Source organism: Talpa europaea, assembly GCF_964194135.1.
Source record: "Talpa europaea genome assembly, chromosome: 13".
In the NCBI taxonomy this organism is placed as follows: domain Eukaryota; kingdom Metazoa; phylum Chordata; class Mammalia; order Eulipotyphla; family Talpidae; genus Talpa; species Talpa europaea.
This window is the reverse complement of record NC_140080.1, coordinates 42,811,064-42,882,926: the sequence shown is the minus strand read 5'-3', so window position 1 is coordinate 42,882,926 and position 71,863 is coordinate 42,811,064. Positions and strand designations below refer to the sequence as shown.

Below are 71,863 nucleotides of genomic sequence, written 5' to 3'. Positions count from 1 at the left end.
GCAGGGAATCTGTGGGTGGGAGAGTTCCAATCACCTCTAACTTAAACCTCCAAACAGAGGGAGCTCCATGAGCTGTTGGCAGGGTTGTGCGTGTGAAGTGAGGGTGGGGGGACAGAGGTTGCAATAAACAACCTTCCCTGCAAGGCGCCTGCGCCTGGGCCTCTTCTCCCAGGGGAGGCCCCTCCACACTCCTCTGCTTTGACCTCCTCGGGCCACATACCTTCCTGGCTTCTTTGGGCTGACTTACTGGAAGGCAGGAAGAGGCCAGCCAGCCTTGGGGGGGGTGGGGGGCATGAGAACTTGGAGAGAATGAGAGGAAATGAGGGGGGAGTGGGCTGGGGGGGATTAAGAAGGGGATTTTTTTCCTCCTGCCTCATGTTTTGGCTGCCTTAGTGTGAACATGTCTATGCGCCTTATCGCAAAGTCCAGCATAGTCTACACGAGAAAGAAAATAGTGTCTACGGCGGAGAAAATTGCATCTTGATAAAATGTCCCTTCGGAATGGCATTGTGGGTCTCTTATCAGCAGGCAACTGGGCCCCACATACCTCTTGTCTGCCTGTCCCCAGCCTCTTGGTCCCTTTTTTATTCTCCTCTCCCCTGCCCTCCAGCCTGCCTTGCAGGCCAGAAAGCGGCCTGCAAGGGAACTCTGGGAAATCAGGAGAACCGAGCTCTCTCCTGCTCCGTCCTGATGCTGTGTGACCTGGGCCAAATCCTTTCCCCTCTCTAGGTCTCAATTCCTCCTCAATAAAGGGCAGGGGGTGGGGTGGGGGAAAGGGAGGCTTGGAAGGACCATATGGTCTCTAAAGATCCTTCCAGCACCAACATCTCGTGATAACGACATGTTCATATTTTGTGGTTGAATATGTTGTGAAGATTCCCCGCCTCCCCACAAATGCCAGCACATGCTGAACACACCGATCAGAAGTGTGCAGACCCTCTTCATTCCCTTTAGACCTGGGAAGCTTCTGCCTGGACCCCGGAAACACTACAGGCCCAGAGTTTGGACAGTGGAGGAGGGGGCCCTTCTCAACTCCCACCCAAGAAGTCCTAGAAGAGCATAGGCTTTTGCATTTTTTAGGTAAAATTCCTTTTTTCCTTTAAATACTTCCTACATGGAAATCCATAGAGAAGCCAGGCAAGTGAAGCAATAGCGCCAGCTCCCGCCTATACCTTTCACCCCTATACTCCAGATACCACAGATGAGGGGCAGGATGTGGGAACGCCGGATCTACTACTCCCTGGCTGTGTAGACTTGGAAGACCCTCTACCCTCACTGAGCCTCAGTTCTATCATATGAAAAAAAATTGGAGGGATGGAGCCCACCACATCCTTCTTACTAGCCACCAGGTTGTTAAGAGATAAACTCAGGTGGAAATAGGAAAGTGCCCGAAAGTAAGAACTGCCATCTGTCTGTAAGCTAGGGGAGACTGGGATGAAGACTTGTGTGTCTCGTGGGATCCTGCCCAACTTGGGGATTTAACAGGAGCCCAGGGAGCCTCCCAGTCTGGACTTTCCCCTCTTTCAGGCCCCCAGCCCTTAAAGGAATTAGCAAAGGGGGGAGAGCCCTCTGTGCAGCAGCCAAGCCCTCCCTTGAACTGAGTTTGTGTTTCCTAAAGATCTTCCCTGCGGCAGAAGAGCCCCATCTGCACTCCCCCCACCCCCAGCCCCAGCCAACCTCCCCGAGCACCTTTCGCACCACCCTCAAACCCTGGGTCTCGGCCTGCTCCCAGGAGCCACAGAACATGGTATGGTGCAGGCTAAGTGGGATAGACAGCAGGGCAGAGAAAGGGCCAGGGCCAGCAGACCCCTCTAGATAGGGGAAACCCCCTCCTTCAGTCTGACTTCACCCATCACCTCCTCATTCTGCTTTGTCATTCCAGAACCATGCCCTGCCAGAGCTGGCGGTTCCCTCAAGGCCAGTACTGGCACAAACATGCAGCTCTAGGCTCCATTTCACCGTCCACGTGCTTCCTGTTTTCCCACCGGATGTGGACACTGCCTCAGAATCCTTCTCAGAATCCCAGCCACACAGGCTTTGGCCAGCCAGCATGAGCCATTCAGAATAAGCAGATACATTTCCCTATAAGAATACGTCAGGCCTCTCCCAGGGTGTGTAGAGCAGAGCTTAGGCCCAGAAAGGAGAGTGGATTGGCCTGAAGTCACATGGCACTTGTGGTCTGAGCAGGGAACAGAGCCCAGGGCACTAGGGCTCCAGGGCTCCGGGGCTCCATGGCTCTGCCTGCTGGTACTGCAGAAAGAAGCCTCCCTTTCATCCTTCTGGTTCCAGCCTCTCCTGGGCTCCAGCACTCACCATGTGCCTGAAGATAGTGCACATTTCCCTGTGAGGGAGGAGGCCAGAATCAAGCAGTAGGAGGCACAGCTCAAAGAAATGGGCTGTCATCATGGCTGCTGAGTCTTGGTCCTGGGGTGCAGGAACCCCTTGGTTCAGAGGGCCAGAGAGATTCTGCAGAGACCCACAGGAAGGCAGATTCTGTTCAGTCTGAGGCAGGGTTCTCTCACAGCCCACACTGGTGACCGTGATGGACACACCTTGGGGATTAGTAAGAAGTGCAAGGGAGTTGTAGATTCCCACATGGGGTGGGTAAGGAGTGGGGGAGGTATTTGAGAGGTATTTGAAAGGGCCCTCAGAAGCCCTTTTCTGTCCTGAAAGGGTGTGATTCAGGCAGGCACACACGGCTGCTCGTGTTCACAAGCCATGGGTTACTCAAACACAGCCTTTCCTCCCGCACCAGGGCCGGGCTTCAGCCCTGGAGGCCTCTGTCTCTCCAGCCCTGGGTCCCCAGGTCAGGATGTTGGGCACTAGCCACCCCGCTGGTCCAGCCCAGACGCTGCCGCTTCCTCCTTGGAGCCTTCAGAACTTCTGCATCCAGAATGCTCTCCTACTTCTGATCCCCACACTCACGGGCTCTGTTGATCTAATTCCCCCTTGAATCAGAACAGCCTTTCTCCAGGTTATTTTTGGTGGCATAAAGATGCTGCCTGGAAACATCTAATCTCTTAGCAGTGGGAAAGTTATCCTTTTAAAAATTGTTTTCATTCGTCTAGGAAAAGAGACCAGGTTTACCAAATAAGAATACAGGATATTCTGTTAAATTTGAATTTCAGATAAACAACAGTTTTTTTCAGTGCAAACATTAACTATGCAATCTTTACTAAAATTTACTCATTATTGATCTGAAATTTAAATATAATCAGGCATCTTATAGTTCTAGTCAAGGAGAGGTCTTAGTTCTGTTCTAGCCTGTCTTTAGCACAGTTCTCAGTCTTTCTAATTCCTTTTTTTAAATATTTATGCATACAAGAACTGAGGTACAGGCCAGAGGTGTGGGGGGGCAAGAGTATTCACCAGAGACAGAGTAAGGAGCAGAAGAGGCAGACTGACTGAAAGATACTGCTGAGGGGAGCAGCGGGGAGACAGGAGAGGTCTGCTGCGCCATGTGGGTATCTCCCTGGTCGGGGATTGAACTCGTGCTGCAGTGGCTGCAGACAGCCCCATAGGTTGCCTCTCAACCCCATGTACCACCAGGGAGGCCCTCCTTTTTTTTTTTTTAATCAAAGAGAGAGCAAGTCTCAGACCCCAGCTAAAATTTAACAACATTGCTTTGTATTTATGGCTTTTTTTTCATCTGGTTACTCTAAATGGCAAGTGATACAAATCTCCTATTTATAGTAGCCATATGAAGTACTCAAGTTTTTAAAAGTGAGTCAATTTAAAGAAAAATTGTGACATAGGCAAAATCACAGGATAAACACAAAAACGATAATTCAAAAAATAAATCCAGAGAAGCAGAGTCGACAGGACAGGGGTTACTGAGAAGGTACTTCACCTCTCCCCTGTCCATGAGCAACCAGGGTCCTCAGGGTCCAGTCTTGGACCCACAAGGAAGAGGCGTGATGACTGGAATCCTCCAGCCCCCAGGTAGGCCCAGGAAGCCGGGGGATAGGATGGGGGATAGGTTCCGGCCTGTCCTCCATCGCTGAGGTCCCCTGAGCCCCTTTACACAAAACAGCCTCCCCGCCCGGGCTCAGCTTCAGAGAGGCTGTTTCTGAGGAGGCAGCCACCAGGGACTTCTCAATGTGTTCCCAAACCCAATCCAAGTCTCTGCAGCTTTGCCAGGAAACCACCCCCCCTTTCCCACTCTGGCTGCCTCTGGAGTTGGGGCGGAAAGATTCATCCTCCCAGAGACCCCTGTTCTGTCTCCCAGCCTCAGCCTGCAGGGCGGTCCAGACCTTGTGGTACCCCCACTCCAGGCAGGCCTGCGCCCTCCAGAGTCTCAGGAAAGAGACTTGGATGAGGTGGAGAGTTGGGAGAAAGCAGGGATCCAATTCTCTGGATTGGTAAAAAAAATCTCAGCTTTCTTCAGAAAACTACTGGATGGGGGCGGGGCCTGTAAGCACGGGTCTCTACGCCATCTCTAGAAACCCCTTCCCCGCTCTCTTTCTATCATCATCATCAACAACAAGCGTATGCTTCCTGAGACCCCACCGGCATGTTCATCAGCCTTCTCCTTCCGGCCTCACAAGGGTCCTCTGAGATGGGGATTGTCATTACCTTATTTCAGAGACAAGAAAAATGTTGAGGCTCAGAGGAGTTACTGAAGGGGCAGAGCCCAGGATTGGACCCTGGCAGGGTGGCACACAGCCTTGGCAGCAGGGTGGCACCTCCAGAAGGAGCCAAGTGAGGAAGTAGCAAGAGCCCAGGCTGCGGGTTCCATTTGACCCCAGCAGAAACACCCTCTGCCAGCTTCTCTGGGGATAAGAGGGAGTGCTTGGGGCACTGGGGGAGCCAGGGGCAGTCCCTTCTCCTCTCCAGGTTTCTGGGTCCCATGAGCCCTATCAGAGGGGCCTATGCCAGGCTGCCCTCCCCACCCCCCTAGGAGCCTGGGGTGTCAGCCCAGCGATGCTCAGAAGCACCTCAGGCAGAGAAGGCTGGGAACCATGCCTGCTCGACTCCCCTCTTGATCCTCCACAGAGATTCTTCTTCCCAAGGCGGAGGGACGCTCAGCCTAGACATCAAAGGGCCTGCACGGCTGCGCTTTGATGAGCGCCTTGGAAAGTAATAGGAAACATGAGGATGACACCGTGCCCCAGCCCCAAGCGCGGGCCTTGGAAAAATGGAAAAGAAGAAACTCTTGGCAGCCACTGCTCAGGCTTTGGCTGGACTCACCCCTCACAGCTGCCGGCAGCCTGTCCTCTCCCCACTGGGCTGTTTGCAGCCACCCCCAGGTTGGGGGCCCTGGGCAAGGCCTGGGGGTAGGGGTTCCCCTACAGCAAAGGAAGGTGTCCACTAGGGCCTCTTTCTCCCATATCCCAGATAGGACTGAACTGGCAGCTCACAGGGCTCCAAGTATCCCCACATTTGAAGATCCTGCAGCTCACCTCCTCTTTCCACCCTTGCACAATGCATCAGGAGTGATCACCAAGGAAACCACTCAGCCCCCTGCCCAAAACTCTCCAAGGTGGCAGTCTGTGAGATCTACTAAATGCTGTGTGCACACACCTTCACCCAGCAATGCCCCTTCTAGAAAGTCACCCACGTACCAGCCACGTGCTCAAAGGTCAATGCACAGGATATTCATTTCAAAGTTGTTTGTGGAAGTGAAGGCTCGAGTAAAAGTCACTGTCCTCCATCAGTTGGGGGCTGGGCGCTGAGTTGCAGAGCGTCCGGAGAGCAGACAGGTGAGCTCGTGGTGAGAAGTGCCTGAAGAGCACGCGTCCAGCGCAACGGCGTGTGGGTATGCGTCCATCGTGTCACAAGGAAGGGTGGACACGCTGTATGAATATAACCTGCATTATCTCTTCAAAGACGTAAGAGACCTGGCGGCAGAGGTTACTTTTAGGGAAGCAGCTTAGGGGAGGAGGAAGGGAAATTTATTTTTAACTAAGCATGCAGTTGTAGTATTTGCTTTTCATTTACAGTGAACATGCAGTTAGAATTTTTTTTAGTGTCAAAAAATGCCTTTAAAAAGATGGGTCCCTGTACCCTAAAGGATAAAATCCAAAGGCCTCAGCCCAAGTTTATGGACCCCAGGAGCCCCCGTGACCCAGTGACTGCCTTTCCTGCCTCCTCGCCTCTCCTCTGCCCTCTCTGGCACCCCACCCACACCATCTCCTGACACACACACACACACACACACATGCACACTGGCTCCCGCAGTCTGGTGTCTGGGGTTCCTGAGTACCCTCCTCTCCTCTGGAGCAAAGCCCCTTCCTTGCTGACAAGTAAAACCCCTTTTCTTGGGACTGGAACAGGCAGTTCAAAACCAACGCTGACTCTAGGAAAGCTATCCCCCACAAAACACTCTCCCTCCAGCTTTGGAGGTCGGGGTGGCAGGCATCCAGTAGGTGAGGCCGTTCCAGGCTGGGTATGGAGAGCCAGAAACTCTGGCCCTGAGGGGCCCTTCCATAGCCGGTAGCATGGAAAATCCTGCGTGGAGATACGGCTGGTGGCCAGGCTGGCTCTGAGGCCAGACTGGTTTTCCCCTCCAGACCCCCACCCCAGGACCCTGGTGTCCACCCTGATAGCTGCATTGGCTTGAGAGAGGTGAGCAGAGGGTAAGTCAGGAAAGGCATTTGGGGTTTCTCTGAGTCCCTGAGTGTCCTGCCTGAGACTTGGGTTCTCCCTGTGACCTCTGTCGTCTCCCCAAATAAAAGCCCTGGCATAGGTGTCCAGAGACTTGGCTGTGAGGTCCAGCATGACCTTGAACAAACCTGACCTCTTGGCCTCATGGGCAGGACCCGGCTGCCCTCCCTGCTAGAGTCCACATCGAGCTCAGGGTCAGGCCCACAGCAACAAGGACCTCGGTTAGGCTGGTTTGAGGGGCCAGAGGAGGAAGGGGGATGAGGAACAGAAAGGCAGGGTGCTCAGGATATGGTGAGGGGAGGGTTGTGCCCCATTCCAGTTCCAAAGTGCAGGCATAGGGGAAACTCTGGATCTACAGGAGAAATGGAGAGGGGTTTATGGCCTGGATTTGCTGATCTCCAGCTGCCTGAGTCTGGACAGGCTGGGTCTGTTTCACTGTGTACCCAGGGCTGGGCGAGGCAGGAGGGATTTAATGTGGCGGTGAGCACTCAGCCACAGGCGGCCGGGGCAGGAAGGGAGCCTGCAGGGAGCACAGCCAGGGTATGTCTGGTGGAGCAGAGGGCCTGTGTGCTGAGGGCGGGTCTCCCCTTACCACCTCTGTGACCTCAGGAGGGGACTTCACCTCTTTTGTGCAAAGGAGCTAGTGACGGTGCCTATGATTGGGACAATTAACAATGCCCGGGAGGGGCCTGCACAGTCAATGCTCGATAAATGCGTCATTAAGAATATTATTCTGTTATGAGGAGGAGGAGGATGTCTGAATGTGAACGACTGTGTGCAGTCAGCAAAGGCTTCAGCTGCGTGTGAGCCAGTGTGAAAGGATGGGAACGCAGGAACTGGTGTGAGGTTTGCATGTCAACTTGAGGACGTGAACTTGGGAATGCCACGAGAGGTGTCTTGGTTTGCAGGACTCTGGGGTTCCAGGAGCCCTGGAGAGGTCACCGGCAGGTCCGTTGCCTGCCCTTAGGTGTTTCTCCAAGCATTCACACTTCCCTGTCCCCTGCCCCATGAGTCAGGTCCTGCAAGGTGCTCAGGACTCACTGTTCCCCGCCTGCTCTCCCAGGTCCTTCCGTGGTGCTGAGGCTCAGTGCGCAGTGCTGGGTTAAGTGCTCGAAATGCACATCTCACCATAGTCCTAAATGCTCCAGAAGTCCCTGCCAGGGGCTGCTGTGCTCCAGAGACTGTATGCAGTGTAAGAGAACTGTGACATCAGCACCCCCAGATTGCAGATGGGCAAAGCATGGACCAGACAGGATTTAGCCAAGTGCCATCAGTTCTAATCCAGGTCTTTCCAGCCCTCAGTGCCCTCTTGAAAACAACGGAGAAGGGGAAGGACATGCTCCTGGGCCTGCGGGCAGACCTGGCCAGTGTCCCTGCCGGCACAGCCAACCCCCTTCCTCCAAAGGTGGGGTCGGGTGTGGTGGACGTGAGAGAGAAAATATGAAAGTCACCCAAAAGCCAACCATCCAGGGCAGCTGACTAGGGAAAGGCACCCAGAGGTCAGTGGGAGCTGTATTTCCACAGGTACGCTGCAGAGTGGAGAGAGGCCAGTCACAAACTGCATGCAGATGGTGAGCTCCCTTTTTGGAAAAATATGCCTAAATATTTGAATGCATAGACCTGGAATATAAAGGACAAAAGAATTCATACCAACGTGTTAACAATGAATCAGTCTTCCTGATAAATCTCAGAGTGATATCTAGTTCTTTTCGGTTGCTTTCCCTTATGCGTACATTTATTCCTGGTCTTTTCTAATTATTATGTGTTTAATAGTAAAACCATGAGGAGGCCGGAGCTGACGCTGTGCCACTCTGCTTGCACCAAGGTGCTTGAAGGGAGCTCATGAGGCCTGGGGCCTGTGCTAGCATCTGTCGGTGGAGCACCACTTCTTGCCGAAAATAATCCCTGGACTCACCCACCCAGGGGCCTCAGCTGGATATCCTGGCCTCAGGGAGGACTCAGGCCCCAGCGGCACTGGCCAGAATGACACAAGAGCCCTGGGCAAGTGAGGCTTCTTCCTCTTCGGGCTTAAAGCCCTCTCCTGGGCGGCTATGTGTCTCTCCCAGCAGGGAGATGGGGTTGTGGGTGAGGGTGGGGTTCAAGGCTCACCATCCCCAGTTCTGGACAGAGTCAGGATCCAGGACACAACCTCTGGCTGCAGACCCAAAGCCACCTGAGCCCAGCTGCCGAGGAGGACACAGAGGCTGGACATCTGGGCAGCTGCCCCTGGCCCACTGCCGGCCTTCCCTGCCCCCTTCCCGCTCCCCAAAGGCCAGGAACATCTGGCTGCTGGCCTCACTCCAGGAGGGGTGAGCACAGAGGGGCCTCCTTCCGCCAGGCCCGACTGCTGTGGTGTAAGGCACATCAATCAAGGCTGTAGGCCTGGCTGGTGCTGTTGAGAAGCCCGCTCCTTCCCCATCCCCTCCCCCCGACATTCCTGGGTAATGGAATCTCCTTTCCTGTCCATTTATTACTAAGCCACAGAGCTCCACAAGCCAGTCTACAGTCTCAAACCCCACCATTTTCCTGGGGAAAGGGGCTGCTCAGGGAGGGCCTGGGAGGCCATCAGACTCTAACCCTCACTAGCATGTCCCACACTGTTCCTCTGCCAGGTTCTGGGTGTGCTTAAGAGGCCAGATCCGAGCTAATCACTGCACACAAGAGAGCTCCATGTCTGTATGTGAGTGAGAACGTTCTCATTATCCTTATGTTAATAGAGGAGGCAACTCAGGCTCAGAAAGGTTCTGTCCGGTGCTCAGTCACCCAGCAAGATAATGGCAGAGTCTGTCTGGTCTCCAAACACAAGCTCAATCCTTGCTCTTCTCTTTTTGTTGAAATTACTGTTCCTTCCCTCATGGCACCCTTTCAAAAATCAGCTCACCACAGATGTGTGGGTTTATTTCTGGCCTCTCTGTTCTGTTTTACTGATCTCTAAGTCTAGCCATGGCTTGATTACCACTGCTCTGCAGCAAGTTTTGAAATTAGGAAGTGTGACCCTTACTTTATTTCTCTTTTCAGGGTTGTTTTGGTTATTCTGGATTCTTCAAATTCCATAGAAATTTTAGAATCATCTTGTCAATATGTATAAAGGAGTCAGCTGGGATTTTGACTGGGATTGCATGGACTCTTCCATCCATGAAGATAGGATTTTTCCATTTCTTTTGATCTTTATTTCAGAACATGAGTTTGTAGCTTTCAGAAATGGATTTTGTGCTTTTGTTGAATTTACTTCTTAATGTATTTTTTCTTAATGTACTATCTTAATGTATTTTATCTTTGAAGCTATTATGAATGGAATTGCTTTCTTTTTTTAAAGATTTATTTTATTTACGCATGTAAGAAATGGGGTACAGGCCAGAAGTGCAGGGGGTAAGAGGACTCACCAGAGACAGAGTGGGGAGCAGAACAGGCAGATCTATTGAAATCCACTGCTGAGGGGAGCAGCAGAGAGATAGGAGAGGTCTGCTGCGCCACGTGGGTCAGCTCCCTGGCCGGGGATCGAACTCAAGCTGCAGTGGCTGGTGATATACCTTGATAGCACGAGACTTAACCACTGCGCCACCAGAGAGGTCCTGGAATTGCTTTCTTAATTTCATTGTTGGATTATTCATTGCAAGTGTATGAAAATACAACTGATTTTGGTATGTTGACCTCACATCCTGCAACCTTGCTGAATTCATTTATTAGTTCTAACATTTTTTTAAGTTTTTTTATTTATTCATACAAGAGTTGGGGTGTAGGCCAGAGGCGCAGGAGGGTGAAAGGATTCACCAAAGACAGAGTGGGGAGCAGAACAGGCAGACAGACCGAAAACACTGCTGAAGGGAGCAGTGGGCCAGGCAGGAGAGGTCTGCCCCATCATGTGGGTATCTCCCTGGCCAGCCGGAAATCAAACCTGCACTGCAGAGTCTGCAGACAACCTCACAGTGCTGCGCTCAACCTGCTGCGCTCAACCTGCTGCGCCACCGGGGAAGCCCAGTTTTAACATTTTTAAGTTGATTCTTGGGAACTAACAACCCTAAACCTATACAACGTCATGTCCCCTGCAAACAGTGATTAGTTTTACTCTTTCCTTTCCAATCTGGCTGCATCTTCTTTCTTCTCTTGCTGATTGTCCTGCCTAGAATCTCCAGGACAAACTGAATAGCAGAGGCGAGGGTAAACATCCTTTCTAAGCTGTTCCTTCCACTTCTCCCTTCTTCTCACGCTTTCTTGTTCTCTCCTTCTACCCCAGAAGATGACAGGAGTAGTAGAAAGTATCAGGAGAGAAGAATATATATCAGGATCCCAACAATTGGGTTGTTGGAAAAGTCATGATGTATTTTTGCTTGAAAAACATAGAAAAAAAAGTCATGATTTTTCTGACAATCTGAGGCCTGAATCAATATAACTGAGGTCCAGATACAAAAAAAAAAGTATAACAATTAGTATTTATTGACTGTGCCAAGGAGTCAGGGTAAAAGATGAATAAGACACCACTGAAGTGTTGGGTCTGGGTCTCATACTGAGATAGAAGCAGCCAAAAATCCACACGTGACTTTATGGTTTGCTTTCCTTTCTGCTGACTGTGAAATAGAGCCATGGATAGTCTATAAACATGTGTTTAAGTTTTGATACATTTTAAGTTTTTTTAATAGCTGTGATAAATTTTATTTTTTGCAATAGCTTTGTGTATATCTTATGGTATTAGATGATAAAATAAGATTATTACCTACAGATATTTTATGTATTTCTGACATCCCTAACTTTTTTTATGTAAAAATCTTTATTTCAAATATTTGTTAAATACCATCATGATTATTCTTCAGATCAAGAACACAGAGCTCCCTAAGTTTCCATAGAAACTTAGGAACTTATGTACAGGACTTTATAGAATGGAGGACAACACTTCTGTTGAAGTCTGCTGACCAGCGAACAGAGTTTTGAGTGGATTCAGCAGAAAAAATGGACTCAGGCAGGGCAGGGAGGGTGATGTCTGAACCAAATCCAGCTACCCTCAGGTCTTGTCTTGGGTGGAGGCTCTGTCTTGGAAAGGTTGGATAGAGCAGAGGTCCCATGTGCCTGTTTGAATGCACCCCTGAGTGAGGTGCCACTAGATTCATGTCACTTAAATCCCTGGCCAGCCAAATGCCTGCAGTGAAAAGTCCCAAATTGAGGATCAAATTCCTCCAGAAATCATTCCTCTCAGCGGCAAGGTGGTAGACACCCCAAAATTCCATTGTTGGGAATCTTGGGAGATTCATTTGCTGAGCCAGCAGCATTCATGCCAACCCCATTCATGCCAGCCCCACTGGCAGCCACAGCAGCGCTTTTGGGCCCCTAACTTTTTTTTTACATTTTTCGGCTATGTGATTTGTCTGCCAGATTTTTGAAATTGAAATTGTCACAAATCTCCAAAATCTGCAATATAGTTATTGGGGGGAAAAAAAATCTGTGTTTAAGTGGACTCACGCAATTCAAACCTGTCTTGTTGAAGGACCAACAAGATATGCAGACACAGACACACACGTGCACACCCATTCAGCTGGCCTCTTTCTCTGGGGAACCCTGCCTAATACAGGAGGCTGAACCTTAGAGAAGGAGGACTGTCAGGGCAAGCTGAACCACTGCTTCAGAAAACCTCAACTTCGCCTTAAGGCCTTCCCACTGATCCAACCAGGGCCATCCGGGTTATCTAGGATGATCTCTCTTACCTAAAGTCAACTGATTGTGGACTGTAATCACATCTACAGAGAACACTCCCCGCAACACCAGGATTAGAGTTTGGCTGAATAACGGGGACTGCTGCCTCATGCGGTTGGTTCATGAAACTGGCCCTCTCAGCAGGGACCACATGTGACGCCAATCCATGACTACATACCAGCTGGTTTGTTTCTTCAACAATCCCAAGAGGAAGATTTGTTGAACTTTTTGTTTCTAGAAGAAAGTGACTTGTCCAAGGTCATGCAGCTGAGAGGGGAGGAGCAGGGCTGGAAGCCAGGTTTTCCCCCATAGGTGCCTCACCAGCCTCGGGCTCTGCAGCACTGCCCATCCTGCTCAGCCCACAGCAGCCCCTGTGGCAGGACATGGAGGCCCTGAGAAGGTCAGTGGCTACCATAGTCACCAGCCAGAAGCAGAGGGCTATTCCACATTGGTTCAGATTCCTCCACTCCCAACAGCTGAGGCTCTCATGGCCTCAGCTGCCCACTTTCTATCCCCAAAGGAAAACGTGCACTTCTGCACCTGAACTCTCTGTGTGACACAGGCACCCCTACTACGGGCCTTGTATCGTACTCTAAAGGGTACAAGGCTTTTCCTGTTTGACATTGGAGGGCCTGGCCACAGAGCAGAGTGGAGTCAGGGCCTCCTGGCTCCGGGAGCTCCTCTTCCAGGGCGGGCCTCACCTCAGGGAGCAGCTGCCATGGGACAAGCCCTGCCAGGATGGAATGCCCTCACAGTGCCCTCTCCCCAGCATCAGGTTGCTCAGCAGAATGCACATTCCTGGGGACACCAGAAAGCCTCCTGAGACACTAGGCCCCTGAAAGGGCCCTGCTCAGCCAAGTCCGCGGTTGGTGCTGGGGGCCTCAGTGCCAGGGTGGCGGCCCTGTGGACAACGTCCTGCTCTGTTCCTGGCCCAGGAGGGAGTGGCTGATTCAGTCAACTTCACACCCCTGTTCACCCCCACTCACTGGCACCTTCAGGCCTCAGAGGAACCCCAAACACCCCAAGCTTAGCGACCTCCCTGTTCCCCACCAGGCCATAACTCAGAGGTCCAGTGTCTGGGTCAAAAAGACTTCAGGGTCTCTAGGGCTGGAGACGAGGGGGCCCTCCAGCAGGGCAGCCGAGCATCCAACCCCAGCCCGACCATGTGGCTCCATCTTGGCCCAGGTCCTCTTACCAAACTTCAGTCTTCATCTGGTGGCTAAGGGGAGGGCTCACCTACGCTGGCATGGCCTCTGCTCGCACAGCGGGAGCAGCAGAGATGGACTCAAACCCAGGTCTGTGAGGCCCAGGGCACGTGAGGTGACCGTTGCATAACCACCCTCAGGAGTCCAACGGCTTGGGGTGCCCCGTGGAGATTTCAGTTCACAGGTGCACACGCAGAACTCACACACCCAGCACTCACATAACACACACCCAATACACACACCACACCAACACACAGACACCACACACATACATGTAACACATACAAATAACACACATACAACAGACACACACACAATACACACAAAACACATCTAACACATACAATCAACACACACACCATATATATATGTAACACACATAGAGCACAACACACACACAACCTATCCAAAATACACCCAACGTATGCAAGCACATATACCCAAAACATCTACGTACCCCCCAAACACACGCACACACTCACACACGACATACAAATCCCTAAAATACACACACATTTCCAGGAGAAGTCAAGCCCTACCAAAGAGGGCCTTGGATGGGGTCCACGGGCCCAGACCTGCTTCCCCTCACCTGAATGGCACCTTTTTGTCTCCCACACCCTCACCCAGGTCTGGAGGGTCCTAGCTTCAGGTCCCTTTGGTGTGTGAGTGCTGGAGGGATCATTCCAGCCCCAGCGCCCCCAGTCCACAGGCACATGGGTCAGCTGGGCCTCCTTTTCCAGTCCCTGCAGGCCCTGGGCCAGGCCTGGCTTCCGCGGTTGCCGCCTTGGCTGGCTGCACCACACATGGTTTCAATCAGCAGCCTGCCTGGATGAATGGTGCCTTGTGAGAGCTTTGTGTGCTCACCTCCACTTGCGGGGCCAGGTGGGGCAGCCTCGGGAAAGGGAGATGGAAGGGTCGGCTGGGGGGTGGGCTGGGGACACCCACAGCACAGCAGGACCGTGGGGGCCTGTGGTCAGACAGAGAAGGGAGGGGCCACGCCCTGCACCCACAGCCTTAAACTGGGCAACTCAGAGTCTCTCCGGCCTTGGCTTGGCCTCTGTGTAAAGGGGAGTAATAGACCCCCTACAAGGGGCAGGGATTTGAAATGATGCTTAGCTGAGTAGTAGAGGTCTGGCTCCTGGAGTCCAGCCCAGCCTGTCAGGGGCCAGGGGCCAGGGGCCCCGGGTTCACAAGCTCAATTTAATGGGAAAAGGAGTGGACCCCAGCAAGGGGGGACGCTACGACTCTGTGGTTTTATCAGCTCCCTCCATGCTTGAGAGGAGCCTCACAGAAGGGCTTTGAAGGGGGCCCGGAGGGGCTGGGCTGCTGCCCCCCTCACATCAGCAAGCACACTCCAGGACAGATAGGTGAGCAACAACTAAGGTCCACTGAACACTGGCTGGGTGCTGTACCATCTTATTAATCCTTCACCTTCTCCTTAAAATGTGTCCATTTTACGTGTAACAGAAGCGTGACTTGGGACTGCAGTGACATGGTGGGTGAGGCAGAGCCGATACCAGGCACACGAGGCTCCAAGCCCAGCCTCTTGTCTCTGCTCCACCCACTGATGGCGGCCTGCCTGGGGGAGGTGAGAGCTCCTCTGAGGGTCTCTAATGGATGGGCTGTTGGGCAGTAGTACTCCTTGGCATCCTGCTTGGCCTCCTCTCCCACCCATAGAGCTCACAGAAGCTTGCTGGAGGCCCACGACCACATTCTCCCCCACCACCCTGCTCCCAGCACTCGGCCCAGCTGGCCCAGAGAAGGGCTTTAGATGTCGGAGAACAGAGGGAGGGAGGGAGGCAAAGACCTGTCAGATGTCTGCACAGAACAGGCCTGGTGGTCTGGTCACCATCACCGGGGAGCAAAGCCTCACACAAGTCTCCAGGAACAAGGGACAGTCTCCACCCTCAACAGCCCATCCGCCCTCACCCCCACTCCCTTCTCCAAGTAAGCCACCCCTGGCCTTGTCTCTCACTACCAGGCCATGTGGGCTTCCCCTGCTTGGACCCAGCCCTGCTGACTAGGCCTCCAGGACTTGGCACAGCACCCCAGGCCCCTTACTGAGCTCCTGGGCTCCAGGACATGCCTGAGAGGCCTGGAGCAAGAGCCCCAGGGCCTCATGGGTTTGTCTCTGGGACTAGCCCACCCCAAATTTAGATTTCTGTGGAGGAACGAGATGCTTCCTCTCCCCTCTTTTGGGGATAGGATGCCACTTTTCAGAATGGTTTCCCCTGTTTCTCTTCCAATTCAGCCATCTGTAGAGGTGAGGGGGCGGCCCTCACATAGGCAGTGGGGTCGTCTGTGGAACAGGTTGTTTTCTGCTCCTGACCTTTCTTAGTTCTACTGAGAGGCCACTTCCGGTGGGTGATTCAACAAGCTGCCCTTCCACAGACTGGGACATCTCTCTCCACCAGAGCCAACTCAGCCAAGGGCTGGGTGCATTGTCTCATGGGGGTCACCCCAGGACGGGGCAAAAGGGACACTTCTGCTTTTGCTCCTGTGTACTTCACTGATGCTAGCAAATCTTTTATACTTGTAATAAATTGTATCTCAATAAAAAGGAAATGACATTTGACTAATAGAATAATACTTAATAACACATAAAGATATTGACAATTTATCACCATCAAAATGAGATTTGCAAACTAGAATGCCCATATCAGTTGTCCCTGAACAATGCAGGGGTTAGGGGCAACAACCCCTTGTGCAGACAAACACTTGCATAATACTTTTGAATCCCCCCGAAGTTAATCACTGATAGCTGCTGTTGACTGGTAGACTTTTCAGTAACATAAATAGTTGATTAACACATATTTTGTATTTACTGTTCGTTAAGTGGAGTGGATCACCGAAAAGGCCTTCACCCTGGTCCTCTTCACATGGAGGAAGAGGAGGTGGAGGAGGGGGGTAGGAGGAGGGGGAGGGGGGAGAGCAGAAGGGGACGGGGAGGGGAGGGGAAGGGAAGCAGGAGAGCAGACCCACGCTGTGCTTTACGGAAATACATCATCATTTCTGCCTGACTTTTGCTTCCTCATTTCTCTAGCAATGTTTCCGTAGGTTCCCAGTCCTTCCACTGCTTGCTTTAGTTTCAGGGCCTGATCACAGGAGGCCCACATTGTAAAAGAAGTCAAGAGCAGTCTTTAAAAAAAAAAAAAAAAGATTGATTGATTTATGCATATAAGAACCGGGGTACAGGCCAGAGATGCGGAGGGCGAGAGGATTCACCAGAGACAGAGCAGGGAGCAGAACAGGCAGATGGACGGAAGGCACTGCTGAGGGGAGCAGAGGGCGAGACAGGAGAGGTCTGCTGGGCCATGTGGGTTTCTCCCTGGCCTGCCGGGAATCGAACTGGCGCTGCAGAGGCTGCGGACAGCTTCACAGCGCCGCGCTCAACTGCCTGCACCACCGGGGAGGCCCTCAAGAGCAGTGTTGACCCATCGAGCCCTCCTGCCAGATTGTCTGCTGGCAGTTGTGTCCTGGCGCTGCTGCTTCTCCATTCTCTCCCTCATGGTCAGGCGCGGGTTCCCCAGCACTTGTCTCCATCACGTCTTCTTCCATGACGTTCCCGGGTGTGGCGTCTCTCCGCATGTAAAGGGGCAAGAACACTTCAAACCCACGTTATTTGAGCCTCAGCTGTATTTTTTTCTACAAAACCACCTTACACAGCACACAGCAAGGAAAGGTCCTCAAGGGTAGGCAGCAGGTATCCCTGAGTGCTGGGATACCGACATTTTCATTTTTTTCCCGCGGGTCTGTGTGGTCTCACTTTTCCACAACGGACATCTATTCCTTTTGTAATTAAAAAAATGTATATTTTCTGAAAAGGAGAGATTTTGCCCACACTAAGTGTCTAAGTCATGGCAGGCTGCATTCAGCCTTTCCCTGCTCCTGCTTTCTCCCCACGCTGCGCCTGTTTCCCACCCGCTTTTAATTTGCACCATCTTGCTGTCCTTCCTGTGTCCTTGTAAAAGGCTGAAATCCTTGTTGGAATGAGGCAAGGCAGAAGCCAGGGCGCAGGTCCAGCCCCCTGCTCCCACCAGTGATCCCCCACCACCTCGCGCCGCCTTCTGCCGTATTGTTCTAATTAGTGGGTACACAAAGCGGACCAAAAGGCGGAACTATAAACACCAGAGGCAAAGACCCATAAACAGCTGAGTAACCTACTCCAGCTGTGCAGACAGCCCAGCCCTCAAGGTGTGGGTTGGATGGGGCTGGAGGGGGGCTGGATAGGGCTGGATGGGCTGGATGGGCTGGATGGGCTGGATGGGGCTAGACGGGGTTGGCGGGGGCTGGATTTGGGTTGGGTTGGCTTCTGCCTCCTCTCTTTGAACCACCAGCTGGCCTGGTATGAGTCAGGCATTAGAATGGGTCAACCCTGGGAGAATTTACATCCGAGTGGGCAGGGGGCATAGGGCAAGGATCCTCAAAGTCACCTGAGCCTCATTGCCTTTGGGAGTCGTGGAGAGAAGGGGCTCACCGAGGAGTGGTGAATGGCACTAGAACACTGGTTGTGGATGCAATGAGGGTTATACATGTAACAAGGTGTGGAGCTGCATTATTGAAATTTATAAAATACTGTAAACCAATGATACGTAGATTCTTTTAAAATGATTCAATTCCCCTTCTAGGTATATAACTAAAAGAATTGAAATCAAATAAACTAGCACCTGCACACACATCCTCATAGCAGCATTATTCACAGTAGCCGAAAGTGGCAATAACACAAAGGACCAGCACTTGACATTTGAATGCCTAAACAAAGTGTGGTACAGCCATTCAGTGGAGTATTACTCAGCTATTTAAAAAATCAAGTATAGATACGTGCTGTAACACAGGTGAACCTTGAAAACAGTGTGTCATGAAAGAAACCAGACACAAAAGGACACACATAATGGGACTCCATTGATGTGAAATGGCCAGAATAAGCAACCCATGGATATAGAAAGTATTTTAGTGTTTTCCAGGGGCTGGGAACGGGAAGAGAGGAAACAACTACTACTGGGTATGAGTTTTCTTTCTGAGGTGATTAAATATTTTGGAATTAGGTAGCAGCGATGGCTGCACAACTTTGTGAATGAACTAAAAACCACTGAATTGTATACTTTGAAGCATGATTTTGTGGTATGTGAATTACATCTAAATATTTTAAAAACAGCTGCCTTTAATACTGTATAAGTATTTTGTATTGTGGTAAAATACATATAAAATGTTCCATTTAACAAATTTTAAATGTACAACTCAGTGGTATTGATTATATTTACAATGTTGTATAACCATCACTACCATCTAACCTTTTTTATTATCCCAAGCAGAAACCCTGAACCCAGTCCCTGGTAATCTCTAAATTTTCTGTCTCTATGCATTTGTCTATTTGGACATTTCATACAAGTAGACTCATAAGATATGTGTCCTTCAGTGTGCCTAGCTTACTTCACTTATTGTGTTTTCAAGGTTAATTCATGTGGTACCACATACCAGAACTTCACCCTTTTCTTGGCTGAATAATATTCCACTATATATATATTAAACAATTTGCTTAACTTTCACCTGTTGATGGACACAAGAGTTATTTCCTGCCTTTGGCTATTGTGACTATTGTTTAACTTTTTGAAGAACTGGTTTACACATCAGCTGCATCATTGTACATCCCTATCAGCAATGTATGAAGATTCCAGTTTCTCCACATCCTTGCCAAAACTTCTTTTCCTTTTTAAAAACATTACAGCCATTCTCGTAGGTGTGCAGTGGTTTTTAACTTTCATTTCTCTAATAGCTAGTAACGTGAAGAAACTTTTTGTGTGTTTGTTGACCATTTGTATATATTCTTTGGAGAAATGTCTATTTAAGTTTTTGCCCATTATGGAATTGAATTGTTGATGCTCTTTGCATATTCTGTGTATTAAGTCCTTACCAGACATATGATTTGCAAGTATTTTCTCCCATTCTGTGGGTTTTTTCACTCTCTTAATTGTTTGTTGATGCACCAGAGTGCTTAATTTTAATTAAAATCAATTTATTTTTTTCCCACTGTCCTTTTTTTTTTTTTGGTGTCATACTTATAGAAAATATTATCAGAGTCCAGCAAAATGGTGGCAGAGTAAACACATCTCCATATATTCAAAAAGAGATTACAATAAAAAAATTCCAAGGGCCTCCCCGGTGGCGCAGCGGTTGAGCGCTGGGTTGCGAAACTGCGCGCGGCCTCTGCGGCGCCGGTTCGATCCCCGGCTGCTCCCCGGCCACCAGAGGAGGGTCCCACATGGCGGGCAGACCTCTCCTGCCGCCCGCTGCTCCCCTCAGCAGTGTACTTCGGTCCTTCTGCCTGCTCTGCTCCCTGCTCTGGCTCTGGTGAATTCTCTCACCCTCCCGCGCTTCTGACTGTACCCAGTGCATGTATAAACAAAACAAACAAACAAACCAGCAAACAAATAAATAAAGCATGCCTCTATAAAAAAAAAAAAAAATTCCAAAAACCCTGAGAGGAAAACAGATAACAGTACACACTCAGAGCACTAGTCTAGTGGAAAAGGGTAGGAATTCTATTTGTAGTGATACTGAAGCAGAAAAACCCATGAGAGGAAGAGGTTGTTGCTGAACAGAGGCCCCTGTGGCTCCTGACATGGGCACAAGCCCAAACTGGGAACTCCTGAGACCCTGCACTACACTGGATAAGTAGGTGTAGAAGTTGGCACCCACGTCAGGGGTGTACTATTAGGGAGGTTAAGGGCCTGGGTGCAGAGTGAGGATTACTGACTAGAGACTGAGACTGTCACTATAGAATAACCAGAGCACATAAGTCTCCTCATAGAAAAGGCTACTACTCGAAGCCCAGGCTGGGATATTCAAAACACCTGCCACCCCCGAACCCAGGGTTAAAACCACAACAACAAAGGAAACTTGAACAAACTAGAGTTTAAGAACCTTTAAAAACAGGGGCAAACATCTAAAGATAAGGTTCCGTGCTAGAAAAAGAAGTGTCAACTCTCAGCTTGTGACCCCATATCAACTGCAATCCATGCCCAACACTACATCCAGTGCTCAAAACTAGTCTATAGTGGAGGTGGACATGAGACTATAAGAGACATGAAGACCAAGGAGTTGGCCTAAAGGAGGGGAGCGCTGTGGATCCTGACCACGCATCTCTGACACTCACAGAACAGGAGGAAGCTTGGATTCCAGAGTTTACTGGAATAATATTCCACTGTATATGTATTAAACAATTTGCTTAACTTTTCACCTGTTGATGGACATCTATTTGGTGTCCTACTGCCTCAGTCCTTTTTCATATCTACTTTCAGTGCTCAGATCACTTCAACAGGGGAAAAGACAAAAGTCTGAAAGTCTATCCCTGTTACAACTCATAAAAAAATAAAAATGAGACTGAAGAACATACCTCAAATGTTAAGCAAAAAAGCCATAAGAGGAGTCCCAATCCAGCAAAGCTTCAGAAAATGACTAAAGAGTAAGTAGCGGTAACAGTTCTAACAATGCTCAAAAAAAAACAATAACTATAAAACAACAACCAAATAAAGATAAAGAACATATGAGGCAACTACAACTAGAAATAACAGAGCTAAGAAACACTACAATGGAATTTAAAAATGCAACTGAGGGCGTCACTAGCAGACAAACAGAAGCAATAAGGAAAATGAGCTCAAGAACCCAATGTTGGAGAACACACAAATAGAATGATGTACACAAAAAAGAAATAAAAAGTGAAAATAGTGTAAGAGCTCTTTGGGATAACTTAAAGAGAAATAACATCCATAACATGGGGGTGCCAAAAAGAGAAGAGAAAAAGAAAGTACAAAATTTATTTAAAGAAATGATTGTTGAAAATCATCTCAATCTGGGAAATGAACCAGACATTGTAATCCAAGAGGGCAAAAGAGTTCCAAACAAAACAATATCAGCCAGACATGCACCAAGACACATTATAACAAAACTGCTAAAAACCAATGACAAGGACAGAATATTAAACATATCAAAAAAAAAAAGGTTAACTTTTAATGGAACACCAATCAGACTGTCAGAGGTTTTTCAGTAAAACACTACAACCACAAAGGGACTGATACTTAAAGTACTTAAAGAAAAAGTCTTCCAGCCCAGAATACTTTATCCAGCAAGACTAATTTTTTTAAAGATTTATTTATTTATTCATACAAGAGCTGGGGTACAGGCCAGAGATGCAGGGGGTGAGAGGATTTACCAGAGACAGAGTGGGGAACAGAACAGGCAGATTAACCGAAGTACACTGATGAGGGGAATAGCGGGCAAGTCAGGAGAGGTCTGCTGCGCCATGTGGGTTGCTCCCTGGCCAGCTGGGGATCGAGCTCATGTTGCAGAGGCTGCAGATTGCTTCATACTGCAGTGCTTAACCCCTTGTGCCACCAGGGAGGCCCATCCAGCATGACTAATTTTAAGGACAGAAGGAAGAGTAAGGAGCTTCACTGAAAAGCTGAAAAGCAAAAACTAAAAGAATGTATCAACACAAAGCCACATGAAAGTAATTCTAAAGAAGTTATTAAAAAGCAATAGAACAAAGAATAGCAAGACAACAGACACATAAAATCACGTAACAAGAGAAAGTAACCATGAGGCCCATCAGAATAAGTCAGACACCAAACCATCCAATAGATCACACACAGAGTCTTTCATATACTAACCTCAGTAGAATCCTTAAGCAAAAATTAATAGCAGTAATGCACAAGACAATGGAAATGTCTTTCCATAACACAATGAGAATTTAAACAAAATGTAACAGGAAATTCTCCAAAAAAATTAAAAAGTCAAGATAAACACAAAAACGAAAACATAACAAAACTTCAAGGAGCACTTATGCCTAAATAGTCACTTTAACCATGAATGGACTGAATTCACCAGTCAAAAGATAGAGAGGCTGCACAGACCTCAAAACAAAGTCCAACCTCTGCTGTTTACAAGAAAATCATGTCACAAATAAAGACAAGCATAAACTTAAAGACTGGAAGACAGTTATACAAGTGGAGGGCAAACAAAAGAAATCAACAACAGTTATAATTATATCTGATAAACTATACTTACAATAAAGAAAAGTAATGAGATAGAGACACACACTATGTATGATTAAAGGTCTAATACAAGAAGAAATAGCAATCACATATTCACCACATGATGGAGTATTGAAATACATAAAACAATAACAAAACTAAGAAGAGATGTTGAAAACAACACAATAATACCAGGGGACTTTCATACCCCTACCACAATGGACAGATCAGCAAGACAAAGAGTAAATAAAAACATAATAGCATTAAATGAGGAGATAAACCAAATAGGCCTAACTGACATCTACAGAACACTCCACCCAAAGGTTGCTGCATACACTTCTTTTTCCCAAGGATTATACACCATGATCAAGTAGAATTTACCCTAGGGAAAAATAAATCATGGCATAAATCAAGTAATGCAATTCATCATATTAACAAAAGTAAAGATAAAAATTATATAATATACATAGATGCAGAGAAAGCATTTGATAATATTCAGCACCCATTTATGATAAAAACTCTAAGCAAGATGGTAACAGAGGGAACCTACCTCAATATAATAAAAGCCATATATGACAAACCAACAGCCAATATTGTATTTTTTTAAAGATTTATTTATTTATTTATTTATACAAGCACTGGGTACAGTCAGAAGCGCGGGAGGGTGAGAGAATTCACCAGAGCCAGAGTGGGGAGCAGAGCAGGCAGAAGGACCGAACTACACTGCTGAGGGGAGCAGCGGGTGGCAGGAGAGGTCTGCGTGCCATGTGGGACCCTCCTCCGGTGGCCAGGGAGCAGCCAGGGATCGAACCAGCACTGCAGAGGCTGCGGGCAGTTTCTCAACCCAGTGCTCAACCACTGAGCCACTGGGGAGGCCCCCAATATTGTATTAAATGGTGAAAAACTGAAAGCTTTCTCCCTAAGATCAGGAACAAAACAAAGATGCCCATTGTTACTACTTCTATTTAACTTAGTATTAGAGGATCTGGCTAGAGCGATCAGATAAAAACAGGAAATAAAGTAAATTCAAGTTTGAAAAGGAGAATGAAACTATCACTTTTCACAGAAGATACAACTTTATATACCGAATATCCTAAAGACTCCATCAAAAAGCTATTAGAAACAATAAATGAATACAACAAAGTGGCAGGTTACAAAATCAACATACAAAAAGCTACAGCTTTATGACATAAAACAAACAGAAACAAAAGAAATTTAAAAAGTAACTCCTTTTATAATTGCTTCAAAAAGATTTAAATACTTCAGAATCAAACTAACGAGGTAAAAGACCTATACAATGAGAACTACACGATGCTACTAATAGAGTGACATGAAGAGATACAAGGATATCCCATGCTCATGGATGGGGAGAATCAATATAATGAAAATGGCTATCCTGCCTAAAATAACCTACATGTAAAATTGTTCAAAGAAATTGACCAAACAATATTGAAATTTATATGGAGCAGTGAAAGGCCTTGAATTGCAAAAGAAACCCATTCATGGGTTCAACCCATAAATGGGTTGAAAAGAAAGAAATGGAGTTACATTACCTGACTTACAACTTTACTATAAAGCACCAGTACCAAACTCAATATGATATTGGCACAAAAATAGATACTTGGGAGCCTCCCCGGTGGTGCAGCGGTTGAGCGCTGGGTTGAGAAGCTGCCCGCAGCCTCTGCAGTGCCGGTTCGATCCCCAGCTGCTCCCCTGCCACTGAAGGAGGGTCCCACATGGCGCGCAGACCTCTCCTGCCACCCGCTGCTCCCCTCAGCAGTGTACTTCAGTCCTTCTGCCTGCTCTGCTCCCCGCTCTGGCTCTGGTGAATTCTCTCACCCTCCCACGCTCTGACTGTACCCAGTGCTTGTATAAATTAATTAATTAATTAATTAATCTTTAAAAAAAAAAAAGTTTAAAAAAAAAAAAGATACATGGATCAGTGGAATAGAATGGAAAGCCCAGAAATAGATCCACACACTTACCAGCACCTAATCTATGATAAAACAGCTATGATCATTAAATGGGGAAAGGATAGTCTCTCTTTAACAAATGGCGTTGGCCATGGTGGTACACATGATGGGGATACCCCACTGTTACCTTTTTTAAAATTCATTAATTCTTTAAAACTCACTTAATTACCTAGACAATGAAGGGCAATACTTTTCACACGTACCTACCATAACATTTTTAATTCTGTTTTTGATACAAATAAATAAATCAGTTGTTAAATGTGAAAAAAATATTTTTAATTAATAGAAAACAAAATTGTGTTAAATTATATAAATATATACCATGCTCCCTCACTCTCTCTCATACTCTCAAACAAATGAATGCATATAAAATTGATGAAATCCAAATTCCTGCTATGAGTGAGACCATCTGGTATTTTTCTTTTTCTTTCTGGCTTATTTCGCTGAGCATGATCCTTTCCGGCTCCATCCATGTTGCTGCAAATTGCATGAGTTTATCTTTTTTGATTGCTGAGTAATATTCCATGGTGTATATGCACCACATCTTCTTGATCCAGTATCTATTTTTGGGCATTTGGATTGTTTCCATAGCTTAGCTATTGTAAATAGTGCTGCTATAAACATAGGGATGCAGGTGCCCTTTTGAATTAATGTTTCCGTGTCCTTTGGGTAAATACTTAGGAGTGGAATTGCTGGATCAGATGGATTTATATCTATAATTGAGGAATCTCTAATTATAATAAAGTGAAAATCAAAATCAATAAGCAACTATAAACCAGAGACACACTATTCGGGGAGGAGGAGGGAGTAGGATCATAACAAGGAGGGGTGGGAATTGTATGAGGACTATAACCAAGATAAAAATGCATAAATTGTACAAAAATGAAAAATGATGTAAAAAATACACAAAATTTTAAAAATAATTTTAAAAATTTTTAAAAATTGATGAAATCCAATAAAAGACATTGGACTGTACTGAGTCAATGTCCTGGTTTTGGCACTGTACTCTGGTTATTTAAGCTATTTATCTTGGAGAAAACTGAGTACTGTTAATTTACTGTTTTATTTTTGCCACTATCTGTCACTCTACATTCATTTAAAAAAAATTAGTGCTGGGAAAATTGGAAAGCCACACATAAAAGAATGAATTTGGATCACTTGTTAGCCCCATAGACAAAAATAAACTTCAAATGGATGAAAGATTTATATATAGGACCTGAAACAATAAAATACATAGAAGAAAGCATTGGTGATATATTCCAGGATGTCAACAATAAAGATATTTTTGGATTTCTCAATTGCCTCAAATTAAAAAGCTTCTATACAGTGCCTCCCTTGGTGGCGCAGCGGTTGAGTGCTGGGCTGCAAAGCTGCCTGCAGCCTCTGCAGGGTCGGTTTGATCCCTGGCCACCAGCGAGGGTCCCACATGGCACGCAGACCTCTCCTGCCGCCCGCTGCTCCCCTCAGCAGTGTATTTCGTCTGTCTGGCTGTTATGTTCCCAGCTCTGGCTCTGGTGAATCTCTTACCCTCCCACGCTTCTGACTGTACCCAGTGCTTGTATAAATAAATAAATAAATCTTTAAAAAAATAAAAATAAAAAGCTTCCATACAGAAAAAAAAAAAGACTCCATACATATAAAATGATTTAAAAAACACCTGATGTGGTGGGAGGAAATATTTATACAAAGTGTAACTAATATCCAAGATATTTCAAAACCTCATAAAATTCAACAATAAAATAACAATTATATTCCAATATTACCTCAGTTAAAATCAATTAAATAATAAAAATTGATTAAATGGTGATTGTTGAAAGCAGATCAAAAAATAATTAAAAATAATTATACAAATGGGCAGCAGACATGAACAATTTATCAAATTGCATATTCAGAAGACCAAAAGTCACATGAAAAACATTCATCATAGCTGCCAACAAGAGAGCTGTGGATTAAAGCCACAGCATGATAACATCTCAGAGATGCCTGTGAGAATGGCACAAAACAAGTGTTGGCAAGGATATAGAGAAAAAGGAACCCTATTACACTATTGATGGGAATGTAAATTGACACAACCATATGGAAAGCAATCTTTATTCACCTTCAAAAACTAAAAATGGATGGGGTGCCCCTGGTAGTGCAAGAGTTAAGTCTAAGCACTATCAAACTATCAGCAGCCACTGCGGCATGAGGCTTGAGTTTGATCCCCAACCAGGGAGATGACCCACATGGCACAGCAGACCTCTCTTGTCTCACCTGCTGCTCCCCTTAGCAGTGTATTTCAGTCGATTCTCTTGTTCTGCTCCCCACTCTGTCTCTGGTGAATCCTCTCACCCCCTACACCTCTGGCCTACACCCCAGCTCTTGTCTGCATAAATAAATTAAATAAATATTTTTCAAAAATGAACCTGAAAATGGAAATGCTAAGCAAACCAGCAATCCCACAGTAATCCACTCTTGGGCATTGATCCGAAAAATATGAAACTATCAACACAAAACCCTATCTACAATGTTCATAACAGTATTAATTGCAATATCTAGGACATAGAAACAACTTAAATGCCAATTGACAATTGGATCAAAATGATGGGGTATATTCACATTGTGTAGTATGATGTAGGTATAAGAAGGAATGAAATGCAGCCATTTTCACCAAAAATGGAGGAAATTTGAGAGAATTATTGTAGTAAAGCAAGTCAGTGTGTTAAGAAAATAAATACTGGGCAATTTGATCATGTAAAATACTTTCAAAAACTAGAGGACATCAATAAATATCATGAAGTTTCTGGGGGTTAAGAGGGAAAGTGAGGGGGCCTCCCCTGGTGGCGCAGCGGTTGAGCCCTGGGCTGCAAAGCTGCCCGCAGCCTCTGTAGTGCCCGTTCAATCCCCGGCTGCCGCCAAGGGTCCCACATGGTGCGCAGACCTCTCCTGTCATGTTCACTGCTCCCCTCAGCAGTGTACTTCATCAGTCTGCCTGTTCTGCTCCCCACTCTGGCTCTGGTGAATCCTCTCACCCTCCCACGCTTCTGACTGTACCCAGTGCTTGTATAAATAAATACATAAATCTTTAAAAAAAAAATAAGAAATGATTTTAAAAAAAAAAAAAGAGGGAAGGTGAGGGAATTATAAGGGATGGTGGTAGAGGAAAAAAATACATATATATAAACTCAAATGTTATAAATATACAAAATAAGAAATCATTACCAAAACATTCAAGTTTATGGAGCGTTGCATCTAAGTTTTCTTCTAGTAGTTCACTTTTAAATTTAGGACTTTAATCCTTTTTAATTTTTGTATGTGATGTGAGGTAGGGGTTCAGTTTTAATCTTCTATGCTGATATACAGGCTTTGCAGCCCATATGTTGAAGGATATATTCTTTCCCCTGTGAAAGGTCTTAGCATTCTTGTCTAAAATTGACAACAGCTATGACAGTTCATATCTGGGCTCTCATTTGTATTCCATGGTCCTTATGTCTCTTTAATACCAGTATTATTGTTTTGATATCTTGACTTCGTAGTAAATTTTGAAATCAAGAATGTGATACTACAACATTTTCCTGGTCCTTTGAAACTGCATGTAAGTATTAGCATATTTTTCCATACCTGAAAAAAGAAAACAATCCTGTTGGGATTTTGATAGGGACTGAATTGAAGTTGTATATCATTTTAAGTAGAATTGTCATTGTAACAATATTAAACTGAAATATTAAACTGAAAACAGTCATAATCAATGACATAGGAATTTTTTCCATTTATTTAGGTCTTCTTTAATTTCTTTGAACAATGTTCTGTAGTTTCAGTGTACAAATCTTTCACCTCTTTGATTAAATATATTCTTAAATATTTTATTCATTTTGATGATATTATAAGATTGTTTTCTAAATTTGATTTTTGGATTATTCATTACTAAAGAATAATAATACAATCAATCTTTGTGTTGATTTTGTACCCTGCAACTTTGCTGTATTTGCTGGATTCTTCTAGCTCTGACTGTGTGTGTGTATGTGTGTGCGTGCACGCACACATGCACATGCACTTTAGGGTATTCGAGACTAAGGTCTTGTCATCTCCAAGTAGAGATAGTTTTACTTCTTTCTTTTCATTTTAGATGCCTTTTATTTCTTTTTTCTTGCCCAATTGCTCTGGCTAGAATTCTAGTACTATGTTGAAGTTCCTTATCTTAAATTGAAGTGGCAAAAGCAGACATCCTTGTGTTATTCCTGATCCTAGGGGAAAGTTTTCAATTTTTCACCATTGAGAATGATGCTAGCTATGTTTTTTATATATGGTTTTATCATGCTGAGTCATTCCTAATTGATTGTTTTTAATCATAAAAGGGTGCAGGATTTTTCCAAATGTTTTTTCTACATCAATTGCAAGATCATGTGTGTGTGTGTGTGTGTGTGTGTTTTTTCCCTTTCATTCTACCAGTGTGGTATAGTGCCTTGATTTTCACATGTTGAACCATCCTGGCATTCTTGGGGAAAATCTCAGTTGACCATGGCATATAATCCTTTAGTATGATGCTGCATTTGGCTTGTTAGTATTTTATTGAGTATTTTTACATCTATATTAATAAGGCATTTGGTTTGTAGTTTTCTTGTACCGTCTTTGTCTAGATACAGCATCAGGATGATGTTGGGCTTACAGAGTAGGTTATTAAATGTTCCTTTCTCTTTGATTTTTTTGGGGAAAGAGCTTGAGAAGGATTGGTGTTTACTTGCCTTTTGGCTGGATTCACCAGCAAAGTCATCTGATCCTAGGCTTTCTTTGCTAGGAGAGTTTTTGTTTTTTTTTTTTTAATTATTGATTCAATCTCCTGACTTGATTTATTCAGATTTTCTATTTCTTCTCAAATCAGCTTTGGTAGTTTGTATATTTCTTGAAATTTGTCCACTTCATCTAAGCTAGCCACTTTGTTGACATGTAGTTATGCATAGTAGGCTGGTGATTGCTTTGCTTTCTGTGAAGCGGGTATTGTCCTCCATGTTGAGGGGTCATTCTTGGTATCCCAGATTACCTGGCCACTTCTATTTCAAGGGCCCCAGGAAGATCAATCAATGTGATGAGTTTCCACTTTGGGTGCACCTCTTGGCCTCTCAGCCTCAGGCCGAGGGTGGCAGTGCCATCCCCATGGTCAGACTTGGGTTTGAGTCTGATGCAACAAACTAGGTCAAATTTTCCTGAGCACCCACGGTACCTAGGACTTTCCAGTCCCCATATCCTTGCTGCTTACAAAGCCCTGACTCCTATCAACTGCTACAATTGCCATTTCACAAATGAGGAGACTGAAGCTAAGACACACGAGTTATTTGCCCAAGGTCACACAGACACATGAGCCTAGGCATTTGGAACCAGGTCTGCCCATCTGTGCATATATTCACAACTCTGCCATAATGCCTCATCCCTTCCCATGAAGAGCACCCCAGAATGGGGCTAAGGTTGGGGAACTCAAGCTTCAGCTTCTCCATCCCTGAAAGGTGTGGCAGAGCAGAGTCTCTCCAGGGACCTCTGGCAGGGGGACCCTTCCTTTGCCACCACGCAAAACAGCAATCAACTCTCCACCCAAGCCCAGAGGCTCCTATGAAAAAGCAAAGGGCAGGATTGCAACAGGACTGCAAGCCAGTAGAGTGTGTCAAATGTAAAATGATTTCTGGAAAGATCCAAAGAACTAGGTAGTGTTGGCTTCCTCTGAAGAAGAGTACCGTGGAACAAGGGTGGGGGTTGGAGAATGACAGGGCACTATATGCCCTGTCGTGTTGTTTTAGGTTCACAGGTATATTTTTAAGTTTCTTTAGAGATTCCCCCAGGACTACCCGTTCCCCAGCCCAGGGAGGCAGTCTCACTGAGGCCCTCTACTCTGCCTTGTGAACTTTACACATCTCAGCTCCCAAAACCTGGGCAACCCCCAGGCTCAGGTCCTGGAATCAGGGCTCCAGGCTGTGCTGTTCCACAGACCACGGGCCCCCAGACTACAGGGTTTTGGCAGTTACTCAACTTCTCTGAGTCTCTGATTCTTCTTTAAGATGGGAATGATGATACCGCCATCAGAGAGTTGTTGCAAAGATGAAGAGATAGTACTTGACAAGCCCATGTCCTGCCTCACACGGATTAAAATGCTTTTTTATTATTCATATTATTTAATTTATTGACACTGTCATTTATATGGTTACTTCACCAGCCCAGTCTTCTATGAGGGCGCTTTGCAGACTCTCAGGGCGAGGCTGAGAGGACAGTGCGCCCTCGTGGACATGTTCTGAACTACACCCGGGACGTCTGTCCCAGAGAAAGAGCCTGCAAGAAAATTCAGTTTCACCTCTTCCCTTTTCTCTGTAAATATTTCAGCGAATATTTCTTGGAAACAGTGAGATACTCTAACATATAAGTCAATAATAAAAATCAGGAAATTTAACATTGAAACACTATTACCGTAGGGTCCATATTTACATTGTGCCTGCTGTCCCGGTGGTGTCTGTCACAGGGAACTGTGAATTATTTCCAGGCCCAGGACCCCTCAAAGGTCACACGCCACATTTTGTCACCAGGTAGCTTTAGCCTCCTTTGCTCCTGAACCATTTCCACACTCCTTTTTCTCTCATGACCCTGACATTTTCAGAGTTCAGGGCAGTTATTTTGCCAAATGTCCCTCAATATGGATGAGTTTGCCATTTCCTCTCGACTCATATTCCGAGTTTTTGTTAGGAATTTCACAGGTGTTAGACTGTGCTCGCATACAATGTTGAATTCTCCCAACACCAATGATGCTCGCTATCTGTGAGCAGCTGGGTGAGCTCTGAGGCCAGAAAGGAGAGGAGACTCACCTCCACTTCACAGCATCTGGGTTGAACAAGTACTCAGATGGCTGGAGCAAAGCAAGACACAACCCACACACACCCAGGGTGTCCTCGGGACCTGACTCAGGGAGCCAGGGCTGGGTGGGGAGGGGTCTTCTGGGCATCATCCCCACAACCATCCAGCTCCCTGATGCCCCTTTCTGCTCTGTCCATTTCTAGTTATTTTTTATTAAAATGTTTTCTCAGGCCTCCCTGATGGCACTGGGGTTAAAGTCTCAGTACTATCAAGCTATCACTGAGGCCTGAGTTTGACCCCCAGCCAGGGAGCTGATCCACATGGCGCAGCAGACCTCTCCTGTCTCACCTGCTGCTCCCCTCAGCAGTGTATTTCAGTAGATCCGCCTGTTCTGTTCCCCACTCTGTCTCTGGTGAATCCTTTCACATCCTGCACCTCTGGCCTACACCCCAGTTCTTGTGTGCCTAAATAAAAATAAATCTTTTTCAAAAATAAATTAAAAAAATGTTTTCATTCCACAAAGGATACATGACATTTGTTTTTGTTTTAAGAACATATTTCACACTAATTCAAAGAAACAGCTGCACTCATATACAGCACAGCATTATTCACAGTATCCAAAACATGGGCACAACCTAGGTCCATCAGCAGATGAGTGGATCAGGAAGTTGGGGTATATACACAATGGAATACTATGAGGCTATTAAAAAAAAAAAAAAAGCAGTAATCCTGCCATTTGTAAGAACATAGATGGACCTAGAGGGAATCCTGCTTAGAGAAGTAAGGTGGAGAAAGACAAACATCATCTGACTTCATTCATATTGTAGTACCTAAAGAAACAAATGAATACAAAAATGTTTTTATCATTGCTGTTCTATTTTTAAAATATATGAAAATACAAAATGAAAGTTTTGTATTCTTTATTTTTTGAAAAATAAACAAAAGCAATAAAATACCCACCCCTATCCCTTCTACTCGTTTCACCCTTTCCCCAATTCCCCACCCTTTTCACTTTCTCAGTTAGGTTATTAATGTCGACTAGTTTATTTTTATTTTGCTTTGTTGGTTCATCTCCCTTGTTCCTTTATATTCTTCACCTATCTGAAATCATCCAACATTTGCCTTTATCTTTCTGGCTAACTTTGTTTCCAGTAATCCCCGTAAGGTTCTTATAATTTCCTGCACACAGCAAAATAGTATAGTATCCTGCTGTGTGGACATTATCACATCTTCTTCTCTAATCTCTTTTAATGGGCACTCAGGTTGCTTCTGTATCTCACTATTGTAAATAAGGCCACAATAAACACTGTGGAACATATAATTTTGGGGGTTGATGGTTTCATGTTCTTGAGATAGATACCCAAATGTGGGTTTGCTATGTTGTGCAGTAGTTCTATTTTTAGTTTTTTGGAAAGATTCAGACCACTTTCCAAAATGGCTGCACCAATTTGCATTCCTACCTAGAATATAATGGGTCCTTTCTCTGCACCTTCTCTGCTTGTTGCTGCAAGTCTTTTTGATGTTAAGCATTCTCATGGGTATGAGATGACATTTCATGGCAGTTTTGATTTTCATTCCCCTTATTAGAAGTGATGATGACCATTTTTTTTGTATGTCTGTTGGTCATCTGTGTATCCTCTTTGGAAAGATAGTCATTCAGAATTTCTGCCCATTTTTTTAATTGGGTTTTTTTTGTTGTTGAAAAGTTGAATGGGGCCTCCCTGGTGGCATAAGGGATTAAGTCTCAGCACTATGAAGTGATCGGCAGCCACTGCAGCATGAGCTCTATCCCCGGCCAGGTTGCTGACCCACATGGTGCAGCAGACTTCTCCTGTCTCGCCTGCTGCTCCCCTCAGCAGTGTATTTCAGTAGATTTGCCTGTTCTGTTCCCCACTTTGTCTCTGGTGAATCCTCTCACTCTTCGCACCTCTAGCCTACACCCCAGTTCTTGTATGCATAAATAAATAAATCTTTTAAGAAAAGTTGGATGAACTCTTTGTACACCTTGGATATTAACCCTTGTCAGTTGTATGATGTGCAAATACCTTTTCCCATTCAGTAGGATTTTTTTTTTAATCTGCTAATATTTTCTTCTGCTGTATAAAAGCTTTTTAAAATAAACTTTTAGAACATAAAATTTTAAGATTAAAAAATGTTTATATAATCCAGTCATTCCACTTTTGGGTATCTATCTGAAGCACATGAAAACATGAACTCAAAAACTATATGCTCCCCAGCATTTACTGTGGCATTATCTACATCAGCTAAGATTTCAAGCAAAACTAAAGCCCTGCCCTGCCTCCCTCTTCTGTTTGGTGGAAAAGCTATAACCAGTTCCAGGAAAAATGTTCTCTTTCCACAAATGGTCACACAGTACAGGTCAGACTTGTAAAAATTTCCCTGGCAGGACCTGGCGGTTGGGCTTACTCTTTTCAAGTGCATGACTGTGTTGCAGCAGGTGGCTTCCGGATGGACATCGGGCTGGGCCCAGAGTACTGCTGTTAGTAAACACGCCCCCACCCCCACCATTGCCACAACACACACAATTCAGGACTTCTTGTAGGGAACTGCCCATATGCAAGAGCCTGGACAGGGCAGCTCCTGGGGTGCCAGACTCCCCCAGGGGATGCCTCACTGCAGGGGTGAGGAGGGTTCAACTTGCCTATTGAGGTTCAGGGCTCCTAGGACTTGTCCAAGAGCCGGGCAGTTTTTCTTGGTGTTTCAAGGAAGCTTAGGGTTACGAAATTGGGTGGGGTTGGGGCGGCATTGAGCTGGTGACATTCCAGACCCTCACCCCACTCCAACCAGAGCACCTCTGCATTTGCCCGGTATTCAGTGAAGTTCCTCTTTAAACATACATTTCCTGGGTTGTAAAATGCACAAACCTCGCTTTAGCCAGAACTCATTTGGCACAAGAATCCTTTCTGGATGATACCTTCTGGACCTGCCCCTTGGACACAGCTTCCAGCCACATTCTTGGGGATGCCACGGGAGCCCTCCACCAGGCTCCCCCCTGACAAACCCAGGTCCCTGCATGTGCTGTGCTATGCTACTGGGGTGGTATCTGGATGTGACCCCAGCTGTGTCCCCAGCACCTGTTTCATCCCCCTTCTCGAGGTTCTGATTGATTGGTTTGGGGGCACCCAGAAAAGTTTACTTTGTAAAGTTTCGCAGGGGGTTGGAAAGAGCAGGTCAGACACCTGTGCTGCCTACAGCAGCCATGGCCTCCACTCCCTGCAAAGCTCCCATTCAGCCCCCAACTATCCTGGGCAGACTAGTGTCACTGATTTTGCCCCAAGTTTTAGTTCTTCAGACAGCAGGGCTCTCAAGAATTAGAACCCGGGCCTCCCCAGTGGCGCAGCGGTTGAGCGCTGGGTTGCGAAGCTGCCCACAGCCTCTGCAGCTCTGGTTCCATCCCTGGCCACTGGAGACCTCTCCTGCCTCCCTCTGCTCCCCTCAGCAGTGTACTTCGCCAGTCTGTCTGTTCTGTTCCCCGCTCTGGCTCTCGTGAATTCTCTCACCCTCCCACGCTTCTGACTGTACCCAGTGCTTGTATGAATAAATAAATTAATCTTAACAAAAAAAAATAATTAGAACCCATGGGAACTGTGGATCAGAACCAGGTGGCCAGAGGGGAGCCTGGCCAGTTCAAGGGGTTGTTAGAAGGCAGACCCTGGGCCACCTCACACCTGCCGGAGACCCCCCAGATGTGTGGCCTGGGAATCTCAGTAAGTTTCCCAGGAGGCGTTGCTGAGCCCAACTCCCTCCACAGCCTGCAAGGAGGAGGGAAACAGGAACAAATGTGAAAATGACTAGTCACTAGACATTTTGTGACAAAACTGGCTGTAGACCGACTCCCCCTCTGTGCAGGACTCAACCCCAAGCTTTCCCTGCCACCCATGGTGCTGAGCCAGCCATCTGAGCCCCATAAGGCTCTCTCAAGGGTGAAGTCCTTGCTATTCAGAAAAGCTTCAGCTTATAAACCATGGACAGGGCCTGTGCCTTAACCAAGACACTGTGTGCATGTGCATGTTGATATGTATGGTGCATACGATGCTTGTGTGTGGTATGCGTGAGTGTGGTGTGTACTATGAGAGTAGGGTTTGTATGTGGTAGTGTGTGTATGGTGTCTGTGTGTTTTATGGGGTGGTGTGGGGAGCAGGGGTGTGGTGCATGTGCATGGGCAGGGGGTGGTCAGACTGATGTGCACACGGATGTCCCCTCTCCATCCTCCCCTGCAGGCTTTGCAAAAAGGTATGAAAGACAGACATGACCAAGGCGTACAAACAGAACCCCACTTTATTAGCAGTTAGTTCAAGATTGTACATTATTGGAGGAAGGTTCCCACTTCTGACACAACCCAAAACGGCTGTTCGAGAGCCCTGATCAGGTGAGCTGGGTAGCACCCTCTCTCCCCCCGTCCCCACCCCCACAAGGGCAGGAAACCTCTGCCTGCTCCCCTAATGTGCCCCCCACCCTCTCCGGTCAGCCCTCTCCTCTCCCCAGGAAATGACATGAATTTCATGCACAAATTACAAAAGGAGCCCTCTTGTGATAACAGAAGCTAGCAATCATAGAAAGCCCTCTCCCCCCTCGTCCTTAAGGTCAGAGAAAGAAAGGAGAGAGGGTGTGATGAAGGTATTGGGAGAAAACACAGCCAGGGTCTCCCCAGGCCCTTGACGCTGACCGTCCTGCAAAGCACATGCCCTCCCTGCTGGGAGCTGAGCAGTCTCCCGCCACCCGAGCTGGCGAGGGCAAGGCCACGGCAATCTGGGCCCGCCTCAGGGCCAGGGGCTGTCTGGCCCTCTGTCTCACTGCCACCAGAGGAGCTTCCTTCCTTCTCTAACTTTGTTTAAAACCCTGCTGCAGCCCCAGCTGCTCCTTCCCTAAACGGGAAATTGAGCCCAGGGGGATACCTGTCCCGCAGATCCAAATGTACCCCATGGTAAGAAACCTCAGGGCTGTGACCGCCAGCCCAGTGCTCTTCTCACATCACAGTGGGGGAGTCAGCTCCCCAAAGAGGCCCTTCCATGGGGAGGCATCCCAGGGGCCTAGCTCTGCTCCCAAAAACACAGCCCCTGGGCCTTCGGAAGGGAAACCGCCCACAGAGCGGCCTGCATTCCACGGCCAGGCATGAGGGGCAGCAGGGTCTTCTAAGCGGTCCCCTCACCCCACAGCCCCGCACAGCTGGGGCAGCCTCAGGCCCACCTCCTCCTCTTGAGCCCCTTCCTCCCAGCTGCGCTGCCTCCTGGCCTCCCCCCTCCCCAAGCTCCTGGGCTCGGGCCCCACCCCTCCCTGGCTTGGCACTTGGTATCCATGACAGTGGAGGAGTCTCAGGCTGCACTGCAGTTGTCGAGTCAGCACAAAAGGTAAAAAACCCACATAGCCTCAATTCCCCGTGACAAAGGGCCGTGTTCTATGACACAGCGAGGACAGACACAACCCGGAGGGCGAGGTCTCCAGCAGGCGGCCCGCTAGCTCCCTCTCACACCACGAGGAAACTGAGCAGACTCCATCTCAGCACAACTGGCAAACAGTTCTTGCGTTCTGGTGTACATTGTTTTTACTCAATATAAATAGTAATGCTGATTTATTTTTTAAAAATCAAAGTGAGCAGAAGAGGAATCTTCAGCATCCAAGGAGATTTTTAAAAAGAGTTACAAAATGCAGCCTGTGCACCTTGACTGGATCCTGATTCCAAAACCAGGCTATGAGTTATTTGGAGGGTGCGAAATCTGAATACAGATGGAATAGTAGATATTAACGACTTGGGTGTGACATTTGGCCACTATGTAGGAGAAAACTCCTTAACTCTCAGGAGACACGGGCTGGCACATTTTAGAATCAAGTCTGATAAGATATATGTACCTGTGTTTGTGTACATATATATAAATATATATATATATATATATAAAAAGTTTTTGGCCAACCGCTTATAGTGCATTGGTGACCTCTGAAGACGCTGCCACACCCACTGACCCCTGGTTTTCTCCTGTGAAGGGCACCTGTGTGCTCAACCACGGAGAGCCCCAAAGGGGGCATCTCTCTTCCTCCCAATACCTGCAGGTCCAAACAGTGGGTGACCAACAGAGACTGGGTAGTGGGAAGGGGTGAAGAAGCCGTTAAGGACACATTAAGGATGTGTGGCAGGTGAAGTCCCAGCCCCCCAGATAGGCCTGGACAAAAGTCCCCAGTATCTTCTGTTTCCCCAGGGTTTAAAACTTGCCTGCTCCTTCCTTGGGCCAGAGGCAGAGAGCTGCCTGCACCAGGCATCCAGCCCAGAGTGCAGAATTCAGAACAAGGAGTGCTGGGCCCTCATGGGTCACACAGCCCGGCACCTCGCTGACAGGTGGGCAGAGGCCTGGTATCTGCACCAGGGGTTGCCCACTCAGGAGTCAGTTTCCATAGTGCAGGCAGGTCTTCACGAGTGTGCAAGGAGGCATGCACCCCCCTCCCAGACACTGGGAGCCCCATTCCTTGTGGGCTGACCTCGCCCGGGGTTCCTAGGCTTCACAGCCCTGCTGGGAGGCGCTACATACAAGACCCCTTCTCCCACAGACGGTGAGACCATAGGAAGCCGATCCCGTTGAGCATCCAACTTTCCTCTCCATCCCAGCGGAGAATGTGGGAAAAGGGAATTGGTTCAGAACTAAGACAGATCCAGGCCCTGCAGTTTGGAAAGGACCTTTGAGGCAGAAGAGCAAGACAGGGATGTAAATGCAGATCTGGAGCTGAGAAGGCTCGAAGGCACCCTGGCTAGCAAGGAGTGGTTTGTCCCCATATCCTGGAATGACCAAGGGTGTGAACGAGGGAGGGGCAGGAACCTGGCACAGGTGGGGTCCCAAAGACGGGCTCAGAGGCAGTGTGGCATTGGAAGAAGAGCACTGGACTCAGACTTGGAAGTCTCAGGTTCAATTCTTGGCCTGCTCCCAACCAGCTCCATGATGGCAGCCCAGGCAGCCACCTCCTCTTTCTGGACCTGTTTCCAAACCTGTCAGAGGACCCTTCCAGCCCCAAGATGCTAGAGCTTCTGAACAAGACAAGGTTCTCCAGACAGGATTCCCTGGGTGTCAGTTCGAACCTGAACTGGCAATGGGAGGGGGCTGGGGAGAGACACCCCAGCCTTACTACTTCACATTGTTAAAAAGAGGGAAGGAGCACACCCCAACCAGAAAATAGCCCCGAGACCCTGCTGTCTACAGGGCAGCCTGGAGCAGTCGTATGGGTCTCGGTAGGCCTCCCAGTGCCCGGGCAGCTCCCAACCTAGCACCATGTGAGGGGAGGGGGACAGGCCAGCTGTGGGCCCGCGGTCCTACCCCAGCCTGGCTGTTTCCTTTGGCCAAAATTGCCCCAGGGTCCCTGGGCTTCATGAAGCCTCATTTCCTGGAGAAAGTAGTCTGCCCTGTGCGCCTCATCGCCTCTGTTCACCGGGGGCAGCCCCAGGACAGCCACGGCACTTGGGAGAGGGACGGAGGTCTCCAGAGGGCCGCTCCACACGGCCTCCAGAGACACACAGAGAGATACCTCCCCGCCTTTCCACCTCCCGCTCCAGAGCTGCCACCATTTGTACAACTGAATTAAAAACAAACCCAACCAAAAAAATATAATATATATATATACACGTTATATATGTAAGTGTATATATGCAGATATACACACTCACACATATATATATATATAAAACACAGTGCGACCCCAGCACCCAGGGTATAAACTCTGGCACCAGAAAAAAAAATATTAAAATACTTTAGCTTCTTAGTATTGGGGAGGTTAGGGGGGGTCTCCAGGAGCCCTTGGCCACAGGTAGCTGGGGCACAGCAGTGGAAGGTGTCTCATCCGCTCTGCCCAGCGCCGTGGGGGCCACGGCCGGGGTCCTGGGGACACGTATGTACATTGGAACGTGTATACCGGCAGGCTCCTGAACCGCCTAAGTCTTTTACCACAGGAAACACCACTCACGTCGTATTCCAAGGTGAAGAAGGGGGCAGGGTGGAGGCCTGGGTCTCTAGGTCCAAATGACATGGCAGTACTCCAGGACGGGGTGGATACTGTAGGAACCAATGACACTTTCCCCAAAAAGGAAGGTGAGGTGTGCAGGTGTGAGCCAGAGTGTGTGTTCAGGTTTGACCTTTTTGGGAGGTGGCCACCCTCTCGGCCAATCTGGTGACTGTCCCTGGGCATCCAGCTGACCCCTCCAAAGGGTCCGACTCGAAATAGTCAGGGAAATGTCCAGTCTCACTCCCTGGTTTGGCAAAAGACCCAGCCGGGCTTCACTCCCTGGTTGTCTGGAGGACAGGGAAAATATGGCAGCTAATACTGAGGGAAACCCTGCCAGGGCAGGGGACAATGGGATGAAGGGGAGCGTGAAGTTGGCAGAGCACAGTGAGGGACAGAAGAGTCTCACGGACGTCCTCCTACCAGGAAGTGACCTTCCACCAACAGGAAGTGGCCGCCCATGAAAGGCTGTGAACGGAACGGACCTCTGGGGATCCCACTAGCCGCAGGCTCAACACTGGATGACTGGAGGCGCTCGTGGCCCTGCCTGGCCTCCTCTCCCGGCCCTGCCCGGGCCTTAGGGAGTATTGCTCATAAGCGCTCGGCCAGCCCAGACCCGGCTCCCCACTCTGCAGGTCTGTCTGGCTCAGCGTGCGACGGGACATCCCTGCCATCACAAGCATTCCTCTGGCTGTGGTAGCCATGGCTACCTGGTGTTCTGGAGGTCCTCCCGCAGCCAGGTGGGCAGCGTCTGGCCCATCTTGTACAGCAGCTTTGAAAGCTCAACATTGTGGTCCCGGTAATAGTCCTTTAGGAAAGTGCGGGACTGTAATGGGAAGAAAAAGTTGACATTGTCATGTGCTGGGTTGGGAGAGACCCTCCTCTTTAAACCCACCATCCTGTTGGCATCAGCCCATACACCTGTTAGTAGTACAACCTCTGTCAAAGTGAGAGCCTCCAAAAGAAAAGTTTCCTACGCAGGAGAAACACCAAATTCTTGTGAGAGGGAGAAAAGAGAATTAATCAAAACCGGAGCCAACAGGGAAAGGAAAGCTTGAGAGTCACTGTGTGTGCCGTCACCCCGTGTTCTCAGCACCTTCTTGCCCACAAGAACCTTCTCTTCATTACATGGGCCCAAATGCACCCCAGAGAACCCTCCTCACTCCAGCTTCAAGTAGCACCCCCCCATGCTAACTCCTCGGCACTGCACACACCTCTCCCTGCTCTAGCACTTGGTGCCTCACAGCTACTCCCCGCTGTAGGGGCCCACCCCCTCCTAGACTAGGAGCCCCCTGAAGGCACAGAGCATCTCTCATCATCTTGAGAGCCCCGGAGTGCTCAGCCCTCAGCAGGAGATAAATACCCATCTGATTGCATCAGTTCTGTCCTGCTGTCTCCTGGCCCATCTTCCCACAGGTTCCAGAAACGCCAAGGCCGTTATCACTCTGAGAGGAGGGTGAGGTAGAGCAAGACGCCCCCAGTATAGGGATCCCTGCATCTACCCAGCAACCCTAGGTCAAGTACACGCCACTTACATCCAAGTCCATCTCAGGGTACTTCCGACCCTTGCTTTTGCCCAGACACTTGGTTTTTCCTCCTTCAAGCAGTTGGCACCAAAATCCTTTCTTTGGATCGAACCTGTGGAGGGGGGTAATGTGTGTGGGTGGGAGCTGGGCCTGGACCATCCCTTCCCATCAACTTCCGCAGAGCCCAGGAGACTCCCAAGTGCATCCCTCCACTCTGGTGCCACCTGTATGTGAGGCCTGTGATTTGCCCCAGATTCCACTAACCACGCCCACCCTTCTTCCCAGCAGGGGGCAGCTCTTGTCCCTGAGCCCCCACTTCTCCCACCCACCCCAAGTGGGGGCACTTGTCCCTCCTACTGTGGTGGGAAGCCTCTTCTGAGCATTTACCAATTCAGGGGTGAGCACCATTTTTCTTACCCAAGAACCCAGGGGGTTGGAGTGTGGGCAGGGGGGAGCATGGTGGAGGTCCTTTTGTTTTTTAATAAATTATTTATTTTTCAAAAAACGCAGTACCTGCAGCTGCACTTAAGTATGTCCGTCACCACAGAGTTTCATTTTGGGAAGTAAATTTCACCATGATAGTGCAAGACTGCCTTTAGTTTTCAAAGTCATGCTGGGCCTTTAAAGACATTTGGGGGAAATAAGATCTGAAGCTGACCGGGGGGGGGGGGGGGGGGGGGGGGGAGGTAGGCATTTGGAATGCAGAATTCAGTCCCATATGAGGAGCCGTTAGGAGATTCCTGGGCATGAAGGCATCAGGAAAGATGTGTGTAGCAGCTGAGGAAGACGGGGTTTCTGCATGGGACGCACAGGGCAGGCACAGGTGGAGGTGGTGACCGCGAGGGTGTGGTGGTGGCAGCTATTACTCAGCATCAGCCTTTGCCAGGCACCGAGCCAGAGCTGCAAGGCAATGCTTCATTCAATGCAGTAGCTCTCAAGGTCTAAATTATCCCCAACTTACAGCTGAGAAAAGTGAGGCTTGAAGGAATTAAGATACTTGTCCAAGGTCACAAAGAAAGATCTGGGTCCCACCCCCAGAAGTCTCTGAGGCTATAACCCACACTTTGAACTCATTTCTGTCTAGAGGTGAGAAACAATGACTTCCCTCTTCTATCTTCAGTTTCCAAGACAGTGAGAACATTCCTGTTGTAAGGTTTTCCAAGAAGGTGGCCATTTGAGGTGACTTTATTCCTCCCTCTCTTGAGACCACCCTCACACAGCTGAGTGGGTGACGTGCCTTGAATGGCAGCCTTTCCCCAGCCCTGAGCCCCTACGATACAACCTGGCACTTACCCATCTTGAGAGGGCACTTTTGTGGTTATATATAAAGTCATAATCTAAGAGTAAGAAACTTTTGTTTGTGGGAATTAGGACCACTCATTGCTGGTTTACCTTACTTAGATTAAACACTCAGAAAATATTCAGCTCAGACTGAAAGGAATACCCAGGGGTGGGACTGACCAGAGTGAAACAGACTCATCGCCTCCTTTTCTCTTGAGTTAATACCTTTACATGACTCAAGTCATATTAATATTTGCTTTTCTACTAAACTGCCGTTGGAGACACACATACTTTCTCACATTTGCTGACTCTTAATTAATCTCTGTCTCTTTCATAATCATTCCAACCTTGGGCCTTTGGGGCCAGCTGCATGATCAGGAAAATCCCCATTGAGGGCCTCCACGGTGGCGCAGCGGGTTGAGCGCCACGCTGTGAAGCTGTCCACAGCTGCTGCAGCGCAGGTTCAATTCTCTGCCTGCCAGGGAGATGCCCACATGGCGCAGCAGACCTCTCCTGCCCCGCCTGCTGCTCCCCTCAGCAGTGTATTTTGGTCAGTCTGTCTGTTCTGCTCCCCACTGTCTCTGGTGAATCCTCTCACCCTACTGCACCTCTGGCCTGTACCCCAACTCTTGTATAAAAATAAATAAAATCTTAAAAAAAAAAAAAAAGAAAAAGAAAATCCCCACTGAAAGACCAAGGCAACACTCACGCCAAGGTTTTGTGGTAATCAATGGTGTTAGTCACCCCAAGGAACTTTTGCACTGTGTCCATCACTTTGGCAGGTTCTGTTCGCAGCAGCTTGCCATCCAAGACTAGAATCTGGCAAAAAAGGGAAGGGAGAAGGGGGTCACTCCAGTGGCAAATCAGCCCCAACCTTCTGGGCCAGCAGCCCCATCAGCAGCTGGAACTGGTAACAAAATGGGGACCCTGAAATTCTCTGGCATCTGCTTTCTTCTTCCCCTCTGGATGGTAGGAACCCTCAAGCCTCAGATTATCTCTCTGCCCTGTGGCAGCTGCCTCTGATCAGTGCAGGCTCACTTGGAGTTGAAACCACCAAAACCCTGCCCATCCCTCTATCTCCAGGACATCCCTCTCAGGCTTTCTGCCAAACTTCTGGCCCAAACGTCATTCTCCTTAAATCCTCCAAGATGTTCCCTGCCTAGATGTTCCCTGTGATCTGGCCCTGCCTATCTTTCCAACCAAGCTCTTTCCCTTCCCAGGGTTCTCTGGGTCTCCTTGGAGACAACAGAGCCTGCTGGGATGGTACAAGAACCTAGGAAATTCTCACATATTAACCTAGGGTGAACAAGACTGAAACTTTGGAAGGTCCTGAAGGTCTAACTCACCGATGACAGCATTTCTGGCCCTATGACAGGTGGAAGAAATTTTGGGGCTCTCTCTAAGCACACAAGCCAGGACAGGCAGCTACCTGGTTGGCATGGAAGGCGCTGAGCCAGCGCTCGATGTGGACGGCGTACCAGCCAGGGACCAGGCAGCGGTTCTGCAGGGCACGGAGCTTTGGAGATGCATCAGGCCCCGCTGTGATCACCTCATGGAACGTGTACTTCAGAGCCACTGGGTCATCGTGGGCTCTCTGATGCTGCAGGCAGAGCAGGGAGCAGAGGGTCAACATGTCCCAGGAGGGTTCAGAGGAGGAGACTTTCTGGGAACTTTCTAGGACAGGAAGTGGTCATGGACCCTGGGCAGGAACCAAGAGCCTGTGATTGAGCCCTGGCTCTGTCTCTCATTGCTGTGTGGTCTCAGGGAAGTCACTGGTCCCCCTGACTCCCAGTTTCCCCATTGTTGGGAGATAGGAATTACACAAAATCAGTTTCCAAATGCCAGTCATTTGCTTACAATCTCTGTGGTTGCTGCTACATCCACTAACTACCTGTATGTGCCAATATCAACACAATTCTCGCGACACTGACTCATCTTTCTTACTCAGAACAATTTATTTCAAAATAAAACTTACTATTGCCTCCATAAATGAAAAGCTAAAAATCCACTGTCATATACACAGAAGATAAACATTCGTAAAAAGAGACAACAAAAAATAAAGCATGTTCTCAAACACCGCCAGACACAGACACCTGCCACAGGCCCTATGCCCCAAGCTTATACTCCCTTTGCTGAAAACAGACCGAGCACTGTTAGAAGGGTCTTGAAAGCCATTTACAACAACCTGGGAATTTCTGCTTCACAGAATCAGGTGTTACAAACTAAATGTTTGTCTCGCCTTTCACATTCCTACGTTGAAGCCCTAGATGCCCCTAGTGTGACAGCATTTGAGTGGCACTTGGTAGGTAATAAGGTTTTAGATGAGGTAGAGCCCTCACTATGGGGTCCCTTCCCTTACAGAAGGGACTCCAGAGAAGCCACGCTCTCTGCCTACCACGGACACAGTGAGAGAGGCTCTGAAAGCCAGGGTGAGAGCTCCCACCAGGAACCAAACCAGCAGGCACCTTGACCTTGACCTTGGACATCTAGCCTTCAGAACTATGAGAAATAAATGTCGGTTGTTTAAGCTACTCACTTGGTGATATTTTGTTATGGCAGCCCTAGCAGACCAAGAGAAGGGTTGGGAAAGAACTAGAAAGGTAGGGGGCTTCCCTAGTGGCACAAGGGGTTAAGTCTCAGCATTATCAAGTGATCGCCAGCCACTGCAGCATGAGTTCGATCCCCGGCCAGGAAGGTGACCCACATGGCGCAGCAGACCTCTCCTGTCTCGCCCGCTGCTCCCCTCAGCAGTGCATTTCAGCAGATCCGCCTGTTCTGCTCTCTGCTCTGTCTCTGGTGAATCCTCTCACCCCCACCCCCACCTGTAGCCTACACCCCAATTCTTGTATGTATAAATAAATAAAAACAAATATAAAAAAAACTAGAAAAATAAATACTCCAGGTGTGAAATTACCTAAAATAATTCCATGGGCACTGGCACCTGTAGAATTCCCGAAGTCCAGAGAGCAGAAACCTGCCCACCAGAGGTAACCCTCAGCAGCCTCCACACCCCCACCAAGGCTCACACACAGCTGGGGGTTGGGACCATGTGGTGCGTAACAGCCTCCCACCCCACACACCCCAACCCCCACCAGGACAGGCGACTGTTCTTCCTCCCTTCCAGTGCCTTCCTGGTCCCTCCTGGTGGGAATTACTCTCCCTTCTTCAGAATAGGGTCTAGACATTAAAGACATGGGTTCAAAAAACCTGCACATGAACTTGAAATGGTCACAGGATTTGCTGAGCCTTGGTTTGTTCTTTTTTTGACCCTGTGAGAAGGGTCCCCCTGCCTTCTAAAGAACTGTGTGGACGCCAGTGAGGGGGCAGAGGCGGGGCAGTATCATCAGGAGAGATGGGGGACAAACTCCACCATGACAGCCTCCCCCCATATAGGCAGATAACTGGTCCACGCTCACTGCCAGGAGGTGGGGGCACAAGGGAAGAGAAAAGGCATCTGTAAGTGTTGCTGGCTTTCTTCTCCCAGAGACAAAATCTAGAAGAATGACATTAGTGGTAGACAACAAGCGAGAGGAAGAGGGGCGCTATGGCTTGGGAACGGGAACTAAGATGGTCTGCATGTAGCCTACCTCCCACTGGCCCTGAGGAGGCAGCATGGCGCCCCCAAGAGAAAAGGGACATTGGATGAACAGGATCCATGGATGGCACAGAGCTGCTGTAAGCAGTCAGGCCCCCAGCCATCCCAGGCCAGGGATCCCAAGTCCCACACTGGCGGGTAATCCCAGGAAGACTGGTGGGCAGGGGAAGAATCCCCCAAAAGGCTGGAGCTGAAGCTTTCCTGTAAGATCAATGAAATGGCACTTGAGAGAAGTGAAGGCGGGGCACCAGAATGAAAAGATAGTCTAGTTCTTCCACCATACGGCCCTGACTCTCCTCTCCCGTAGCAGTCAACCTCCTCACCTGAGCAAGGGAGTGACAGGCCCCCCTCTGAATTCCCACCCCACCCAGGGCCCCAGGGAGACGGCCAGTTAGCATGGGCCTGGGTCACTGTGTGCGGAATCTAGGTCTCATCACAGTGGAACCAATCCCTGCCTCTTGTTGATGTGAGAATCAGAGGCAGGACCCCTAGAAGAAGTGAGGAGGCAGGTGAGTATTGGGAGTGCTCGGTGTGGATTCCTGCCTGTCTCCTCACCAGGCTAGGAGCAGTGTGGAGGACTCCATGCTGACCCACAATGGCATTCAGGGCACCCAGCTTAAGGCTGTCCACAGCAGATGCTTAGGAAACACTTAATGAATACGTGAACAGCTGAGTGGCAGGGCCCTATGCCCCCACCCAGGGCCCCAGCCCAACCCCAGCTCACCTGGTACCAGGAATAGGCCCGGTCGGCGGGGTTGATGAGAATGGTCAGGACCTTGGCCTTGGGCAGCAGTGCAGCTGCCCGCCGGGGTGCCATTTCTGAATCAAAGTAGTTGGCGCTTTTCTCAAAGTAGAAATCAGAGGTGGTGTTGGAGGGGATAGGGAAAAACTCCATGTACCTGCAGAAAGCCCAGAGAGGGAGGCTCACAGGTTAGACTCATGAGCACCCAAGGAACACAGCAGGGAGGACAAGGGCCCTGAGGGGGAACTTTAGAAAGCAAGCAGAGCACAGGCTCCCAGCCAAACAGGTCCCACTGATGTGGGCTTCTACACGAGGCACTTAGCATCTCCTTTCTTGGAATTACAAGGAAGACCAGGGGGCCCTGAGAGGTACAGACTTTGGGGGTGATAGGAGTTGAGAGGCAAAGGAGGGGGTTGTCTCTCCAACCTCAGTGGGCTACTCCCAGTTAAACTGAGAGGGCCTAGCTCTGTCTCGAGGGGATGAACTAGGACTGGGATCAGCTCCACTCTGACCTGGGAGGGGAGTGGCCGCAGAAGGGGGACAGCCTTCCACCTCCCAAGCGCAGGACTCCTTTCCTGACTCAGTGTGGCATTTTCTAGGCTCCCATTGTGGCTCAGTAGACCAAGGGGGGGCGTTGCCACCTGGCACAGGTCCCACTGATGTGGGCTTCTACACAAGGCCACTTGGCATCGCCTTTTTTGGAATCCAATCTCTTACAGAGAAGACCAGGGGGCTTGGTGACAAAGACACCAAGCTTGGTGAACTGCCAAGCTTTCCAGATGACAAAGCTTGGTGAACTGCCAAGCTTTCCAGATGACTCACCCATCCCACCCGGAGTGATCACCCACACCAGTCCTTTTCAACCACCTCTGAGTTGACGGCCCCTCAAACCCTGCCCTGAGCACCTACTCATGCACAAGAGAGGTACAACTTTGGAGGTTCTGGGGAACCAAAGGCCACAAGGCCCACCCAAGTTATGGGTATAGGATTCCTACACTGTCCTGGGAGACAGAGTTTCTCCAGGATGCAACCAGACCCCCTATATCAGAATCACCTGGGGATTTGTGAGAATCCTCAACCTCACCTGAGACCTACCACAAAATTAAAATCTTGGAAACTGGGCTGAGGAATTGCTACCCCTCTAAGTTTTCTGGATTTTCTTTATAAAATAACATCTGTATATCCACAATACATAGTTTGCAATACCTAAGCTGAAAGAAATTCCAAAAACAGCACCTTCTTCCTCACATTTATAAGCATTGTCATCTGGTAGCAAAATTTGACTGATTAATCTTGGTGTAAATCTTCACAGTTTTTGCTAGGTATGTTAATTAATATATTTGCTACTGGGGTGCTCCCCCGGCCCTGCAGCAGGTGTTGGTAAGTGTATTATGCTGCACCCTATTACTGCTCTAACAGTCAAAATATGCTGACTTCCAGTAACACATTGGCTACAGTGGGTTTTAAGTAAGAGCCTATGGACATATTAGTGTTATAGATTAGACAGACAGATAGATGGGTTAAAAGACAGACAGGAGAGAAAAAAATACACACAAGAAAAATATGCAAAAACTACAAAAGAATATTCTACCTCGGTAAACCACTGACACAAAAATAAGAAACAAAAGTAACACATATGTAAGGTTAGAAAAGACAAATAGCAGAGAAGGATATAAGCTGAAAAATGGGGGAGTGAAAAATCCCTGTTCTGGCTCCTCATGCCCAGGCACCTCTGTTGGCAGGTCCTGGAAGGAAGCTGCAAGTTCACACACTACCCACCACCCCTGCCCCATCCATGCACAGGACAGGGAGAGGCCTCCCCAGGACCCACAGGAACAACCTGCTCAATGTAAGCCAAGCACAGCGGGAAGGGGTTGCTCCTGGGTCAGAACTTTTGGAGTTAGTCCCTGCTCTGAACTCAGTTCTCAGGGCCAGTGGCAAGTCCCTGTCCTCCTCTGGGACTCCAGATGTTTCTGTGCAGTCCAGACAGGGGCTAGACTCTGACTTCAAGCAGCCTCTGACTCCAGGCAACAATGCAAAGGGGCAAAGGCCTTCCTCATCAAGTGCCCTGTCTGTGATGAGGCTTCCACTCCATGACTCAAAAGTCAACACACTTTATCCCTGTTTACAGGAACTTCAGTTGCATGTTGAGTGAACACCAGCTGCTTCCTGCTGTGACCCACGCAGAACTCCCCCGGGGCGGGTTCTGCAACAGTCTTCCCATCCCGCAGTGGATGAAACTCACCAGTCGATGCCTTTGTGATAGTTGTGGCCATTAAAAAACTGGATTTCCTCAAATGTCTCGGTGCTGGGGTAGTTGCTGCTGAGGTCAGGGTGCATGCCCAGGAACAGGTAGAGGGCTGTGGTGCCTGCAGGACAGAAGGCAGCTGAGCACAAAGATGGAGTCTTTAAGTCCTAGGTTCTGCTCCTAGCTTTCCAGTACTCACTGAGAGACCCTGGGCAAGTCCCTAGCTTCTTTTTTTTTTTTTAAAGATTTATTTATTCATGCATACAAGAACTGAGGCACAGGCCAGAGGTGTGGGGGCTGAGAGGATTCACCAGAGACAGAGTGGGGAACAGAACAGGCAGACTGACTGAAATACACTGCTGAGGGGATGAGCGGGTGAGACAGGAGAGGTCTGCTGTGCCGTCCCTGCCTTCTGAGGCTTAGTTTCCTCATCCATACGATGAAGGAATTATAATAAACCCGGGGTGGCAAATACCCGGTGTTTGTGTGGACACTTCAACTTCTACACTCAGTGCAGACATCACTAATCAATCACAGCACTTTTCATCACTAAACAAGGACGTGGCCTTACAATGCTTCTCAGCACCATACTCCAGCAGCCACATTACCGACCTGTGTCTCCTCAAACTCCTGACTTGTGTCTCTTCACACTTGCTTCCAGCTCAGAGCCTCTGTCCTCTCTGAAACTCAAGTGGAGTTTGGAGAAAAGGGAGCTCCAGACCCTCCTGTCATTTGTTGTGGAATTCTTGAAGGGCTAAGAGATGTAGCTCAAATGCCTCCTCTTCTGAGGTCTTTCCCTCACTCACACCCCTTGCCCTATCTGACAGCTCAGGCCACACCTCTCCCTTAGGAGGCTCCTTTCTTGCATGTGAGCCTGACTTATTTATATGCTACAGTGAATGACAGAAGGCAGCTGAGCACAAAGATGGAGTCTGAAGTCCTAGGTTCTGCTCCTAGCTTTCCAGTACTCACTGAGAGACCCTGGGCAAGTCCCTATCTTCTTCTTCTTCTTTTTAAAGATTTGTTTATTTATGCATACAAGAGTATGCATAGTAGAGCATAGTAGAGTTTGCTAATTACAAGTATAAGCTTTGGGTTCATACAGACTGGGATTCAACACCTGGATCTGCCAGTTATTAGGGGAAGTCCTTACCTGCTCTTAGTTTTTATCTGCAATGGCAGTACCTATTCCTGCCTTATAGGGTGTGAGATTGGCAAATACTTTGCAACCAAGTCACCACTTCTCCCACCCACGCCTCTGGCAGACAAGATTAATTGATCATGGTTCTCCACATGGAACCAGTTTTGCCTGGCACTGCTCAGACCTGCCGAGTAGCTGCTCTGGGCCTCCTGCCCAGATGAGGACACAGGTAGTGCCCCCTGAGGCTATAGTTCAGACAGAATTCTATGCCCACCCTCCACCCCTTCCCACCTATGTACTCCAACTTTACCGCCACTTCCTGGGGGAGGTGGACAATTATTAGGGAGTGGGCCCAGGGTCAGGTGGCCCCAGAATTCTGGGCTGAGACTGTAGGCGATGGAGGCCGGTCACAGTGGAGGGACCTGCCTGTTTTCTGGGGGCCAATGATGAGGAGCTTTGGGAAGCGGTCACATGTCTTCTCCTTAGACCAGATGTCTTTATGGCGCTTGTCCTCACATGGGTCCTAAAACAACAGTAGAAGGAAAGTCAGGGAAGCCAAGATCCAATAAATGAACTCCAGTACACATGGACATGTGGCGCTTAAGCCCTGACAGGCACATAACTACACATGTCCCTGTCACATCCCCGCCTCAGCGGTAAATAGTTTAGGCTTAGGTACTACCGAGTTACTATAGCCAACTTAACAATGGTTCAACTTAGAATTTTTGACTTTATGATGGTGTAAAAATCATATGCATTGAGAAGAAGTAGAACTTCAAATTTTGAATTAAAGCATTGCCTTTAACTTCTAGTATAGTATTCAGTAAATTACATGAAATAGTCAACACTGTATTATAAAGTAGGTTTTGTATTAGATGATGTTACCCAGATATATAAGCAATTTAAGTGTTCAGAGCACATTTAAGGTAGGCGAGGTTAAGCTCTGATGTCCTGTAGGTTAGACATATTAAATGCATTTTCAATTTGCAGTAATTTCAATTTATGATGAGCTTGTCGTGACATAACCCTATCATAAGTCTAGAAAGATCTGACAGTGGAGTCACATGCCGCAAGCAGACCACATTCATACCTACTTCCAATCTTTGACCGCCCCCATGGTCAGACACACCCAAGAATGGGCCCTAACCCTCCCTGTCCATGGCTCAGATTCTGCAAGAGATAGGGGGATGCAGAAGCTGGCCTGGAGTCTAAACAAGGCCCAGCAGCTGCCTTCTCCATGTACCTACACCACATTCACTGACAATTTTCAATGGTGCTTTTTTGGAGACTATGCAGGAACATGCATGTGATGCCCAGGGTGGAGGTGTGTGTGTGTGTGTGTGTGCATAAGAACCGTAATGAGTGTGCCCAAGCTGGTGAGCCAATGTTTACCCCTAAGTCTACCCTCAAGAGCGAGTCCCAGGTGGGAGGGCCACGCCCATGTCTGGAGTACTGGGCAATCCATCCCAGCTTCCAGGCCCCCATGCCCCTACACCCACCTGCCAGAGAGGGTCCTTCTCCTCTGAGAAGATCTGGAAGTACTTCTGAGCCAGCTGCACAGGGGGTAGTGTCTGCAGCCGGAGGTTGGTCCAGGAGTGCAGGAAGCGCACCAGGTGCTTGAAGGTGTACAGGCCCAGGCGGTCGTTGCCATAATTGGACAGGTGCGTCATGAAGATGCTGATCTGCACCAGGGTGGGGGTGGGAGGCAGGGGTTGCTTGGCTTCAGAGTCACCTTCACCCCACTTCCCACCCTTCAGCTTGCAGGGCCCTCAGATGACCAGTCCAAGGTTCACCTGGGTCATCAAAGTCATGGCATGACCCAGGTGGGGCAGGGGCAGCAGAGGCGGGTCTGCCAGCCAGGGCTATCACAGCCCGGAATGGGAAGCTGCCCTGAAACACAGCGATTTGGGTGTTCTCTAGGGTTTTGGCAAAAGGGGCGGGAGGTGGTGCATGGAAGATAAGGAGCACAAAGTGACTGCAAAGCTGAATAACACCATTTGATATCTAGTTAATATCATTAAAGCATGAATGACTATTCTCATTTTATAGACAAAGAAAGAGGCCCAAAAAGCTCAACTAATAGCTTAAAATGTGTGTGAGTATATATATTTATATATAAAGTTTAATATATCATACCTTAAAATACTAATAGTATATTAGTAGATATTGATCTGTAATATTAACATATACCTTCACATATGAATATTCATTATGTGTTCATACATACATATATGTACACACACACAATGATAGCCCATAATACATACAACATATAAAGACTGGAAAAAGAATCCAGACACAAATACTAACGTTACTGTAATGAAGAGCAAGATTATGAAGGGAGAAAGATAGCTCAGATTCTATCCAAATCATGCAACAGAGGAGTGACAAAGCCAGGCCTGGAAGGTGGGCTTCCTACCCCCTGGAAGGCCCCCACCCTGCCTTGGCTGCACATGGGCTGTCCCAGCCCCCCACAGCACCAGTTGGGGCTGGAGTACTCACAGGGTTGAGAAGCACAGTGAGGAAGAGCTCGCCCCCATTGATGATCTTGTCCAGCTCACCAGAGCCCCCTGGGTACTCGTTGTAGAAGATGGTGTGTGTGAAGAGGCCACAAGTCTGCCGTGGGAGGACCTGGAGAGGGAGTGGGAGGACAGAGCAGTGGCATACCCAGGCCTGGATCATGGCAGGGAGACCCTTCCTCAGAGAACGACCAGGGGTCTCCTCTAAGAGATGGCCTCCCTTGGGGCTGCACAGCCCCAGCACCGAGGGTCTTTGGCCTAGACAGGGGCCCATGAGCCCAGAGGCCCACTGCATGTACTCCACTGCTAGTCTTTGTACAAAGGAACAGAGGAAGAGACAGGCAGGGACACCTGGACTGTCTGCCCAGCTAGAGTGCTGGCCCTCTCTAAGCAGCACCCCCAGCCCTGCTCTGCAACGGCTCTCACAGCATCAGCGCCCGGCCCGCCAGCCCTCCTGGGCATGCCCCAATTGAACTGCTTGCTTCCCTGTCTCTTCTCATGAAACTGGGCCCCAGAGAGCAGGGAACGCGCCTTCCCTGTCAGACCCTCATCCTGGAAGTAAAACAAGCACCTCATACTAAAGAGGATGCATGGATGGACGGACAGACTAAGAAGTAAATGCATCAGACCTGGCCTTCCCACGGTTGCCTCCTTCAGGTGATGATAACTCATCCTCCCAGGGGCTCAAGCCAGAACCTTGGAGCCATCCTCAACTCGTTTCTCCCCTTCACCCTACATCCAACTCATGGGCAGACAGATTCTGTTGGCTCTAACTCTTAAGTAAGTGAAGGATCTGATCACGTCCCCACACCACATCTTGCCCTCAGCCACTGTCACCTCTGAACACTGCACCGGCCTCCTAACTGAGCTCGCTGCTTCTTGCCTTGTCCCGAAGAGTCTGCCCCACACAGCAACCAGAATGATGGCAACCCATTAAAAACACGAGTCAGGTCACAACATGTTATTCAAAACCTCCCATCTGAGACTAAAAGCTACAGTCCAATGGCTTTACATGGCCACGCACAACCTGGCCCACCCTCCTTGGCCTTCTTTCCCACAGCCTCCTGTGCACGCGCTCTACTCCAGCCTGATGGTGGTCCACTTAGCTGGTCCTCAAACGCTCCCCGCACCAGCCTACCTCCAGGCCTTTGCACTTGTTTCTCTGCCTTGAATGCTCTTCCTCACAGAGCAGCATGGCTCATCCCCAAGAAGGGCCCCCAACCACCTCGAAGCAACTCCTCTTCCCAGGCACATCTCTCCTCTGCTGGCACTTAGCACCACTGGACCACTACACACTTTGCACAATTAAGAATACACACTGTTGGGCCTCCCCGGTGGTGCAGCGGTTGAGCGCTGGGTTGCGAAGCTACCCGCAGCCTCTGCAGCGCCGGTTCGATCCCCTGCTGCTCCCCGGCCACCGAAGGAGGGTCCCACATGGCGCGCAGACCTCTCCTGCCGCCCGCTGCTCCCCTCAGCAGTGTACTTCGGTCCTTCTGCCTGCTCTGCTCCCCACTCTGGCTCTGGTGAATTCTCTCACCCTCTCGCCCTTCTGACTGTACCCAGTGCTTGTATAAATAAATAAATAAATCTTTAAAAAAAAAAAAAAAAAAAAGAATACACACTGTCTCCTGCCCTGGAATGTCCAATCTGCAAGGGCAGGGATTGTGTTGGTTTTGTGCACCTTTGCATCCCCAGTGCCGAGAAAAGGGACAGACACAGAAGAAGTCCATGAAAACTGTTTAAATGAGCAAACAAATGACTGGCACAGAAACCCCTTTAGAGAATGCTCATTCTATCACCAAAGCTCAGAAGGAGCTCATGAGATGGGCATGTCGCCTGGCAGCCACCTTCCCTGTGACAGAGCTTCAGTTGCCACAGCGGACAGCAGAGACAGCCCTGAAGTCCCTAACCAGCTCACTGATGCCATGCTTCCCAGGGCAACAAGCACACACCCCTCCGGGGCTGCCCGCCAGGGCCCACTCACCATGATGCCATTGTGAATGAAGCCACGGCGGTAGCGGGCCGGCTTCAGGTGAGGGTACTCCTCTGTGCTGGTCACACGGATGCCCCACACCTGCTTCCAGGCCTCATACAGCTGCACATGCACAGGGTACACACCCGAGTGGTGGGGCGCCACTGCGTACCCCATGTCGGTGGGAATGCCATGCTCCTGGGGAGAGGAGGGCCAGGGTAGGATAAGCATGGGATTTCTTCCCCTCTGGGCCTTCTTTCCCCTTTATAGAATGGGAGAGAAATCAAAGACTAGAACCGCAATGCTATGGGTCCATGATCTCCAGTACAGGTGGGACGTTAAGGCCCACGGAGGGAGCCTCGGGATCTCAGTATGGGTGGCTGGGCCAGAACTCTGACTCTGCCCTGTGTGCGTGCCTTCTAGCACCCCCGCTAGAGAAACAAGGAACAGGCTTGTCCTGCCTCTCTGGGCCTCTTCTTATATTTTAATCCTGCCAGGATTCAGAATTATTTCACATATTGTAACATATTACTCAGGGAAAAAAGAACTTGGCTGGTGGGCCCAAGCTGAGGATACAGACCCTGTTCCCGCTCAGCTGAGCACCTGCCCCAGTCTGAAGGTAAGAGGTCGGCCTTCAGAAACAGGCAGGCTTGGATCTAAGTCCTTGGGACCCCTTAGTGGATGTGGCTTCCCTGAGCTCCAGCCTCTTGTCTAAGAGTCAGGCTATCAATACCCGTCCCTGGGGCGCTCTAGGAGACGTGAGCGAGACAGTGGGTTTCAGGACATTCATAAAAAGCTGACAGACCAAACTACAAAGGCAGAGAGGCTAACAGCCCTGTCCCAGCCCGGCCCCTCGCCCGCCCGGGACTGCCTATAGGGAATCTTACTCACGACAGCGAACTTCTTGTTCAGGGCCATCTGCTCAGCCAGCACTGATTGGTTGTGGAAAAGGTGGGGCTGCATGTGGCTCCACATGTGGGGGAACCACCAGAACTCCTTCACATAGGACAGCAGCAGGTCGTCCCCAGCGTCCTCGGCATCGGTACCTGCGCAGGGCACAGGCAGCTCAGCCCGGTTGCTGTGCCACCCTCCCCCCAGCCAGGGCACAGACGGCTCACAGCAGGCACCTGGGCTACAGCACGGAGCATATGGGGTTTAGGGGGCCCTGGGCTGGCCTAGAGTGTGGCCTTGACTCACTGGTCTCCCCACGTTCTCCCCTCTGGGCCCACAGGTGCATGCGTGTCATGTGGGGTTCGGGGGCAAAGATCTCAAGGGTTTCTTCCTGTTTTTCCATTGGGCCCTTTATGTTTTACTTACTGATTTGCAGTTCTTTGTATATACTAGATCTTTAACCCTCTGTCACATACCTATCACCACAAAATATCCCATATGCTAAGGCTGAGAATATCAAAAAATGCAGAGATCACCCAGAAGGGTTCAGATTGGGCCTGGGGACTATTTTGTACATTTGGCCCCAAATTGTAGGCTAATTGGATTTTGCCTAGAATTCAAGAGCGGCTGCCATCCTGGGGCCCGTGCAGTGGGTGGCCAAGGGTGCACGCTGCAGTGAGGTGCCCGAGGGTGGCCAATGAGAGCCAAGACTAGAAAAATCAACCAGGACAGTGGTCACCTCTGAGGTGGGTACAATTATAGGGTGTTTTCACATCCTATAGTATGTATTTCTGTTCTTAAAACTCAATTAGTTTTTAAAGCATAAATGCTACAATAACATTAAAAGGTGGGATGGGGTAGAGATGAGAGGGAGAGGCGAGTGTGGCTTCTGTCCCGATAGATTCGCTGGGGCTGGTGGCTCAGGGAGGCCACAGGGGTCAAGACACCCTTAAAGCAGGCCACTGGCCCCTGGCTGCCCCCTGACACTGTGCTCTAGGGGTCCAGTGGCTGAGGATCCCTTGGAAGTTGCTGGGGGCAGAGTCAGGCCTTACCTGTGTGGAAGAATTTCCCTGAGTAGCCCATGTTGAAAGTGAAGTTGGGGATGTGTGTGCGGAGTTCGTTCTGGGTGTCAAACAGGGCCTAGGAAGGACAACGGAGGAAAAGAGCAGTGTGAGAAAGCCAAGAGATCCCCCTCCTTCCACCAAGCACCCCGGAGGGTGTGGCTGCTGCAAGACCACTGACAAAGTCTGCCGGGGGTCAGGGGGAAGAGAATGCAGGACTGTGCCTGACGTTAGGATGGCAAAGACGGCAGCAGTGGAGCCCTGAGGCCTGCACGGGTCCTTGAGGAGTGAGGAGCTCTAGGTGATGACGTGGGTCCCACACCCATGACGCCAGACTGCTGCCCCCTCCACAGGCCCCAGCAAGGGAAGGCCCAGGCCCTAGCCCAGTTCTGTGGCATGTCCTTCCAAAAAGATTTGTAACTTCTCCAGGCCCCAGTAAAGTGTGGGTGGACACAAAGGTGTGGTTGGGAATCAAAACATTCCTACGCTAAGAAAACTTCAAGCGCCCATTATGTCATGAAAGCACTTTGCAAACTCACACTCCTGGTCCTCTTGCACTTCCACTGGCATCTCACTAAGGCCACGCACGCCTGGGAGACAGGCAGGCACCAGCTGTGCAGCCTTGGTCAGGTTACCACATCTCTCTTAGCCTCAGCTTCCTCTTCTGTGAGACGGGACTCGCAGCAACACCCGACCCACAGAGCTGCCATGAGGATCAGATGAGGCCACACAGAGAAAGGACTGAAAGCAAATAGCTTTGAGTGGGGCACTGGCCAAGCCTCAAATAAATTTGGTTACAATTGCTGCACAGCCCATACAAGCTAGTATGGCGACCTTCGTGCTCGGAGAGGAAGGCTCTGTGTAGCTGGTGCATGGGGTTAAGAGAGAAAAAAAAACATCTCTGCCCTTCCTGATGGTGGGCCATTTACAGCAAGTGGGAGCCTGGATGGTGCTGCGCTTACTGTGCCCGGAGTGCTCGGGAGAGCCGCCTCTCTGTAAGAGACAGAAATGGCACAAACGTCTTCATTATTCTCACTCTAAAAATGGGGGAAATAAAAACCAAAAACAACAACTCTGAGGGTCAAGAGGGACATGGTGAGCCCATGGTCTTTGTTCCAGGTGGAGTCAATGCTGGCCTAGTCTCAAGACTTACTCTGGGCAAAAAGCTAGGTTACCATTGGCGAGGGCAGGTGGGGCCACCTACCCCACATAGAAAACACAAGTCTACTTTGCTGGAGGTTGGTCATAGCATTATGTAAAGCCTCAGAGCTGGAAGGTTCAATGGGAGTCATCTAAAAACTTCCTTTCAATGGGACAGCCGTGGAGGGGCTGATTCTCAGGAGGAAGCAGGATGCATAGAGGGGCCTACCTGGCCCACCAGCTCTAAGCTCTGTGAAACTCCTGCTGCACCAGGAAACCTCCCATCTACCCCATCTTGTCATTTTACCACTGAGGCCCAGAGATAGGAAAGGACTGGCCCAAGTCATCAGTCAGTCAGGGTGAAAGTAAAATCTAAGTGCAGGTCTTGACTCCCCAGACAGTGCTGAGGCTCTCAATGCCAGCTGCCCTGCTCTGCACCTCTGGATGGGTAAGGAAGGGCAGAGCCCACAATTGCCCAAGGCAGAAGGCCGCACCCCACCCGGCCTTGCATCGGGTGGACAGAGAACACAGCATCCAACCCCAAATCACTCAGTGAGAAAGGCATTCCTTCTAGAAGTCTCTTCTTCAATTGTCCACCTCACTTCAAAAAGAAATCTCACTTCTGTGCTAATATGTTGCTGACATTTGCTAACACTGCACAGTTCTCTGTGCAGTGGCCAGGGGCAGGGCCAGGACCAGGGGCAGGGCATCTAGAATATAACCCCCTGTTTTGTTTCACGGGGCCAGATGTGACGGCTTCTCTGCTCACAGCAACGCTGACTTCTCCACTGATGCTAGCGATGCTTCCGTGCAAACAGCTTTGAGTGAAACAGCAAGAAGATGAAAACCATTTTAAAGATTGCTTAATAGTCTTAACTTACAGACTTGTCTTTAACAGCGATAGTTGACATTTGTATAAAATTCTGTGGTCTGCAAAATGCTTTTATACAAAGTTTAGTTTGGTAAACACTTTTTGAGTTAAACACATGCATTCCACTATCAGTTAAAATATGCCTTCAGCCTGACTCAAGCTCTAATTCTTATTTGAAGAGATTTGTGGGAGCTCTGGCACTGACAGAAACATTTTTGGAGAGTTAAAACCATGTCTGGATGAAAAGGCAGATAAATGACCCTCCTCCCATCTCTGTTTCAGTGACTGGGTCTCTTCCTCCCTAGAGTGACACACTCCAGATGCAAAACCCCTCCACATTCACTATGTCGGCAGAATTTTAAATGACACCGACATCTACTAAGACAATGAGTGAAGCCAACTGACTGAGGGAAGGGCCGATAGCCCGGGTGGACACAGACAGCCACGCCAGAAGAGGCTCAGAAGGCTGGACCTGCCGGGCGCTGGGACATACCTTCACGTCCTCCACCTTCATGCGCGTGCCCTCCTTGCCCACAAAGATGTCATCGATGTCCACCAGGATATAGCGATCCAAAGGCAGCGACAGGCGCTTGCCAGTGAGGAAGGCCACGGCGTCAACAAAGACAAGCTTGTGCAGCCAGAAGTTGAGGTTGTTGCCGAACAGCACGCGCTGGATCCCATCATGGAGGCCCAGGTCCTGGACCACCGTGGCATGCAGTGCGGCATGCAGGCCGGCGTCCGCGCCCAGGTGCGGGATGGACTCGGACGAGCGTGTCTTAGCCAACAGCACCGGCTCATAGGTGGAGTGATTCGACTGGAATACCGTCCAGTCCTCGCCTGGCAACACGCCCTTCTCCACCTCACTGGGCCTCATCACGTAGAGCAGAGGGGACTTGGGGTTGATGCTGCAGTCCTTCAGGCCCAGGTTCGAGTGCAGGAACAGGGGGAAGCCCTTGAGCTGCGCGCTCAGCAGGCTGTTCTCGTTGGCCTGCAGTGGGGGGAGTGGGTATCAGATCCAGAACCCCAGTGGCCACAGGCTCCCAGGGGTAATATCACTAATGTTCACTCACATGGAAGCTGCCCATCTCCCTGTCTCTGTGCCAAGCAGTGGAAACCAGCTCCCCCACCAGAGACCATACCAGCCACACAGGACGCGCGCACCAGAGCCAGGCTGTTTGTGACTGTGCGCTGCCCTCGCAGGGGTGCTGCTAATCCTCACGGTGACCAGGTGGAGGGGTGGCTGTCACTGCCATCTCACAGAGGGCACCTTGCCCAGAGACACAACGTCACTGCCCCCAAACCACACACTCCAGCAGCTGAAGCGCATGAAGTCTGCCACTAGGCTGCCTGGTATTGGGCAAGTCACACAAGCTTTCCGTGCCTCAGTTTCCTCTGCTATAAAATGTGGGAAGGGATGAAAACTACCTCCTGGGGGTGGGGGTGGTATAGCAGGGTGAGTGTTAAGGCCAGCAAAGTGCTCAGAACAGAGCCAGCTCATTCTGTCCTCATGCCAGCCTGGAGGGCAGGCTCCTTTGCTATGCCCTTCACAAAGGAAACTGAGGCTTTAGGAGAGTACTGCCCAAAGTCACACAGGGATCAGGAGGACCCCAATTTGCAGTCAGAGGGTCTGAGCCTGGAGTCCATACACTGGGCCTGCCTGGGGTTTCCAAATGGGCTTATGCCACACAGCCCTGTCTTCAGGAGAGTCTTGGGAAAATGCCAGTGGAGAAGAGATCAAAGAGGAGGTATCCATGGGGGCGACAGGAACAAAGACACTCAGCATTCCCACCCCCCCATATGCCCCCAGCACCCTAAGGCCAGTCGCTTCCCCGCCCCAAGAATCTAGCTCTCCATGCCTCTCTTTTCCTTCCAGGGTCTGCTGCCCATTCCTCGGGGATCTGCCGACAGCACCCACAGTCCCCTTCCCTAGGCTCACACCCCTGCTCCTTCACACCACCCTTCACTCCCCGAGTCGCCTGCCTCTAGATGTGGTACAATTTGTTCTTGTCCCTGTGCCAGTTCCATTCTGTCTTGGCCTGGCAAACTCCTGCTCATCCTTTAAAACCCAATGCATCACACCCTCTTCTCTGCACTGACCACCCTGGGACCACAGCCTCAGTTGCAGCACTTCTCACCCTGAATGCTGTGCTGCCCGCTCAGGTGCTCTCTCCCATCAGTCTGCACCCTCTGAGGGCAGAGGCTATGTTATCGCCACCTTTGGATCCCTGCTACCCAATCCAGGCTTTACACCCAGTGGGATCAAACACATGTTTGATAAGTGGATTTTTAAAAATGATGAAAGGACAGCTCCCAGCACCTGGTACATGAGAGCCGTTTAATAGAGGTTTCATTTGTTCACCCACAGCTGTTTTCCACACCAGGCACTATGCAAAGTGTCAGGGACACAAGTGAGAAAACACAGACTTGGTTCCCACCCTCATGAACCTTAGAGTCCAGCAAGGACGAGAGACTTCAATCAAAACCATAAAAATAAACATAAAACCTCAGTGTGGCTCTGCACAGCGGACAGTCACAGTTCTAGAAGAATAGATAACTGGGTATAACCAGCTGGCTCACGAAAGGCTTTCCAGGAAAGGGGCTTTTGAATTAAGATTTAGAGAATGAATAAACATCAAGTAGGAGGGAGGTAAAGGGCCAAGTTCAAAGGATACCAGTGCAAAGGCCCAGTGCAGAGTGGTCCGGAGGAAGAGGAGGAGATGAGGCAGAGAGGTCAGCTGTGGCCAGAGCTGCAGGTCACTGGAGGCATGAAGTGGCTGGAAGCAGCCAACAAAGACCCATCAAAGGGTTTTGAAGAGAGAGTGACAGGTTTGAATGTGCATTTTAAAAAGCTCCATCTGGCTTCTGAGTGGGGAGTAGGTGGGTGGGGCAGAGCAAGGATAGAGAAAGGTCACCCAAGGGGAGAGGGAAGCACGTCGCAGCAGGGACCTGGAGAGATGGCCAGGGGAGGGCTGAGTTGTCCCCAAGCAGAGCTGCCTCTGCTCAGAGCGGGGTTATTACTCATCTCCTCCACACACGAGCATTTCTTTCCAGTTTCCATTAAGGCACTACACGGCCCTGCCTTGAGAACTGTGATAAGAAGCCTGCTTTCCTCATTCTTCACTCACTAGGCGCACCTGCCGGCTGCCCCCTCTGTCCTGAGCCCACCTCGGGTATTGAGGGTCAAAGCAGAGCCTGTTCTGAGAGGCCACATCCCCCAGTCCCAGGCTCCCCACCGAGTCAGACCAGCTCTGGCCCCAGATGGGAATGGTTTGGGCTGGGTGAGAGCTAGGTGGTGGGGGTGACAACCTTTCAGGCCAGGTCTATCATCTGCTGTGTCCTGGGAGACCACACTGGACCACATGCCAAAGGGGGGAGGAAGGGAGGTGAGGACAGGGAGAGTGGATCCCATTTCAAAGCCCCGACCTGGAGTTGACTGCCAGAAACTCACAGCCCAGCCAGCTGCCCCAGCTGGAAGATGTCAAAAAAGGGAGAAAGCCAAGTGGCTGATCGTCCATCCCAGTTGGCAATGAAAGGAACCAGCTGGGGACAGGAAGGGAGTATAAGCCTCACGTGACTGAGACTGACCCCCATCTCAGTCTCGCCCCATGGGAGGGAATCCCTCCTGTCCTCAGCATGAAGGATCTACTCAGTAGACACCAAGCTTTCCAATGGGCTCATGCAGTCCAAGGAAAGAAACCTTGATCCAGAAATCAGAAGGCCTAGACTAGTCTAAGATGATGACCAGCTGGATGACCCTGGAACACTACATCTGTTCTCGGGGTCTCAGTTCCGCGTCTAGTCATTTTGCTCACCTGGGATTAGGTTAGCAAGCATGAGCATGTCGGCTCTGATTTACAGCTGTCACTCTACACACCCATTCAAAACTTCTGAGCCTCCACACCTTGGTTGATAATAAAGTGCTTGCTTTCCACGGAGAATTACACACAGTCAGGCCTGCAGAGCAATAAGCTCGGGGTCAGCACATTGGAAAGGCATAGGAAAAGAATCTGGGGAGCCCTTACTGCCCTCTGCCAGGATGTGCTTAGTCCCAGGGTCCCTAGAGTTGTAAGTTCAAACAGGGTGATGAAGACCTGAAGTACCTCACGGGTACATGCTGGTCTGAATCACAGACAGACAGAGTGCTACCACCTGCGGTGTTTGCTAGACATGGAAATGACAGAACGTGGCAGCCGCCATTTATTGGGTGGCTGGTACCAGGCCTGCACTACTGCTTCCCACAGTGTTTTGTTTGAGTTTTAACATGGACCGGCAAGGCAGGCACTGTGATTTACCCCCTTTACAAATGGGTCCCTCTGCTTAAAAGTGCCCCCAAAATCTGGGTTTTCCAGACCCTGCACCCACACTGACCTAGGAGCCCAGCATCAGTGGGACTGGAAAGGGAGTCTCCAGATCCCGGGAGTGCACATGCCCTCCAGCTCTGGCAAGCCCAGGGCAGAAAGGCTGCAAAGAAAGTTGCAGCCTGACCACCAGAGGGCGCCCGTTTGAGCAGAAAGTCCCAGACCTCTTAGGCAACAGGAGAAGAGGGCCTAGGATTGTCGAGAACCCACAAAGTGGGACTCTGCAGGCCCAGCCTCTGCAGAGCAAAAAAATTGGGGCCAGATAGGATCCAAGCTCTGTGGTACCAATAGTGTCAAAGGCCCCATACACTGCCGGGTCCGCAAAAAGACAAGGAGCTCAGTGTGCTGGATGTGACCTCTGATAGAAATTCTCCTAAATAAATAGTATTTGAGGCTCCTGCACTCATCCCACAGTGATTAAATCGAAGGCACCCAGAGCCAGACTGCCTGGGCTCAATTCTAGATCTGTACTAACTAGAGGGGTAAGCCAGGGCATGTTTCCAACCTCTCTGCCTCAGTTTCCTTCTCTCTTAAATCAGGATGATACTCACCTGCCTTGGAGGATGGTTACTAGTATAAAAGGAACTGTGGCAGCTTGTGGTGGTGGGGAGCACCCAATAAATATGAGCCACTGTGACGTATCTCAGGCATGGCTCTGATTCAATATAATGAGGTTCATGGCAGGAAGAGGAGCACAGTTCAAGAGAAAAGAAAACAGAGACATGACGGCAGCCTGGTGTACAACACTGTAAAGCCATAAACCAGGACCACATGTCCCAGAGGCTGCTCTGTAAAAAAAAAAAAGGGGCTCTGCGAACAGGCCAGCTGGGGACAAACCTCTGCTGCAGGACTTGTCAGGGTCTTGCGTTTCTGGGCCCGCACAACCTTTGTAGTGGCAGAGCAAGCTGCTACACATGTGTGTGAAAGAGCCTGCTGAGGGAAACCCTTTGCTCAACGAGTTCCTCCTAGCACCATGCACAGGGCCTGGCATACAGGAGTGCCCACAAGCACTGGGGACCAGGCACGGCTACTTCTGCCACATCTGCTCCTCTCCTCACTGATGCTGAGCAAGAGCCTGCTTCATGAGCTGTGCACGCAATGTCCCTCAGAGAGCCACACGCTCTGCCCCTCCCCACCTAATAGGCATGTACCAGGACGCTTCCCCTGGCCATCCTATCAAACAGTAGCAAGGCCCAAACCCATCACCCTTCCGCCCTTTCCCTGCTTTAGCTCTCTAGTAGTTATTGCCATCTGCCATGTCATGTGTTTATTTGCTCACTGTCACCCACCACACCCGCTGCCATGCAGTGGCAGCTCCACGAGAGTAGTGACTCTGCACACCTCCAGCAGTGCTGTCTCTGGTGCGCAGCACAGGACCTGGAGCAGAAAGGGTGCCAGTGAACATCTGCTAAATGCAGAAACAAATCCCCCCAAGCACCCACGGAGGCCCTGCCGCCATCTGCTCCCCGCTTGCAGGCAGAGTTCTCTGACAAGGCCCTGGATGCCCAGCCCGGCCAGCCCAGCCTCCCTTCCCAAGGACAGGTTCTCCATGGCACTTTCAGCAAGATCCCCGCAGCTGTTCTGGGGACAGTGCAGATCCAGAGCAGCTTACTTCCCCACTGAGTCCCTCTCCTCTTTCTTTCTTTTTTATTTTTTTAAAGATTTATTTATTTATTTATACAAGCACTGGGTACAGTCAGAAGCCCGGGAGGGTGAGAGAATTCATCAGAGCCAGAGCGGGGAGCAGAATAGGCAGACTGACGAAGTACACTGCTGAGGCGAGCAGCGGGCAACAGGAGAGGTCTGGGCGCCATGTGGGACCCTCGCTGGTGGCTGGGGATCAAACCAGTGCTGCAGAGGCTGCAGGAAGCTTCGCAGCCCAGAGCTCAACTGCTGCGCCACGGGAGAGGCCCCCCTCCTCTTTCTTTCAGTGCAAAATGGCTCTGACTTGACAGGTGCATCACCTCCATGCCCCAATCCAGCCGAGGGGACAGGGTGCCAGATCCAGAGCTCCAGTGATCTACTTCTCTCCCCCTCACTGGCTGCACAGCTTCAGACGCGCTACTGAAACCTGCTGAGCCTTGGCTTCTCTACTACAAAGTGGGGACACACTCTATCCTTAGGGGCACTACTCTGACAGGTTTCCAGGGGCCTAGCACATGTGTGCCAGACCCTAATTCCTCTGCTGTGCTCCTGACAAAGTTAATACTAGGTGCGCAGGAAGAGCCAGCACTGTGGGTGGCAAGCTCTTCACATCAACCCCTCGTTTGACCTCACAACTACCCCAAGTGGGAAGCACTACCCTCACACCCACTTTTCAGGTGAGAAAAGTCAGACAATCAATCAGCCAGGATGGAGAAAGGTTCAGAAGCAGCCAGGACGCTGATCTTCCTGGGGCCCGGCCCCTGCCTACCTTGAAGAAGCCAATGATGCCCACGCCGTAGGCCACACAGTATTTGTCCAGCAGCTCCCGGTTCCAGGAGTCCAGGTTGACATACTTGAGGATGTTCTCATAGATGATGAGGGCGAAGCGGCCACGGCCCTTGTCGGTGAGCGTGGGCATGTCACCCTTGCCTGGGGCGATCTCAGTGCGGTACTTGAAGCGACTGGACTCCAGGATGGCCACCACCTCCTGGCCCAGCTGCGAGTACAGGCTCTCCACAAACACCAGCACCAGTGGGTCCGTGCGGGAAGGGGCAGCTGCCTGCATGGGCTTGAGTGGCAGCAGGCGGCTGGGGGCCACGGGTGGTGGGTCCCCAAAGTCAGGCTCAGCAGCTTCCGCTGAGGGCTCCAGGCCCCGCTTCCAGCCGTACAGGTAGTAGGCCGAGACAAAGACACTGAACAGGCAGAAGATAAACAGCAGGAACAGGACAGCCTGCGGGGACACGTGCCGACACAGCCTGCGGAGACGCGCCAGGGAGGGCATCCTGGCCCCCAAGACCTGGGCCACTGGAGGCTTGGCCTGCCCTGGCCACCCCAAGGCCCCACGAAAGGGGAAATACCAGAGTTGTCCACTGACTAACAAATTCACAGAGACTTAGCAAGCAAGGTCCTCAGTGGGCAGTGGGAGTGGAGGATCTGGGCCCCTGGCCCTTCCTCCCAGCCAGGGGCACAGTCCACAGGCTGGTTGCGCTCCTTCCTTCCCCTGCGCCCCTTTATGTCACCATGGCAAACCCCCACGTGGTCCTGTGCACAGCAGAAGTGCCCCAGGGCGTCAGCGCCTCCTGGGGGGTCTGAGCAGCAGACAGAAGAAGACTGGGCAGGCTTCGGGGTGCTGCATGCTGTTCACTCTGTGGGGCCTCTGGGGCCAAGCTGTAGAAAGAAGAGAAGAATCAGAAATTAAGACTTGGAGAGTCTGATGAGCTGATTAGCTGGGTACCCTGATTAGCTGGACCCACATTAAACATAGCTTCCCAACTGGGGTTTAGGGCAAGCTCCTGAATCTGAGCCTCAGTTTGCCCATTTGTGACAAGGGGCTGACAATAGCGCCCACCTCACCAGAGGCTGGGGGATTAAGTCCAATAATGTGTGTAAGTCACTTAGCACAGTCCCTAGCATATGGTGTCTACAACGGCAGTTGCTATTTGTTATCAGAGGACAACACTAAACCAAGAAAACTCCAGAAGGACAAAGGGAGACAATAAACATTTGCAAGACCTGGGAACTAACAGTGGAATTCTAAATTAGGACCTCCTCATCTTCCCTACCCATTTCCCTCTCTGATCGAGCCCAGCAGCCTCATCTAACAGATGAGAAACCAAGGCTCAGGCAGAACAGTCAAGACTCAGCCCAGGGCTGTCAGAGGTCAGTACCTTGGCTGTGCCAGATGACCCTCTCAAGCAGTGGTGACCTCATGTGTGAAATCACTACCCCTGCAGCACAGGCTTAGGGCCAAGGGTTAACTAAGTAAATGTGTCTGAGGAAGCCACACTCAAGAAATGGCAGCTGTCACCAGTGCAACAGGCATCCTCCACCCTTGGGCACCTGCCCTCACGTGCACACACCACCCCGGACAGCTGGGGACCCAGCCCCCAACTTGATGATCAGGAGACTGCTAGGCAACTGGGGAGGGAGAAGACAACTCCCTCAACGCCACCCAGGTAGCCAGAAGTCCGGGTTCCCACCTCCCCCTCAGTCTTACCTGCCCAGGGTAAGCCCATGCATCAATCTCGGGGAGCCCACAGAGACCTAACACTACATACACTACACAAAGGCCCCAATTTCCTCACCCCAAATAGCATCCTCACCATGGACCTCAAGTATCCCTTAAACCTGAGTGGAAGCAGCTGCTGACAGCAGGGAAAGACAAGGACAGAGGTGTGCAGGGCTGAGCTGGCACAGCCAGGGAGGGAATGTAAGCCTCAAACCTGGACTTGGGGGTGAAGATCCTCCAGAGCCCTTAAAGGGACAGCTCAAGACTGTATGGTGTGCTGGGGCGGGCACAGCACACAGAGGCGAAGCCATGGTGCTGCGAGGGCCTCTCCTCCAGGCAGTGACTGCAGAAGAGTGTGAAGAATTCCCAAGGACAGGGATCCAGGTGCTGTTTCTGATAGTGAATGCCCAGCAACAGGGGGCTTGTCTTCAGCAATTAGAACTCAAGCTTGTGAGGAGACCCCAAGCAGCCATTTACTGTGCACTGAAGAAAGACACTGACTAACGCAGGACTATAATGACAAAATACATCATTCAAGTGGAAAATATTTATAAAACAGTATGGATGATGGCCAGAAACTGGTACTAAATCCAAAAAAACCCTAATCTCTGAGTGATTTTTCCCCCTTTTTGTTTCCTAAATTTCCCAGAATAATCACCCCTAATTTTTGTGAAAATAAGAAAACAAATATAGTTAAAAGATGTGTTCAGAAATAAGGGGCAGGGCTGTGAAACAAAGAGGCATATGGGATACCGAGTCTTCCCCCAGCCTTCACGACAGGTTGTGTGATCCCGAGCACACCCTGTCCCTCTCTGGGTTCTGCCGGACCATCTCTGGGGGCTCTCCTACCTCTGAAACTCTAAAACCCTGTCTGACTATGTGGTAAGACCATGGGGATCCTGAGGCAGCCGAGAAAACAGGCAGCTACAATGCAGTCAGCTGTGGGTATGGATGGCAGAGTGGGAGAAGGGAGCAGGTCTGACAGAACTGAGGTGGTTTGGGGATCTGGGGAAAGCATCACCAAGGAAGCAGAACCTGAGCTGATGAGAACAGGCTGGGGCACAGCTTGGAGATAAGGGAGTGTGCAGGGCTTTCTAGGGCCCCCTGCAATTCCATGGGAGCAGGACAAAACGGGGCAGGTTTCTGGCGGGTACACCATGTCCCATTCCCCACTGATAAGGGCAGCCCTTCTGCACTTCGGCATGGGGAGTTCCGCCTCTCAGTTTCAGGGCAGGAGCACAGGATAGAGCTGCCCAGACCATGCCCAGCCTCCTGTCATCAAGGCCTGGGAGCGCCCACCCACTTCCCCTAATCCCCCCACACACCCTCGGGTCCACTGCATTAACACCTTTCACCATGTGTGTCAATGCAGCCTCAGGCAGCTGGGAGTGATGACCCTTATGGCATTCTAAACACATTTTCCATAAAAAATATGCATATACAATGAAAATGTAACCATTCAGGGAGTTCAGACATCTTTCCCCACTAACCACCCATAAAGAGACTAACAGCCACAGGGACACCCTGGAGCCAGGTGACTTCATTAGAACTCATTGCACACCCAATGGCTGTGTGATATTGAACAAGTTAGCCAGCCTGGTAGTGCTCAGTTTCCTCACCTGGGAAATAGGAAAACGGGATATCTCGAAGTTGTAAAAGTTAAATGATCTGATACTTGTCAAGCGCATGCACCATGTCAGCACACAGTGCAAAACGTGCATCCGCAGCTACTGTCATGACCCTGGTTGCTTATTTAATGTCCTCACAGAATGGAAAACAGTGTCAAACTCCATCCTCCCCGCTCTTTCTCAAGTCCCTAAGAGTTATCAGAATCCGGAATCCCCATTTGCAGAGACTGTGCCCCTTCTAGAGGGGCTGGCTGGATGGGCAGTTCTGGCTGGTGACAGGGGAGGACATTAGGCAGTAGGTCATGGCAAAGCCCAGAAGGAGGTGACGGGGAGGGAGAAAGAGAGTAATCCAACTCTCCCCAGAGAATGTGAAGTACCCTATGATGGGGGTCTGGACAAAGCACCAGCCCCCAGCACTGGCCCCACTGCAACCCCCTCAAAGGCCTGGTGCCAGTTGTTCAAGGCTGTTTGCACCCTCTGGGGCTCAAGGAATGAAGAACTGGGGGGCTTCTAAGCCTCCTGGAGTCATTGAGGCCTCAAGGCCAAGTGGGGACTGAGGCCTCAGTGTGCCCCCCTCACCCAGGGTCTGCTAGTCCTTGCCGATTTCCCAGCTGAAACACCAGCCTCACCCAACCAATCACCAAGTCACTAATTTTGACCACACAACTAAGCCTTTGCTAATGAAACTCCCGCTGCCTGAAGTGCTCCCCGTCTACCCTGGAGAGACTCACTCATCCTTTCAGACCCCAGCTCTCTGAAGTCATCTTCAGCTACTATCCATCCCTCTGGAAGCCACCCTGCTCCACAGGGCTAGAGACTGAGAACCAGACCTTCCGGCCAAAGCAGGCAGCAGTCATGCGTTCCTTAGCTTGCAGAGCATTTTTCTTTAATCTGAGACTAGTTATCAGCATTTTACAATCAGGACCTTTCACACAGAAGTCAGAACTTCTAACTCCTCTTTAGAAAGAACACTTCTGGGATATGGGTCACACATCCCCGCCGCCAGCACAAAGGAACTTACAGCAGCAGCCTGTGAACTGGCCATGCCAGTTCACACAGTCCCAGGGCAACCCCCTTCCTTCACTTGGCCTCCTACCCTGGCCCTGGGTGCTCCTGAGCAAGCGGGTCCTGGCAGAGCCCCTCTGCCCCTCTGCCTATGCAGCCTGTAGCACCCAGTCAGGACCGGGACTGACTGTGCTGTCAGGTCCCTGGCACAGAGGCCCTCCTCAATACCCATTTCCCTTTCTCCTGCTCGTGGGTGCCCCGAAGGGCAGAGACAAGTCTGGATCACCAAGGAAACATCCACGACTTTCTCCAGGCATGGGTACTCAGGACGGAAATGAAGAGCAGCTGTCATTTCCAATTTAAAGATGAGGAGACTGAGACCCCGCATGCAGTGACTCGCCACAGTAATATAGGCAGCCACTAACTCTTGACTCAAGCGGGTCTCCCTCCTGACTTCAAATTTGGCCTTTCATTCTTCTATGGAACCCAAGCATTTCTGTAATAAAGATAACAACAACAATATCACTATAACTGTCATCGCTGTTATTTTTTTTTTCTGTGTATTCATCATTTACTATGAGCCTAGTGATACTAAGCACTTTTAGATACCTTATCTCATTTAATCCTTACAATATTTACTATCATTATTCACATTTACAGTTAAGGGAAATGAGACTCAGAGAAGTCATGTCACTTGCCCCAAATCACCCAGCTAGTTAGTGGCAAAGCTTTGAACCCAGATGCCAAGGGAGGGAGATGGCTCTAGAGCTTGCAGGTGAGCCTTGGCCAGGACAGGGAGAGCAGGAGGGGGCCTCAGCCACAGAGACCTCAACCTTCAGCCAGGCTCCCACTGTGCTCTCCCAGCCCTAGGCCCAGCTTTCCCTGCCAAGGTGCTAGGGATAATGAATGAGATGCTCTGGTTGCCATGGAGATGCCATGGCAACGCTGCACTTTCGGGAAATACCACAGTAACTGTGGCCACCACTCTGGAGTTGAAAGTCACTCCCTACCCCACCTCCCACTCCAAAATGCTCTGGGTTCTCCCCACAATCTGCTCTAGGACACAGAGAAGGACGTGGAGTTACAGGGGCCTGTTCAGTAATCAGGCTGCCTAGAGGGGAGAACCAGGGAGGGCGGTGCTCCACCCCGCATGGGCAGGTGGCTCAAGGAGGGGGCCCCAAGGCCCAAAGCCTTGCAGACTGCATCTCTGAGCCTTTCATGGTGCAGTGCACCTCACAGCCCAGCTAGCATACACACCAGGTGCCTACTACGTGCAGCAGTAGGCCTCCTGCATTATGCTGTTTTACCATGGCGCTTCCAGGCTCAGACTGGAGCTAGCCTCCCTGGGTGTGAGTTTGCCCTCCATTACTTACTAGCCTTGTGAACTTGGAGCAAATTGTCAACCTCACTGAGCCTCAGTTTTCCCCAGAATAAATAGGGTTTACACTACTTTGTCTATCTTGCAGGACTGCCAAGAAAAAGAAAGATGATCTCAGCACTAGGCATAAGTAATTATCCATTTAACAGATTGGGAAACTGAGGCTCAGGGAGGAACTGGCCCAAAGCCACACATCAAATCTGTAACGAGAGGGAGGGAGGGACGTCAGGTATAGGAGCCCACTGGGGATCAGGAGAGAAGAAGGTCCGTTCCCTGCTTCCTTGCTTAAGACCACTGGGCACCAAGTACAACAGCAGACACTGATGATATAGCCCTCTGGGTGCCAAGGTTTTATGTCTCTGGCGTGATGCTGTTGTAGGATGAATGGCAGAAGGACCCCGCAGCACTGCTCCCCCAGCCCAGAATTTATTTCCTGCCTGGGTGACTCCCGACAATGACACACCCACACTCACATGCACACCAATGCACAGGCAAACTTGCAGGGGGCTGACATGTCCAAATGGTGTCACCACAGGCACCTGGGCCACAGGCACTAGTACCAGGGTTGGGCGAGGTGAAAGGAGGGGCAGAAAGAGCCCTGCAAGCAGGCTCCAAAGTGTGAGGCAGCGTTGGGGCGGGAAGTGGCGGTAGGCCAGGCACTAGTGGTCCTACCAGCGATCCCAGGGCCACACCCCACAGCTGACCCAGCCCCTCCCAGCCTGTCACACCCCCCAGCACAATCACACCACCACCCACTACCCAGCCACACCCCACAGCCACCGCCAGCCACCCTGCCCCAGCCAGCCCCACCCACCATATACAGAGCAGGGAAGAAAAGCCTCCACATTTGCTTCCCAGCTGTGCGGGAGTTTCTCCAGCACAATTACACCCCCGGGAGCCCAAGACAAGAAGCAAATCCCCTCCTCTACTGGAATGTGCTGTACACCCCATCCCCCACAGTCCCTGCAGTGCCGCCTGGCCCAAGGCCAACCCTCCCATCAGTCACCCCAGAGTCCAGCACTGCCACCAGAGACTAGCAGCAGTCCGACCAGTCTTA

At 49.7% G+C, this 71,863-nt stretch overlaps 1 protein-coding gene across 2 annotated transcripts; it reads right to left on the bottom strand.

Annotated features, from left to right (window-relative positions):
- Positions 1–40,003: 40,003 nt before the first annotated feature.
- NDST1 (N-deacetylase and N-sulfotransferase 1) lies at positions 40,004–65,568 on the bottom strand (the record flags this gene model as incomplete). 2 transcript variants are annotated; one of them, XM_084252419.1, is made up of 14 exons in its annotated part: positions 40,004–40,123; positions 40,833–40,935; positions 42,814–42,923; positions 43,534–43,704; positions 46,424–46,598; positions 48,687–48,810; positions 50,257–50,353; positions 51,330–51,512; positions 52,333–52,461; positions 54,334–54,519; positions 55,213–55,367; positions 56,265–56,352; positions 58,778–59,272; positions 65,056–65,568. In XM_084252419.1, the coding sequence occupies 14 exons, from the start codon at positions 65,566–65,568 to the stop codon at positions 40,004–40,006; spliced, it is 2,649 nt and encodes an 882-aa protein (XP_084108545.1). The 2 variants fall into 2 exon arrangements, with proteins under 2 accessions (XP_084108545.1, XP_084108546.1); XM_084252420.1 differs by lacking the exon at positions 43,534–43,704.
- Between the last annotated feature and the right edge of the window lie 6,295 nt (positions 65,569–71,863).